The 72,089-nt window shown below is 45.0% G+C and overlaps 1 protein-coding gene across 2 annotated transcripts; it reads right to left on the bottom strand.

The window, feature by feature from the left end:
• Positions 1-13,283: 13,283 nt before the first annotated feature.
• On the bottom strand, positions 13,284-44,412 carry LOC130371159 (serine protease HTRA1B-like). Of its 2 annotated transcripts, none has more exons than XM_056576828.1 (10): positions 43,804-44,412; positions 25,240-25,339; positions 24,752-24,866; positions 24,118-24,207; positions 19,412-19,606; positions 19,146-19,178; positions 18,252-18,366; positions 18,047-18,104; positions 17,688-17,783; positions 13,284-14,642 (listed from the first exon to the last, which is right to left on the bottom strand). In XM_056576828.1, exons 1-10 carry the CDS (start codon positions 44,252-44,254, stop codon positions 14,474-14,476), a joined length of 1,422 nt encoding a protein of 473 aa, XP_056432803.1. In that variant the 5' UTR covers positions 44,255-44,412; the 3' UTR covers positions 13,284-14,473. The 2 variants fall into 2 exon arrangements, with proteins under 2 accessions (XP_056432803.1, XP_056432802.1); XM_056576827.1 differs by having other exon boundaries at positions 25,240-25,342; positions 43,804-44,411.
• Positions 44,413-72,089: the final 27,677 nt, after the last annotated feature.

Raw genomic sequence — 72,089 nt, forward strand, 5'->3', positions numbered from 1 at the left:
ACGGTGCACATGCGCATTTCGACACTTTGGAAAATACGGGGTTTCCTAACGGAATTTTCAGGGGTTTCACCTACATTCCTGCACGTCGTGGGTCTTCGCTACGTATCACAACACAGTTCCATGTTGGAACTGTGTTGTGAGCCGCACAGGTGCTGACGTGTGTCCCGATAGGACTCACTATATTGGTGCACCTAGCCGTTCCAGGATCACTCCAGAATCATGCTGTGACACCATGCTTTCAACAAGGTCACCATATATATTGTGTATCTCATATCTTATGATAAAGAAAATTGGTTTCTTTATAACTTCTTTAATGCTTGCATATGTTTTATGATAAGGTAAATTGATTACCTTATAACTTCTTTGATGCTTACATATGTTTTATGATAAGGTAAATTGATTACCTTATAACTTCTTTAATGCTTACGTATATTTTATGATAAGGTAAATTGATTACCTTATAACTTCTTTAATGCTTACGTATATTTTATGATAAGGTAAATTGATTACCTTATAACTTCTTCAATGCTTACATATATTTTAGGATAAAGAAAATTGGTTTCTTTATAACTGCTTGTGTGAAAGTAAATTGCTTACTTTAGATTTTCTTATGTGTTAAAATTATGTGCCTTAAAATGTCTTACCATAGGGCTAACTGGTTACATTATATACACTTTTATGTAGTAAATTGAATGCTTAAACATGTCTCCTTGTGGAGAAACATTGGAGGAATACAAAGAACATGTGTCCCTTTAGACCCCATGATGTACGAACACAACTTCAAGCTCCTTGCGTTGCCCCTCGGGCAAAATAAGGGAAACTCTGGAACGTTTTTCAAAGGATCTTTTGTTATCAGGAGAGTAAAACAGGGAAATCTGAGAAAACCCACTCGTTCTTTTTGGTTCTTCTGCTGCTGGTGTGGTGCCGTGTGTTCTCGCCCTGCTCTTGCTCTTCTGCTTCCAAAAAACAGCGGCCTTCATAGCAATAGATTTTCATCTCAGGGACTCTGACACCGTAGCGCTCGGTTCAGACTCTATTTTCTTTTTAGTTTAGACTTAGAAACCCAACCTTGGCTCCACCCGAGAGAACGTTTGGTACTTAGACTTAGAAACCCAACCTTGGCTCCACCCAAGAGGACGTTGGTACTTCCAACCTCAAGGGCCTCTTGAGAGGAAGTTGTATACTTTTAATAGGAAACTTCTTTAGCACTAGCTTAGTCTCAAGCGTGATTAACTCAACAAAGGCAACTCTCGGGGTCATGCGGTGTACTGAGGCACGAGAGTTGCGTCAACGTTAAAACCTGGGCTCTTAGAAACCCAACCTTGGCTCCACCCGAGAGGACGTTGGTACCTAGACTTAGAAATCCAACCTTGGCTCCACCCGAGAGAACGTTTGGTACTTAGACTTAGAAATCCAACCTTGGCTCCACCCAAGAGGACGTTGGTACCTAGACTTAGAAACTCAACTTCAGGCTCGTTGGTATTTTTAATAGGCCATTCTTCATCTATTTTCTTCTTCTTTTTACTGTCTTTTCTTTTCAAATCTATACTCAGTTGTAAAAGTGATTTTGTTTATTGGACCTAAAAATAAATCTACCTGACTACATTTGTAGTAGGTTAACTCAATCGTTCGAGTCCTTTTCCCTGTCGACTCCTCGACACAGGCAAAGCAGAACGACACACGCTCTCCCAGCTGATCCCCTCACGGTGAGTGGCGCATTGTACAGGCAATGGTTGATTGTGACTGACGTGTATAGGGGGTGACAAGGCAAAAAGATACATCATCATTTCGTATTAACTATTATTGTTTCGAGAGACTTTGGTCCCGCTAAACGGACGGGTCTGAATTCGTATTAAAGTAAACTGTTGTGAAGGGACTTAACAGAGTGACCTGGGTCGGACCGGATTAAGACTGAGCCGAGCCGGACCGAGCGCCTCCGTGAAACCGACGATTCACGGAAACAAGCGGGCTCGACCTAGGTTGGTCCCGGGGAGCATACGTGCGACACCCAGACTCACCAAAACACACCCCTGCGGAGCGGTGTGTGTGTGTGTCGTACGCGATCGTTCCCATAAATCACCGCGAGTGCGGTGTCCAACACTCGACAGTGCTTTTACAGGTTATGCGTATTTTTATTTGACAAGGCCACTTCAGATATGTCAGCAATGTTGTTGCTGTTGTTACAATTGTTATGCACTGCACAATGACATGTTTACAAGATGGTAAATATTAAATAATAATAATAATACATTTAATTTAGAGGCGCCTTTCAAGACACCCAAGGTCACCTTACAGAGCATATAGTCATCATAAATCGTTTAAAAAAACAAGAAATTGTGGAAAAAATTAATAAATAAACATAATAAATAAAAAATAAATAAAACAAAAACAAGACAAAACAAAACAAACAAAACAGTGATCAGTTAGACGTTGTGTGCGAGTTTGAACAGGTGAGTTTTGAGTTGTGACTTGAAGGTTGTAATGGTGTCTTGACTGTTTTATGTGTGGGGGGAGGGAGTTCCAGAGCCTGGGTGCTGAACAGCTGAATGACCGGGCACCCATTGTAGTGAGTCGTGATGTGGGGATACATAGTAGTCCAGCAGAGGTTGAGCGGAGGGAGCGGGAGGGAGTGTATTCTTGGAGGAGGTCGCAGAGGTAACTGGGGGCTAGGTTGTGGAGAGCTTTGTAGGTGAGGAGTAGGGTTTTTTATTGGATGCGGTAGTGTACTGGGAGCCAGTGAAGTTGGATGAGGACAGGGGTGATGTGGTCAGATGATTTGGTGCGGGTGATGATCCGGGCGGCTGAGTTCTGAATGATCTGCAGTCTGTTGATGAGTTTGGTGGGGAGTCCGGTGAGGAGGGCGTTGCAGTAGTCTATGCGTGATGTGACAAATGAGTGAACTAGGATTTCAGTGCTGGATTGGGTCAGTGATGGGCGGAGTCTGGCGATGTTGCGGAGGTGGAAGAATGCAGTCCGGGTGATGTTGTAAATATGGGGTGTGAATGAGAGGGTGATGTCCAGGATGACGCCGAGGCTCTTGACTTTGGAGGAGAAGGGTACTGGGAATCCATCGATGATTATGAGTGGAGCGTGTGTTGTGATTTAGTGAGGGTGGATTTGGATCCGATGAGCAGGGCCTCGGTCTTGTTTCCATTGAGTTTCAGGAAGTTCCTGCTCAACCAGCTCCGGATCTCTTCCAGACACGTGATGAGGGAGGTGGGGGGGATCGCTGCGGTGAGTTTGGTGGAGATGTAGACCTGTGTGTCGTCAGCGTAGCAGTGAAAATGGACCCCATGGTGACGGAGGAGTGTGCCCAGCGGGAGGAGGTAAGTGGTGACAGGAGTGGACCCAAGACTGACCCCTGGGGGACACCCAGTGAGACACCTGGGCCCTGTACCACGAAGCTCGCTTAGAGGGTTAGCGAGGTATGTTGAGCTCCAAGCCTGGGTTAGTTGTACCACGAAAGTCGATCTCTTTTAGCGTCGCTGTATCACCATGGTGACTTATGCTCGCAACCAAACCTGGTCGGGAGCAGTTTTTCGGCTTAGTCTAGCCGGAGATCGGCTACTTAAATCGGCGTACGCAGCTTCCTAGCCCCTCCTCTGACAATGGCGTCACGATTTGTGGGTGTTCCCGTGGACCCCGGCGCACTTCTCGTACAGGCGGGGGTTTTACGGGACAGAACCGATCCCTTGGCATTGTCTGACGATATTCAGATTTCAGACTTTATTGTCATTGTGCAAACAACGAAATTGGGGTTCTTCATGAGAGATACAGATTCTCATCAGAGGGTGTTCGTTATTTGATCGTCCTTTTGGACCTTATGTAGACAATGCGCAGGGGGTTCGACTCCCAAGTGATGCAAATTTATGTGAAGCTTAAAAAGTCCTAATTCTCATGCATATGGAATACTTATTCACTAAAGCTTATGGAATTATATTTTTGTGCTTATTTCGAACTTGAACCCATATTTTCAAGGCCGTGCTGGCACCACATCTATGGGGGTAAAATGCATGATGATAGACCGGCGAAATTGAACCCCGGTCGCTGGCGTTCGGGTCTTATACCAATCCATTACGCTAGAGCCGCGACCTCTCAGCGGTCGAAAACATGCCATACATTTCTTAAATAGGGTGTATTTAAAGTGAATTCCCTAAATGATAGAATAAGGCGGGATGGACGTTGCTTATGCATTTTTAAATCATCATCATTCTATTTGGATTAATGGCGAACAATTCTGCATTTGGCATAGTTATTTTACAGACAATATGCAGAATATTTTCACTTATACGCATATAGACTGCTTGATCTATCGTAAAGGTGAGAAAAATGACGCAAAAAATGCCCCTTTCACGTGAACGTGCACTGAACCTAAAGCGGAAAACCTGGTTCAACTAATTGAATCTAAAGTGAGCTTCGTGGTACCATTTAACTCTGATTGCGAGTTGTGGCTCTATCGAGCCAGGTTTTCCCAAGAAAGCCTGGGTATGTTCAGCGAGCTTCGTGGTATAGGGCACAGAACACCCAGACTTGTGGTTGCTTAGTTGAACAAATTGTTGACGGCCGGTGAGGTAGGATGTAAACCAGGAGAGTGCAGCACCAGTGATCCCAATGCCAGCCAGGCGGTCCAGGAGCAGAGGGTGGGAGATGGTGTCGAATGCTGCGCTGAGATCGAGGAGGATGAGAATGGTGAGTAATCCAGAGTCGGCTGCAAGGAGGAGGTCGTTAGTGATTTTGACTAGGGCTGTTTCAGTGCTGTGTTTTGGATGGAAGCCAGATTGGAACGGTTCGTGGAGATTGTTTGTGTCAAGGTGTGACTGTAGTTGCGCGGCAACTACCCTTTCAAGTGTTTTGGAGATGAAAGGGAGATTGGAGATGGGCCGGTAATGGTTAAGGTCAGTTGGGTCATCACCAGGTTTTTTCAGGATGGGAGTGATGGCAGCCAGCTTGAGAGTGGGTGGTACAGTACCAGTAGTGAGGGAGGAGTTAATTATGTTGGTGATCATGGGGGAGATGGACGATTGAAAGTCGATTGTGGCGACTCCTACCCCCGGGGAGTCTGGGTATTCGTGATGCCGGTTGGGAAAAAGGGGTTTATTGCCTTTTGTCAATTTGTTTCTGTTAGGTTAAGTGGGGTTAACGGGTTTGGGGTCTTTATTGTTTGTGTGTTGTTTATTGTGTGTAGTGTTGCCGCCACCGTTACCGAGACTTGCATGACCGTTGGTTGGGTGTGTGGTGCGCTGTGTGTTGTGGGCGTGTGTTAAATAAAGGCAGCTCTCGGGTTCATGCGGTGTATGAGGCACGAGAGTTTGGTCACCGTTTAACCTGGGCTCCCGTCTCATGCAGAACAAGTTTGACCATAATGTCAAACTTGTTCTGCACTTTGGTTTGCTGCAATTAGACAGCGATTCTCTGCTGTTGAACTAGCTACATGTTGCTTGTTCTATTGCTGTCTGGCATTCAGAAATGTAAAATGGAAGTTTCCAATTATTACTTTTAATAAAGTGAATTTAAAACTTGCTTTGCGTTCTTTGAAATGTTATTTTTTTTAAATGTTATGAACCTTAATTTGAAATATTAAGTTAACAACCCTGACTTACTTTTTTGAGTTTTGTAAAACATAAAAATCTTAGTTGGTATAACTAACTTTCAAGTTTGTCTAAAGAAGAAAATGTAATTATACAAACAAAATAATATTAGATGATGGAACTTTTTTTAAAACTCAAGATCTTTTGTTGGGCTCAAAACTCAAAAATTGATTGCAGTAAGTTGCCTTGCAATTTTGAGTTTTCTCAACTTTTAATTTTTTACAGTGTAGGATCACAACCCCAGAACACCTAGGATAACATCCCCAGAACATCTAGGATCACATCCCCGGAGAACGTTCGGGTTACGTGGTAACCCTGGTTCTCTGAGTGAAGAGACCATCTCTCCACTCCGTTACATATTCCATATGTACGGGGTATAACCCCCATGACTGCTAAGGACCGTGGATAGGCTTTAAGACACACCGGCACGCCCGGTCACGCCCACACCACTATAAAACACCGGTGTAGACGTGCAATCATTGATGGTTTGATCGGAACTTGTCTCCGGGCGGCCTCTGGATTGGAGAGATGGTCTCTTCACTCAGAGAACCAGGGTTACCACGTAACCCGAACGTTCTCTATCGTATCGAGACCATCTCTCCACTCCGTTACATATTCCATATGTACGGGGTAACTCTTTAAGACACCCCGCCAGGAGACGTTGCCACCTAATAGATAGATTGATAGATACTTTATTCATCCCGAGGGATGTGAAGTATACCCACCCAAATAACTATTTACAAATGTACACCATTTACATGCCAATCTGGACGATGCCCCGCAAGGCGCAAAGGCCAAGCCCGAAAGGCAGAAGGCTGTTCCGGTGGGTCTGCCAGACGCAAGACCCGACGCCGGAACACAGGTATAGCCCCGCCAGGCGCAAGGGCCAACTCTGTGCAGATAAGCAGCCCAGGTCAGCCCGCAAGACGCAAGGCTGACCAATTGAGGGCTCAGGGTTACCTCTGAGTCCGAGCCACACCAAGTATCTGCTCCGCGAAGGAGGGTCCCGCTGCCACATTCAGGCGGTAGAATCTGGTGAACGTGGAGTGACAGGGCCCTTACCGGAGTGCTAGCTGGTCCGCGGCTGAGACAGGTAGGGACTGCAGCTCTATGCTCTGGGACAGATGGAAGTCAGACAGAACCTTGGGCAAGAAGGCTGGGTTGGGGCGAAGAACCACATTTGACCCCTCCGGCGAAAAAGTACAGCAGTCCCTGTGGACGGACAGCGCATGGAGCTCGCCTATCCTCCTAGCCGAAGTGATGGCCAGGAGGAAAGCTGTTTTTAGGGAGAGCCACTTTAGGTCCACATTGCCGAGGGGCTCAAAAGGCGGATGCTTCAGAGCTTCAAGGACAAGATACAAGTCCCAGGGTGGTACCTGAGTCCCCCTACTGGACGCTGTAAGCCTTCGTGCCCCCCTTAGGTATCGGGAGATCATGGAGCAGCCATCCTCACTAATGGCAAACTCTCCGATACGGACTGCCTTGATAGCTGCCAGCATGCCTCTCAGGGTGACTGCAGATTTACCGGCCTCCAACTGCATCTGCAGGAAGAGCAGGATGTCCTGGGTTGAGGCCAAGAAGGGGTCTGTTTGGTGTGCCTGGCACCCCCCTGTGAAGACCCGCCATCGATAAGTGTAGGCTGCCCTAGTTGATGGAGCTCGGGCCTCCTGCATCGTCCGCACCACTGCCTCTGGTAACCCTAGGGCCAGGAGCCAGTCCCTCTCAGGGGCCAGGCTACCAGCCTCAGCCCTGCTGGGAAGGTGTGGAACAATTTCCCGCCTGCCTGGAACAGGAGGTCCCCCCTGAGAGGAAGCATCCATGGTTGACCCTCCAGTAGGGTAGGAATCATCGAGAACCAAGACATGTGAGGCCAAAACGGTGCAACCAGGATTAGCCTCACCTGTTCCATTTGCACCCTGTGCAGAAGGGCTTGGAGGAGAGTGAATGGGAGGAAGGCATAGAGCAGGGTCTGCGGCCAAGGGTGGGCCAGCGCATCCCATCCCAGAGGAGGATCGTCGTTCCTCAGGGAGAAGAAACGTGGGCAATGAGAAGATTCTCTGGTCGCAAACAGGTCGACCTCCGCCCTGCCAAATCGGGACCAGATTCCCTCGACCACCTGGGGGTGGAGCCTCCACTCTCCTGGACTTGGTCCCCCTCTGGACAACATGTCCGCCGCCACTTTTAGGGGCCCTGGCACATGAACGGCCCTGAGTGAACTGAACAGTGGATGAGCCCATAGCCATAGAGCTGTTGCCAGTTTGCAGTGGGTTGGGGAGTCCAAACCCCCCTGCCTGTTGATGTACGCAGCTGTCACTGTGCTGTCGGTTCTGACTATGACATGCTGTCCCTTGAGCCGCGGCAGAAAGTGGTTTAGGGCTAGACAAACCGCCCTGAGCTCCAACAAGTTGATATGCTGAGACCCCCAGCGGCCCCTCCAGGGTCCGTTGATACCCTGACCTTTGTGTACGGCTCCCCAGCCTGCTAGGGATGCGTCTGTAAATACTCTGGCGGTGAGTCACTGACCCCATGGTCTGCCCCCTCCTGATGTTGGCTGGGTCCCTCCACCAGCGTAGGGCTCTGTAGAGCCTTTGGGAAACCCTCACCTTGGCACGGACGGGGCTCTGTGGACACAGGCCTACACTTAGTAGAAACCTCTGAACAGGGTGCATGTGAAGAAGGGCCAGAGGGACTATCTGTACCATTGCTGCCATAAGGCCCATGAGTCTGAGGCAAACCCTCCAGTCCCTCTGAGCCCTGAGGGTGAAAGGACTGAGACAGGCAGCAAAGGACTGCTGTCTCGCTGGAGAGAGGGTAACAGTAGCCCTCCTGGAGTCTAACACCATGCCAAGGAAATCCGTTACCCGGCAGGGTTGCAGCTTGCTCTTCTTGGTATTGAGGCACAACCCCAGACACTGAATGTGAGTCTATAGTAGGGCCACGTGTTGGCGACATAGCTCCTCTGAGTTGCGCAGATCAGCCAGTCTTCCAAATAGTTCAGTATACTGAGCCCCTGCTGCCTCAAGGGTGCGAGGACTACGTCCATGCACCTGGTAAAGGTCCGAGGGGCAAGAGATAGTCCGAACTCGAAGATCCGACCCTCGAAAGCAAATCTCAGGAAACGCCAATGCCCTGGCCATATCGGAATCTGAAAATAGGCATCTTTCAGATCGATGGTCACGAACCAATCCCCTGCCTTGATGGTCTGCCGAACCCGCGGAACCGTCAAGAACCTGCATCTTAGGGGGCGGAGGTACTTGTTGAGCCCCCTGAGGTCTATGATAGGGCGTAGGCCCCCATCCTTCTTGGGGATGAGGAAATATCGAGAGTAGAACCCTGCTTGGCGGTCAGAGCGCTCGACCTCTCCGATCGCCCCCTTCTCTAAGAGGGTAGACAGCTCCACTCGCAGAGTCTGGGCTTGTCGTTGGTTGGCCACATTGGTAAGATCGGAGATCTCGCTACCCTGGGCCTGCGCCAGAACTGCAGGCGGTAACCCTGGGTCATGGTAGAGATTCAAAGATTCAAAGGTTTTTATTCGCCATTTGTGCATAAACCAGACAGTTCAAACACATTGGAATTCTTGTGCAGGGCTTCCCAAGTCAAGTACAGTATTAATACAATTAAGATAGAGAGAGAGAGAGAGAGAGAGAGAGAGAGAGAGAGAGAGAGAGAGAGAGAGAGAGAGAGAGAGAGTAAATAAATAGTAATAATAAAAAAGTATAAAGACTTTTTAAAAATTGAGATAAGGATAAATTGCATGTTGTGCATTGCATTGCAGAGAGCACCATCATTTAAAATTTAAAATTAAAAAATATATATACATATTAAATTAAATTGAATTCAGCAGTGCAACCATACTTTATAACCACATGTAGCAGCGTTATTGCAGGTAGGAAGTGGGGGTAGGGTGGTGAGTATATATATATTCAAATAAATAAATAAAATAAATAAGTAAAATACAATATTGCACATTGTATTTTTCAGATGTTCTCTGTTAATGCCATCAGTCGCACTGTTGCAGGGAAGAAGCTATTGAAGAATCTTGTTGTGTGTGTGATGACACTGTCCGCTCTACTGTGTCTGAGTCTGTATTTGCAATGTTTGTTAATGAGTAGAGGGTGAGCTGGGTGGAGGGAGTCTCTAATGATTCTCACTGCCCTTTTCCGACAGCGCTGACTGTAAATAAAGTCCATGGAGGGAAGTGTGGTCCCAGTAATCCTTTCAGCAGTCTTTATGACCCTTTGGAGTGCCCTCCTCTCTGCCTGTGTGGTATTCCCGTACCAGACAGTGATACCTGAAGTGAGAATGCTCTCTACAAGTCCACTGTAGGCCAGGGTGAGAGGACGCTGGTTTAGTCCCGATTTCCTGAGCAGTATGATGAAATACAGCCGCTGCTGGGCTTTTTTCACTGTGGCAGCAGTGTTAAGAGACCAGCTCAGGTCAGACATCACCTGCAGTCCCAGGAATCGGTGGTTGTCCGCCCTCTCCACCTCAGTCCCTTGGATGGTAAGGGGCTGTAGGGGGGAAGGACTCCTCCTGAAGTCTGCTATCACCTCCCTTGTTTTGGCTACGTTGAGGATGAGGTCATTCTCCTCTCCATAGATGAGAATATCCTCTATCACACTCCTGTAGCCTGACTCGTCACCCCCCTTGATGAGGCCCAGGATGGTGGTGTCATCAGCGTATTTGATGACAATGGTGTTATCGTGTGTAGAGGCACAATCATGCGCGTACAGGTTGAAGAGTTTGGGACTGAGGCAGCAGCCCTGTGGTGAACCTGTACTGACTATGAGCTCAGCAGACACCCGCCTCCCCACTCTCACCACCTGTGGTCTTTCAATCAGGAAATCTAGGATCCAGTTACAGGTGGGAGTCGGGACACCGAGGTCCGTCAGTTTACCAATCAGCTTGCCCGGCCGGATGGTGTTGAAGGCAGAGCTATAGTCCAGAAAAAGCATTCTGACATATGTTCTGCTGTTGTCCAGGTGTTGCAAAGTGTGATGTAGGGCTATGGCCACCGCGCCATCCACTGATCGGTTGGGGCGATAGGCAAACTGGGATGGGTCGACAGAGTCCTATACCGTGTCGTTTATGTGGGTAAGAACCAGCTTTTCTAGGCACTTCATGGGGGCTGAAGTTAGCGCCACCGGCCTTAAGTCATTCAGCGTGGATGAAGTAGGCTTTTTTGGAACCGGTATGATTATGGATGATTTAAATACTCTGGGGACTACTGCCTGGGATAGGGACGGATTGAAAATGTCAGCATACACACCCACTAGTTGTTCCCCACAGGCCTTCAAGACTCTTGGATGAACGCCGTCTGGTCCCATAGCCTTATGGGGGTTCACCTGCTTCAGAGCCCTCAGAACCTGTGCGTGTGTAACCTGGAAGGCAGTGTCCATGGAGTCACAGTGGGCTTTTGAGGGAGTGTCTGTGTTCAGCCTGTCGAACCTGGCATAAAAGTTATTAAGGCGGTCTGGAAGGGTGGCATCTCGGGTATCTGGGGTCGTCATGGTAGTCCTGTAATTCGTAGCTGCCTGGATTCCCTTCCACATGCTGCGCGACCACCCATGGGTCCGCCACCAGGGCCATCCAAGCCCTCCTGTGCTGTGATGAGAGGCGGGGCTGGCTGGCCCGCAAACCGTCAGGAATGGTGCGGGCGTCTGGAGGGGCCGCGTCTGCTAGCAGATGACCCCCTCCGATCACCTCTCGGGAAATCACCATGTCCCCAGGGCGCTTGGAGCCGGTGACTGAGGTCTCCCGGGCCCCAGGCCTGGGCTACTGACTGAGACGCCACCCGAGGTGTAGGTGCTCCTGGGCGCCTTGCCCGCTTCCCCCGACTGCCGAGGGACTCTGACACCTCATCCGCACAGCGACGGCGATCCCGTGCCTGTTGCAGCAGGGAGGAGGCCTGTGGCCCAAATATGGCTGTGGGCTCCACTGGCACCCTGAGGAGACAGTCCCTATCTGCTGGCTGTAGCTTCGACTGGGACAGCCACAGATGTCGTCTCACCACCCAGAGCTGAGCCAACGAGCGGCCTGATGCCACTGCCTGCTCCTTGGACACTGAAGCAAGGCACAACGTTGCTGACTGGAACTCCCTTGCCAGAGAGGCATCAACCGGCTGGTTCTGCATGAGACCAGAGAGGTGGTTGGTGTAGAGTCAGGATGGCCGCAGTATTAGCCAGACGGGCTTGCATCGCCGTGGACCTGGGCAGCTTGCCCAACAGACTCTCCATCGCCTTACTGTCTTTGTTCAGACAGGCCGGACCCCCAAACAAAGAACCTGGGGAGCGAAAGAGTGGCGCCAGGTCTTGGTCCACAGCTGGAAGTGCCCCACAGCAGACCTGCTCTTGGCCGGCCATGTTGGAGAACACTTTAGTCAGCCTTGACCATCTATGGTAGGATGATGGTGAAGTAAACTGGCGAAATAACAGGTTCTTGAGGTCTGGTAGGAGAGGGATCTCTGACCTGAGACCTTCCTCTGCTTCAGCCTCGAACCTGGAGACAGCAGCTGTCGGCTTTTCGGGTAAAACGATGTTCAGGGCCTTGGTTGCCCTGTCAACAATCTCCCCAAACAGGTGAGCCAGCTCTCGCCCGGAAGGGTTAGCTGAGGAAAGCTGTTCACTGGGAAACTCCCCACTCTCTGAAGAGAATACTGTCTCCACATCCAAGTCCTCTTCCTCGGAACCATCGTACTCCCTGTCAGAGAAAAGACTGGGAGGCCGAGAGGGACCCACGCAGAGAGAAACGGGGGCCCTAGGAACACTGAGGGAGAACAGGGAGGCTCGCGGAAGCGCACCCGCTCGTGGGCTCCGCGAGCCTCCCCGGCCCCCCGGAAGCCCTCCTCATCTTTCTTACTGGCCCTTCCAAGGTAGGTAACCCTCCCCGTTTTGATGTGAAAAAACGGCAGCGGGCTTCCCTTGTATGCATCGGCATGATGCAACAGTTCATGCATGACTGGGGTGTATCCCTGGCCAACATTGCATGCTGGTGACCTAAACATAACACACAATTGTCGTGGCCATCCTCGAGGGGCATGGCAATGTTACAACCAACACAGTGAAGGCCTGAAGTGCCCTCCATACTACTGGGAGGAGTCAACTTGGCCACGCAGCTCTGCTAAAGCACCCTCACGTTGTGTAAAAGAAATAAACATGTTGCACAAAAAAACGTTTTGTTTTTTTCCTTTAATTATTTTAATTAATATTTATTAATTAATTAATTAATTAATTTACTTTCTCAGGCAGCTTCCGTTTCGAGGAATTGCTGCCGACCCAGTTCCGAGCAAAACTCTCGGCTGGGCTATCCGGGATTGGTAGCTAGCTGGAACAATGTTCACCTGCCTTCAGCTCGCCAAAGCACAGCCTACTGTTCGGAAGGACGTGGCACAGTGCGTGAGTCGTGGGTTTCACGGACAATACACTGTCAAGACTCTCACAGCTTTGCTTTCAGCCAGGGAGCGGATTAAACACGATATGGCTATGAAAAAGGTGTCGGACAATCACACTCGCCGGCTGCTTAGGCGAGAGCTCCTACGGAGGTAGACAGCAGCCCCCTGGACCGCAGCAACGCACCGATAAGGAGTGGGACACCGGCGTTGGTAGGACTTCTGTGTTTCCACAGAAACGTTGTCGCCTTGCCTCTAGCGGACCGAAGTCACTGCCAGGCGAGGGACCTGAAGCCAACGCGTAAGTCGTGGGTTGCACGTACAATACGTCGGTGTCACTACCAAGCCAAAAATGATCTTTCTTTTCCGGGTTAGGCTACGTGATCCAAGGAGGCTGTCCGCAGACAGACTCCAAAACTTACACAGGCAAGCGGATACCAATGCTGTAACCCACACACGTTAATCTAACACACAACCCCACACGGTACCTTTCACAGTGGAGATCAAACAATCAATGATTGCACGTCTACACCGGTGTTTTATAGTGGTGTGGGCGTGACCAGGCGTGCCTGTGTGTCTTAAAGCCTATCCACGGCCCTTAGCAGTCATGGGGGTTATACCCCGTACATATGGAATATGTAACGGAGTGGAGAGATGGTCTCGATACGATAGAGAACCTAGGATCACATCCCCAGAACACCTAGGATCACATCCCCAGAATTGTTTTGGCTGCTTGTCAGACAAACCAAGGCAATCACTTGCTTTGCATGATCAATGAAACATATTACAACACTTTTTAAAAATATGTTTATTCCATTTCAGAAAATTGTCGGCAAAACTAAAGTAAACTAAACTACTTATTGCAAACAACACTTCATTACAATAGACATGAAGGAATCCAGCGCAACTGGTAATATAGGGTTTAAAAAAGAGACCAAAAAAAAGCATTGGATCAAGGAACCAAAATACATCTGGTGGTCGAGCGTTGTTTTTTGTTCCCCCTCAAAGTACGGGACATCGGTGGCACAGGAGATGGTCCATCCATCCTCCTGATGGTATATCCATTTAAAAACACAAACCTTCACACACAGCCGACAACACAGCATCTGGTCCTTGTCCTTTGTAATCAAGGGTCTCCTCATGTGGCCAATAGAAAAACAATACCCATTAAACGTCTCAGATGGATGTACCACATACCAGGGCTGAGGCAGGATACTACATAGAGAAGAGGTCTACTCCACGACCCTGGACACCTGGTGCATCAAAGGAGCAGACCTGTCATAAGTGTGAGGAGACCGGCCCCAAGTGAGGAGGGTCTGTTAGCATGTGTTATTATGCCTATCATCCTGAATTATAAACAAAGTGTTTTGATGGCGTTTTGATGATGTTTGAGCCTTGAAGAAAGAGGTTCCTGTGAGGAACACTGAGAGCCAGCTCTGAACAATATGGACTTGTTCATTTAAGCAGAGGACTGCCATCCCAGGTCCGAGGTCGGAGGTCAAGGGTCGATCTCCTCAGGAACAATGTTGAGGATGACGTCCTCGTTCCCGCGCCGCACCACGGTCCTCAGCTTACCGTCTCTCCGGATGGCTGCGCTGACGTCGTTGGCTGAGGTGATGCGTCCGTCGTTGATGCTGATGATGACGTCGCTCTCCTGGAGGCCCGCGCTGGAGGAGACATATGACATCAGAAGCTTGTTATTTCAGTTACTTACAGAGTAAGATAGCAGAGTGAGATAAAAAAATCTGTATAAACACAATTACACAACAATAAAACAGCAGTTGATAGGGATATCATAGGGGGCTGAGCATGTAGTGCTGCAAGGATAGCTTGTTCAACGAGATTCACTGCCAGGATTCGGTCTGGGGTGAAGACCAGTTTTTGAGGAATGTTTTTAATAAAAAAATCGGAAAGGAACTTTCCGTTACCCCAAACAATTGAGATACGACCAAAGGCAGACCGCGTTTCTACATAAAAATCTCTGGTGGTCAGAGTTGAACCTGAGAACACTTTTCTGCCCATTTCCTAGCGTCAGCATGAAAAAAAATTCATTTGTGGTCACAAAGTTTCCAGCGACATAATGCATTCTAACTTAGAGGCTGTTTCATAGCGCCACAGAGTTCTAATGTGGCGGCAGAGAAGCGGTTGTGCATGTTAAAGAAGGTCATTAACAGGACATTGTGGAGGACAATCAAGACTATGAGCTTGTGGATTTCAAATATCTATGAACCGTTTTTTGTTACTGCACACCCCAAATTTACAACCTTATAATGGAGATGTTCCTAGAAGTTTGAGGTAGAACAACTGAAAGTTAGTTGAAAACTAAATTGTCATTGTTTTACCTTATTGCTAGCCCGGAAATCCAGACCCACATCTAGAAAGCAGTAGGGTCTGGTAACGAGTAAGGAACATGGCCCAACTCGTGGGGCGGCACCAAGAATGCATTAGAAAATATCGGATAACACTTCAACCAATCAGAAGAATACAAGGCATCCAGAGCCACATACTCTAAGCCAGTGATTTTCAACCTTTTTTGAGCCGCGGCACACTTTTTACATTTACAAAATCCTAGGGCACACCACCAACCAAAATGACTCAAAATGACACTCTAACACAGTACATATAATGATATTGTAGTGGCGATTTGTCCTCAATAAAACAATAACTTGAAAATTAAGAAATCAAACAAAGCAACGTAATCAAAATAGCCACTGAGGCACCAGGGGGGACGAATCTTACGCAGTGCAGGGGAAAGAGTCAACTGTCCAGTCATGAATTTAGATTTCTGCAGGTTTATTTTCCGATCTTCCAAGCAAACAAAACAAATGTGCAACAGTGTGAACCAGCAGCCTCACTCCTTTGTCTCTCTCGTACAGCTGGTAAAAAAAAACATGACCCTTCCCAGTGCCTGTCTTACCTATGCCCGCCACCTATGCCCGCCACCACCATATATAGGCTAGTAATAACTTCAAAACAAAAGCATAAACAAACTCAAATTAACTAATTTATAATACAAACGAGAAAATAAACATAAAAGTCATGTTATTTTATATTAAGCAAACAAACTAAATAAATGTTTTACAATTAAATCTAAGAACTGCATAGCTCCAACACATATAGTTAATAATATAGTTTCTAAATGTATTTATACTCACTTAGTGTGAAACCTGGGCCTGTTTCGATTAACACAAAATGGATATCCTGGCAGGAATGGTAGAAAGACACACACGAAGCTCTTCCTCAACAGCTCTCAGTCTCTCTCTATTGCTACCAATAGGGCTGGCCCGAATGCCATTTTTCAGGCTTCGAATACTCGTCGGTTTTTCCGAGCGAATATTCGAATGCTCGTTCCAGAAAAAAACACCATCAAAAACAACATAAATAATCCCTATATACTCCCTAGAACCGATTTTGACAGTATCTGCATATTTAATAGCTTTTTAACGGTAATTAGTAGGCCTAAGTAGGTTGAAGTTCCTTAGTTTTTCCCTGTGAAAGCGAATCACCTGTCCTCTGCCATCTCAGCCCTTACGGGAGCTTTTCAATTCATCCTGGAACGTGCATCTTTTCAGGGAATTTGTACAATAAATCCATAACAAATACTGAATATTGATTGTCTTATGTGTCCATATTATATCCATTATATTGACCGGGTATTCCCAAGACGCTCACGCTCTGCAGCAAGCCAGTCACAGTTGATTGGCGCGGCGCTGTACAGCAAACGTAAACAAACAACTAAGGTTAGCATTTCGTCAAGTATTACTTTTCCTCCCGAGATCCCGCTAATGTTGTGTTATAAAGTAAAGGGAAACAAGATATCTATTCTTCCTCAACCTCTCTCGCTTCTCTGCTTGGTGTCGCTGACGCTTATAGTTTGCCTCCTTCGCTCTTGTAACGTCACGTACGTGGAAAAAAAACAACGAAGCTCCGAATACTGATTTAAGCTTCAAATACTAATTTTCCGAGTAGCCTTTAGCTGTAAAAATCCATAGATTAGCCGCGCCATTATATAAGCCGCAGAATCGAAAAATGGGAAAAAAAGGCGCAGCTTATAGTCCGAAAATTACGGTACATTATCTGCAACACTTTATTACAGCACAGACAGCCGACAATGGTTAATTAGGTGATATTTGAAAATTTCCCACGGCACACCTGACGATCTCTCACACTCTGACGATCACACTAGTGTGCCGCGGCACACTGGTTGAAAATCACTGCTCTAAGCTACCAGCAGAGCTAACCGATAGATTAGACTCTTGCCGTAGCCGGTCGGTAAAACAGCAACAAATGTCCTTCTCGCAAAGGAAAGCTTTGAGCGCTGTCCTCTGTTCCTCTTTTAGAGGAAAAGCCATGTCTTACTCTTTCATTGTAGGGCCAAAGCCGTTTCAAACAACTTCTGTTCATCCGTATCCATCTTGCATTGTTTACTGACTGATTCCGGACTGATTCCGTAGCAGCGCTGTATTCATCTGTTTAGCTTGCCTCTGGCCCGCCTTCATCAGATACACCGATGTGATTGGTTAATGTTTGGATACAGGGGAATTGGGGAATGAGTATATTACTCATTTTCAGAATGTCTCGCTGAGCAAATTCAAATTGTGCTTGTGCGAGTACTCTGGATTTCCATGGTACCTTATTGCCCTTGCTGTTAAAAAAATTACCAAGAAATAAACAACCAATCACAGAAGCCCAGCGGGTAGTTAGCCACTCACGTCTCAGCAGGGGTGCGGCTTATGACCTCAATGACGTACGCACCGGATGTGACGTCGGGAAAGTCTGACTGCCTGTCCTTCAGCTCCTTAGCCAGCCTGCAGGAGGGACAGACAGTCAGTCAGACAGACAGACCTGCACTGGATTAACTGCAATATCTGACTCCTAAGTACACTGTGTCAAATGGAATTGTCAAATGACATTTGTAAAGATGATGTACGCTTTGATTTGTTGACCAGCATGCAGATTTATGACGAATTACGTGGATTTAAACAAATACCAACACGGGGAAGAATAACATAGTTGGGTGAAGTTGGATGTGTGGTTTCAGTTGCATCATCACAGGCGTGACCAAACTCACATGGGCGTGAGTGTTATCATACGGACTCCAATGTACTTCTTTCGTTGGGACGTTTGGCCTGGAACAGAAAAAAAATAAATGTTTGTCAAATGTGGTCCAAAAATAATTAAGCATGATTGAAGATGAAGCGCAATAATAAGTTCACAAGTCTAAATGAGACCAGTCAGGACAAGACCCAGCCCATCGACATGAAAACATGGAGTACCTTTGGCCTGTCTGTCATGGGACTCTGCCAAGAACTGTCTTATCTTGTCGGAGGGGATGGCAAAGGAGATTCCTGCAGTTACCTTCAGAGTGTTGATGCCTATCACCTCACCATCCTGCAGGGCACACACACACGCGCACACACACCCACACACATTAATGAACATGCAGCCCCACACACACATACACATACACACACACACACACACATACTCACTCACACACACATGCACACACACACACTCACACACACACACACACACACACACACACACACACACACACACACACACACACACACACACACACAAATATGAGAAAAAAACACATGAGTAATCTCCCTGGTATCCAACTGGTTCTAATGCAGCTTCACTGAATACCGTACTGATAGGCTGAAGAAATAGCCCAGGCTTAATTACAACCCGATGTGCTGGGGCTGTCCTCGGCAAAGGGCATTCTCTGCCTCTCTATTCTGACCTAATGCCGGTGGCTGTAGTTGTGTAATGGGGACCGCCATGCAGAGGGTTTAACACAAGTTCTCCCTTTTACTGGCATAACTGCAACCATGGCAACGCAGAGTGTTGTGATTTAGAGCTGCAAGGAGAGCAACAACATCGTCCATGATGTTGGCTTCGCCAAAAAAGATTTCACCCCAAAGGACATGAAAGTTACTTCATGAAACCAATGTTAACATTGGTCGAACTGTTACTCAGGAAATGTCTGTTTTGGTTTGAAAATGCCTCTCTTGTGCTTTGTCATTTGAGGACTTTAGTTCTCACATCGAACAATTCTAGAATATCTTCTCAATGCATGTCATTACTGATTAGGTCGGGATGAGTATTTTCATTCCTGATCCTACAAACCCTTTAAAACAACAGGTTCATGTTGCTCTCACCAGATTCACCAGCGGGCCTCCAGAATTTCCGTACTGTGAGGAGAGAAAACAACAGCAGGGGTCAGAGTTCATACGGTCAGCGAGCGTTTAAATGTTACGCAGGAAAGCACATCCTTGTCGGCCTAAAAGGGACTCTTAGCGACCCTCTGGCGACCCCTAGTGACCCCCGAACGACCCCCTAGCGACTGGTCAGACGACGGACAGTCAGAGAGGACGGTTGGGGGAGTTGTGGTGAGCTGCATTGCCAGTGTGTACCCGGCCCTCACGTTGATGATGGCGTCCGTCTGGATGTAGTCCATGTCTGAGTCGCGCAGGCCCAGCTCCTTGCCCCCCCGCTGGGTAGTGCTGACGATGCCGGTGGTGACGGTGTTCTGCAGGGAGAAGGGACTGCCGATGGCCACCACAAACTCCCCGGGACGCAGATCCGCAGAGCGGCCCAGCAGCAGCACAGGAAGCTGGATCTGGAGCGGGAACACACACAGGGACACACACACACAGGGAGACAAACACAGGGACACACACACACACACACACACACACACACACACACACACACACACACACACACACACACACAGGGAGACAAACACAGGGTCACACACACACATACACAGGGACACACACACACACACAAACACACACACACACACACACACACACACACACACACACACACACACACACACACACACACACACACAGGGAGACAAAAACAGGGTCACACACACACATACACAGGGACACATACACACAAAGGGAGACACGCACAGACATACACACAGGGAGACACACTTACACACAAACAGGAAGACAGGCACACACACACACACACACACACACACACACACACACACACACACACACACACACACACACACACACACACATACACACAGGGAGACACACATAGACACACACACACACACAGGGAGACACAAACACACACACACACAAGGCATACAATTAGATGCCTGTAAAATATATCTTGAGAAGCTTGGCAATAGACACAAATGCAAAGATGCATCTAATCCTTATCCTTTTAAATCATAAAGGAACTTCCTACTCAGTCAGCTGCCTCACAGGACATGGATCCTGATCTGAATTCCAGTGTCGGTACATTCTCCGAACATGACTCCTAAATGAGTTCTCATTGGACGTCTGAAGCAGTGACGGACTGGGATTAAAAAACGGCCCTGGCATTTTCACCCACCAGCGGCCCACACGGGGACACGCACGCACGCGCGTGCCCGCAACACGCAGATATAACTTCACATGCACGGAAATAACCCGCACTTTTGTAGCCCCATTGGTGATGAACTTTAATATGCATAAAGACTGACTGTGCTCACTGTCCTCCTGTTTTACTCCCGGCCCCTGGTCTGTTTGCTCAGTGTCTTCAACATTACTGCTAGCGCTGGTGCTACTAGCTGAAGCTGCACTTGGCGGCTTAAAAAACAAATCGGTCAGTTTCGCGCATTTTTCACTGTCAGCCAACAGTAATTTCCTGGATTTCGCTCTCTTTTTCTCCGCTCCTCCCTTCTGTCGCTTAATTCCTCGATTCATAGTTCATACTCATAGTAACCTCAGCAGACTCTGGTATCTACCAACTTTCAACTTCCTACAACCCCCCCTATACACAGACGCGGTCTGATTCGGTTTTGAAATTCCCAGAAGCACTTTTTAAACATCTGATTGAATAAGGCTACAAAATAATGTAGACCGATGTAAGTATTAAGGGCAACCATGACTGTAGTATATAGACACTCATATCTGGTATAAATACTGATTCGGGATTTAGAGACAAATGGCTAATTTGAAGCTTTTAACACTATAGATGCTTGATAGTGGGCCAAGAGATAATGTGGGGCCGTGTTGCGCGAAGCGGCCGCGCAAACCCGACAAGCATGCCGCCCCGTGATTGGCCGGCCCAAACGGCCCACGAGAGGCCGCAGCCCCTCTGGCATCTGCCCGAATGCCAGACCGTCCAGTCCGTCACTGGTCTGAAGTGCTGCAGACGAGCAGGAAGCTGTTCCCTCAGCTTGTGACACGCTGTTAGCCTTCTCTCCAAAGAGAGCGTAGGAAACCCTCAGAGTGTGACAGACAGACAGACAGACAGACAGACAGACAGACAGACAGACAGACAGACAGACAGACAGACAGACAGACAGACAGACAGACAGACACAGAACACACAACACACACACACATGACACATCATAATCAGTATTATTGGCTTATTGATTCGACTTGTCTAGGCAAATATTATTTCTCATAAATAACCTTGGCCCACACAGTTTAATCTGTCTGTATATTTTCTGTATGTATCAGATTTCTGTCTTATTGTTTGCAATTAGTAAATGTAACGTCTATGTACTTCTGCTATGTACATGTACAATCAACAGGTGTTGAACCATCAAGTTGTCGGTTCAAGGTGAGTGGTCAAATAATTAAACTGGAAACAATGGTGCCAGAATATGTGTGTGTGTGCATGCATCCGCACACACGCGCAAGAACGCACACACACACACAAACGCACGCACGCACACGCAAACACACACACACACACACACACACACACACACACACACACGTGGGTACCAGATAGAGAACCTCAAAATACAAACCAAAAAGCATGCGTGCGCATCTCGCTCTCTCCCTGTGTGTGTGTGTGTGTGTGTGTGTGTGTGTGTGTGTGTGTGTGTGTGTGTGTGTGTGTGTGTGTGTGTGTGTGTGTGTGCATGTTGCGGTTAGTGTTGACATTAGAACTCGTCACAAAACAAAAGCTTTCTTGGCAGTAGAGCCGTTGCTAGTTTTGCTGCATGAACTGATTTCCATCTGACCCAGAGCAGGAGACCAGTACCTGCTACAGCCAGAAACCCTGTATCCCTTTATTTCCCTGATGCTAAACCTTAGTGGACCTTGGTAACTAGCAGACTTCCTGCTGTCCCACTGACCTTCTTCACTCATAGCCCAGAAACAGAAGACGACATGGAGCAGCATCTCTGTTCTGAGGGCTTCAGACGGCCACTGTGTGTGTGTGTGTGTGTGTGATGACATACAGATGTTTTCTCTCATTTTCTGTTGCGAAAAAAGAGTGAGAGAGAGAGAGAGAGAGAGAGAGAGAGAGAGAGAGAGAGAGAGAGAGAGAGAGAGAGAGAGAGAGAGAGAGAGAGGGTTGATCCTTTCCATGTGTGTTTGGGAGTGAGACTGCGCAAGTAATATCATTAGAGTAGGATTTTATGTTACGCCATCTTATTTGTATGTCACATAATTTTTTTTTGTACTATTAATTTATTCAATTGAATTTGACTATAATATTTAAATCTTCATCATATACTGTATATAACCCAGAAGGAAACCAATTCCAACACCTTTCTACCGGAGCAACGCCCAGACACAGCCCAGATGCAGCCCTCTGTATTCTTTACCTTCTCCTCAACAGAGAGATGTATCTGCTCTGCCCCGACCTGGCTGCACCATGTGGCACCACACCAGTGAAATGGAAGACAGTTCTAAACTACCGTCCTTCTGCAATCAAATCTGATCCGCCCTCAGCATAGAAACGGAAACCAAAGGCACCTGATGCATGGTTACTGAACATGGGTACTGTTTGTTTTTCCTGAAAGAAGAACTAACTACTCCCAAACAATAAGACAATTGGAGAAGATAGAGCAGTACAGGAGGTGAGACAGAGGGGAAATCGGTGGAGGGGAAGCTGTGTTTTTGAACTGTGAAAAAAAAGAAAAGCAGCAAAATAACAGCGAAAGCAACAACAATAACACGAGACTGCTTACACAAGGCTTCAAGGATTCTCTCTCTCTCTCTCTCTCTTTGTGTCTCTCTCCGTCTCTCTCTCTATCTGCCTCTCTTTGTCTCCCTATCTCTGTCTCTCTCCCTGTCTTTGTCTCTTTCTCTCTCTCTCACTGTCTTAGCAGAGCAATCGGCTTCCAACTGAAAAAAAAGAAAATCTAATACCAAAAATGGATTAGAATTCGAGTCCCTAGAATCCCAACAGCAGCAGTTCACTATAATTCCTCATCACCATAAGTCTTGGCTGAAGATGATGCAGAGGCCTTCATCCCTTCTGTCGGTGCCACAAAATCCCCTTCAGGCTCCATTCTGCCATTACTAATGACACAATAAAATCCCTGTCATCATCTTGAAATCTGTTTTGGTTTTCCTTTTCAGAATGATGTGATACTTTCAGATTCCTGGTTCTGCTTTAAATGTGTCACTGAGTCAACATGGATTCCGTAAGCTGGTCCTCGATAATCGCTGTTAGTTTTAGATCTTTTTATAAAGCTTTTGAGGACTCGTTATGATGATGGCACCCCTGCTTTTGGCAGGTAATAAACATTAAATAAATCATTGTAAGGTAATTATAAGGGTATTCATTTGAATTCCTCAGAGTGCAGAGGATGGAGAAATTAAGGTCTTGTTGTGTTGGTGTGCAATCCCTGCTTGGCTGGAAGTGACACCATCATTCCGAGCCCTGAACAATTATCTAAAACTAATTCGTGACAGCGAAAAAAAACAGGAACTCTCCAAGTCACCTTAGGGAGCGTCCAACGGAGGCAAGAGACAAGCAATGGAATCTGTATCAAAACAAAAAGTGGATGTATGTGTGGTGAAAGATGACAGGAAAGGAAACAGAAAATACAAAAGGGGATAACGTTCTGAGGGAGGGGTGAACCGGGAGGCAGCGAGACGTACGAAGAAGAAGACATTTACACCGTTTCGGTTCTGAGTTCAGGTCCCAATGCTGAGTCATGGTGGACCAGTCTTCCCTCTCTGTGTCCAAGATCTCAAAGTGACCCTCCTTGCTTCCACTTAACCTTGGTGACACTACAGAAATATTATATTTTCATCCGATATGATCTTTTTGAAATATATCGGGATATTTTTCATGTCACATGTGTCAACATTGTTGCAGCTGCCCTTAATCACCAATCATGAACGAGCGTGTGCTCACCGGCGTGTTGATCTGGATCAGAGCGATGTCCGCCTTCTCATCCACATCTTTGATTGTGGCGTCGTAGGAGGCGCCGCTCTTCAGCTCAACCTGGTGGAGGCAGGAAGGTTTTGTTAACGCACCCACAAGAACTAGAACACCATAGAAAGAGATTTTGAACTACGCTTTGCTTCGCTCTGATTTATATTCCAATGCAACACTGATGTCTTCATGTACCGTAGAGAAAAGCAATCCTTGTAGTCAGAGTACCACAAATGACCTCTGAAGCTACTTGTAACTTTGTGGTCAAGATAACCGCTTAGCTCTGACACCATTTCCTTTCTCTTACTTCTTCTGATTTGCTTGTTTCACTCAACAATCCCAGGAGCAATAACAATAAGACAACGACATGAGGAATAATATTTTTTTGATGAGACAATTTTTACAAAGGAATATCCGAGAAATGCAACAGAAGCGGACATCACTTAGCCCCTGGCCCTATCTGGCCTCCGGTAATCAACGTGACCTCCACAGCCCCGCCCTCTCTCTCTCCTGATCACGCCCAGCTGAGCTCCTCCTTCCAGCGCCTGAGAAGGTAGGATATACAACGTATATTCCTTGTTTGGCTGCAGGAGACGAGGGTTTGATTCCCTACCTTAACCCTGTGCTTGTTGGCCACCACGTGGGCGTTGGTCACTATCAAGCCATCTTCTGACACAATGAAGCCCGACCCGCTGGCCACCGCTACCTCACGCTTAGAGAACACCATCCTGACAGAGTCGGGACAGCAGGCATCATTAAGTAGACGGGTGGAAGATACGATGTGGATTTATTGATTTTGTTGTTTTGGTGTCATTTTATTTACAGTTGGAACAGCTGTTACGAGTTTTATTTTACAAAGTTTTCTTGAATACTTGATTCTGATTGGTCAGTTACAGCATTCTACAGTCTGTTCTGATAGGTCTATAACAGCATTCTAAGGTCTGTTCTGATAGGTCTATAACAGCATTCTAAGGTCTGTTCTGGTTAGTCAGTTACAGTTACAACTGACCATCTCAATAACATTTGAATAATAAAACAACCCTCCTAAAATCAACAGTACTAACTAACACTACTGCTACTCAGTCGGTGTGTGCAGCTCACTTGCGGTACAGCTCGATGTGGACCACGGCGGGGGCGATCTTCTCCACCACGTCGGCGATGAAGTTGAACTTGAAGCGCAGGCTGTCTGGATTCTGCTGGACTGCTGAACACACAACACACTGTTGGGGGGGTCGTATGTACACACCCACACACGTATACATAACACACACACACACACGTATATGTGTGGCAGACGCCAGGGAGGAGTGAGGGGAGTGGTGGGTCTGGCAACCTGCCGGCTCCGCCCCCAGGCCGCACATGGACTTCCTCACATTAAAGGGCAACTTCACCCATTTCCATTTAATCTTTGTATCGTTAGAAACCCACTCATATTTTTGAATGGTCGAGCATCATTCCCTTATTTTCTGGAGAGGCTGGAGTGATCCGTATCGATCTCCAACACTTCCTGTTTAGAATGACGCAATATGACGATTTTTGCGTAGAAGTAAATAGGAAATGTAAGAGGGGAGGATTCTCGTAAGACTACAACCACTAGTCCCACCCCTCATAGGGGGTGGGACCCACTGACGCTACAGACCTATTAGAGCAGTGCCAGTGGGTGGGACTTCACCAGCAGAAACTAACATCCACAGCGTCTGAAGCTAAGCTAACAGAGGCTGTTGATACAACTGAAGTACAATGGTGGAGGGTACTGGATCTGACATAGAAGATGGTACCATGCAAAAGTTCACCATTTCGAAAGAAATACAAACGAGGACTACCGTATTTTCCGCACTATAAGGCGCACCGGATTATAAGGCGCACCTTCAATGAATGGCCTATTTTAGAACTGTTTTCATATATAGGGCGCAACGGATTATAAGGCGCATAGAATAGAAGATACTGCAGTCAAACGTTTGACTGGGGTCGCGTTATGCATCGACTAGATGGAGCTGTGCTAAAGGGAATGTCAACAAAACAGTCAGATAAAGTCAAACTTTATTAAGCGTTCTGACAACTCCGTTCACTCCCATGGTAACGATGTTCAAACGTTAATGTGCATATTAACAATATCTCCCAGCCTTGTTCAGTTGTAAACACGTAAAATAAGTCTGATACCGCTAATTCAAACGTTAGTGCATAACTCAACATTGTTCAGTTACGTATAACACTTAAAGCTCACTTTTTCAGTTCATTCCCCGTCCACGAATCCCTCGAATTCTTCTTCATCAGTGTCCGAATTGAACAGTTGGGCGAGTACGGCATCCAACATGCCATGTCATTATCCGAGTCAGTGTCGCTGCTGTTGCCTGGCAGTTCATTGATTATTCCTGCCTTTGTGAAAGCTTGGACCACAGTTGAGACAGATATATCAGCCCAGGCATCCACGATCCATTGGCAGTAAGTCGCCCGGCGCTGTCTCCCCGTCTTGGTGAACGTGTGTTCGCCTTCTAAGGCCCCGTCCACACAAAGCCGATTTTTTGGTGTAACCGCATAAGTCTTGTCCGTTCAGCCGACGTCCAGACGGAGCCGGCGTATCCGGTGCCCGAAACCGCACATTTCTGAAACCACTCTCGGAGGTGGTTTCAAATCTATCCGGACCTAAACGGTTTTGTGTTATGATTCGTGTGGACGTCTGAAACGCTTGATGGCATTAGCCCCCCACCAGCTGGGGGACGTCAGAGTTGTGTTGAATATTTTATTTATTATTTTATTTGTATTCTTTTTGTAGCTTTAAATAAAGCCCCTTGATAAATGTAATTAGTAACTGTACATTAAAAAGTATTTCTTTTGATGCGCTCCACTTTTTTCTGTGGAGAACCAGCACCTTGAATATTTACTACAGCGTTTCTACAGCTCGATGCGGTTTCAAAATGACTCCGTCTTTACGGAGATATCCCTGAACAGCATAAAACGAAATCGGATCGTTTTCACCAACTAATACTCTTCACTAGAAATGTTTTGTGAAATGATTTTCAAGAAGTCTTGCGGTATCAGCTTGGTAGATGGAACAGCGAGGTGTCCGATAGGCGGAGATCTAGATTAGCGGGAGTGGCCAGCGAAGCTGTGTATCGTGGTGCATGGTGGGAGTTGTTGTCTTCAATCCACAAGCGCCAAATAGTCACTTTCTGCCTTTTCTCGGTCAAGACGGCACCAAATTTGAATTTTATTTTATTATTCGACTACATATAGGACCCAATTTCAATACATATTCATGCCTCCACCGGTGAAATGCTCCTTTAAGAGGGCTAGCCAACGACAGAGATGGGGTGGTTGGAGAGGTTGATCGTCGGGGAGTACGGTATTGCCACAAACGAGAGAGAGACGGGTGGAAATACCATGTGGTTGGTTAGGTGTAGGCCCTGACTGAGGTGGAGGAGCTTTTCCCCACCCTGTGGGGTGTTCCACAAAGCCGGTTTTATCACATAAACGGGTAAGTTAACCCAGGGTTTGCTGTAACCCTAGGTTTTCCGTTCCAAAAGGATCACGGTATGTTAGTTGCTATAGCAACATATGCTCTGAATCAAACCTGGTCGGACCAGGTTTTGCGCAGGTTAAGTTTGAAACATAACCCGGTTTTGGGTATTTCAACCGGCGTTCACCACAGATTTCATGTGTTCACAATGGCATGCCCTTTTGATGAGAGAACTGCTGATATCAGAGCGCAAATTATACGTGCAATCCACCGGGAGCGATTGATAAGACCACGGCTCGACATCTTGGCATATTGGATGACTTTTTGCTGGAGTGGAGAGATATAGATTCTCGCGCAAATCTTTAATATATTTAAATAGCCTTACATAGCCAACACTACCAATCGAGGACCTGGCCTCAGTTCACTCCAGACTATTTGCGTTTTTTTCAAATGGTAGTTTTATCTAGGCTATAATGCTGGAGATGCTGAGCATATCACAGTCGTTTCAGATGACCCATCCAAGATTTGTATCGGCCTCCTATCATACAAAGAGCAATATTGTCTGAGTACTATGCCGAGAGGTATTTACACCATAAAGTATAAAATAGTCCTAACAGACTTGCATCCACTGGAGAATGTTCGATCGTAGCTGGCGGCTTCATTACAAGCACTGATCCATCTTGATCTGTGAAGTTGATGAATTGTCACTTTTAGGTTTTCTACCCAGTTACCAAAAAAATAAACATTTGGAATAGTATGCGCTGTGGCAAGCACACGGTTTGCATGTGTTACTTCGAAGGCAAAAAAAATCTAAAATACAAGAAAACACAAAAACCTACATTCAACCAGTGTGGGGTATGGCCCATGACTCTCTGAGGTGGTAGGTACCTCCAGGTACCGCCTCCATGCCAGGGCGCCCTGAATTTATGTTTATTAACAGCTCCTCCACCGGGGTCAAGACAATTTGAGGGCCAGATCCAGTGTGCCGACTGTCGGCCTTTTCACGATTTGCTTAAAAAAATGGCTTATTTAAATTTATACCAATACGATGGTGGGAAAAGCTTACCAGTTTGTATGTTTTTTATACTTCATTTTTATACTTGATCCTCTGACCGCTTGGAAGCAATCGGAGTACATATTGTTTTAGAAGAAAGGGGTTATGTGGTAGGATCTTTAAGAATGCTTAACTGGGATATTTATATATTCATGGCTCAAATATTAAGGATCATGCTTTTGACGTGTAACTAACGCATTTACGCGGTCAGCGATCCGCTGCCAGGCTTTGGTTCTCCGGGTTCCAGAGGTTTTAGCGTTCCCTTTTCTTGTGATAATGTCCTTCTCCTCATCATAGCTCTCCGGGAGAACCTGGAGTTCCATTTCATTGAAATAAGCGGCCCGTTTCGCCATATCGATCAGGGTTTCCATGATCCATACATCACGTCTTTTTAAGTTTGGCGTGGACGCGCACAACCCTGTGTTAACCAACCCCGAGTTCATTGAACTAATGCATAACTGCTGCTGTGGAACCGAAAACTCTGGGTTGGTCGGCACAGAATCAATCAACCTAGAGTTCAGCGTTAACTCAGTGTTTGTTAAACCTCCGTTCGTGGAACACCCCTCTGGTGATTGCTGTTACTCAGTAATTAAATCACCCTATCTTGGAACTGCTTGGTGTGTTGTGTCATTTATTCTGTTCAACTTGGTGACGTGGAAACCCCACACCCACAGCCCTGCTCCAATATACACAAACACAATGTTGGCGGGCCGTACGTAAACACACACACACACACACACACACACACACACGTATCCATATACACACACAAACGTATAAGTATATACACATACAGTGTTGAGGTACGTATGTAAACACACACACACGTAAACACATACAAACACACACAGATCATGTGAAGGTATCCGTTAATGTATACAAATGTATTTGTGTATGTAACCAAACATACACACGCATATGTAGCCGAGCTAAATTTAATTTGATTTTGTTTTATTTTTTTATCATTGTTCATACCTTTTTTATTGTGAACTCCACCAAATATTGGTTCCTAAGTAAGTTGATTTCGTTGTTCCGTATGGCATGCCTTTTGTTTCCCTGGGGAGTGGTTTGGCGTTGCACCTGTGTGCAGTGTTGCCAGATTGGGCGGGTTCCCGCCCAATTGGGCTACTTTAGATTTCATCTCGCGGGGAAAAAATGCATTGGGCGGGTATATACATTTTGGGCTGCTTTTGCCAATATCTGGCGGTTTTTTACTAATGTGAAAACAGCACACCAAACTGTTATTTTATGGTTTAAAAACGGTACAAATACAAAACTCAGTAGGCCTATACTTCAATATACTTCACGTCGTGATGTCACATCAACAAACCGCTGTGCGCCGACGCAGAAGTCTGAGGCAAAAGCCCGCTCTCTCTCAACTCTGTTAGCGAAATAAGCATCATGCCGAAGTGGGGGAAATATAAAAAACTTTATAGAAAGGAATGGGAGACCGACCCTGAATTAAAATCGTGGATCGCGCCTGCCCCAGCAGATGACAGCAAAGCTCGTTGCAGGTAGGCTATTGTAACGTTGAATTAAGAGCCCACCTCACCGGCAGTGTGTCTGCTTATAGGTCGGAATGAAGCGGCCACCGATCATTGACAGGATGGATACTTTATTCTACCGGACTCGTTCGCTTCTTCACTAGACACACACGCTACCGCTCACTCTCCTCGCTCGTCCACTCACTCGCTGACGTCACTCACACACACACCTTTCTCGCGCACACACATACGCTATTAGGACTAACGCAAAGGCAGGTGGTTGATGTTACTGCTGTTAATTCTTGGGCCTGGCACTGGGATACAGGAAGTGCATTTTTCCACATTTTCTGTGACATGCACGGTCTGTGATAATAAAATAGAACTTGCCATTTGGGCTTAATTGTTTAATACCGTAGCGTTACCGCATAATCAGAAGGACGAGTCGATATGGTAAAATCCCCAGGGATGTTTATTATTACTCCTCAACCGGACGGAGCATAAAACATTGCAGCCATTAGAAGTAACTCTTGGCGCATATAACACTAGAACCACAACATGCATTTAATGTTTATTCAACGTTTTCCTGTGAAAAACGTTATTGGGCGGTTTTTTTGTGAAGTGGGCGGGTTTTGGAACGTGATTGGGCGGATTTAGCTCAACCAAATCTGGCAACACTGCCTGTGTGTCTAGCGTCAGTGAGCGCTGATGCACGGAGCTGGTGAGTTCCGTTTGTGTCTCTCTCCGTTAGATTTTTATGTTAACCCCTTGTTTGTTGCCCTTGAACGGCTGTGGTGGTTCACACTGCTTTGAGACGTGCTTTTAGGCACGCGGGAGAAACTCTGGTGCGTAGACAATTTAATTGAACTGTTGGAAGGGTGGATTTTGATTAACTCGTTAACTAGCTTGAGCCGGTGGTAGCTTCGTTTTTTCCCGCCTTGATATTTCAAATGCGGTTGTTTTATCCGGTATGTGTGGTCAATTGTTTGCTTCCTTTGTTTTGTAGAGTGGAGAGTGATATCCCGGATTGTGTGTGACGCCCGTGTTGTTTTGTTTCCTTTTGGAAAGGTATGCCTGTTATGTGTCTTTGTTTATGGTAAAATATGTAAAATGAGTGTGAGGAAAATGACAATTCTCTATTATATTTTATTTCCTTTATTAGCGTATATATTTAATATACTGTCTTTTTTTATTTAATTAATTTATTTGAGATCATTTTAAGCTTTGTTTACATTTTTATAATTTAATTTATTCCCTGCATGTATTCATTGAAAGTCACAGGATATATTAAGCTAGCGTGAGTGAGCGCTGATGCACGGAGCTGAGTGGAGAGTGATATCCCGGATTGTGTGTGACGCCCGTGTTGTTTTGTCTCCTTTTGGAAAGAATAAACCGCCAGTACTCGACTCCTGTGTGCGCCTCACTCAAAGATACAAGACACAACGCAGAAAGACATCGGTTACACATACATGTACACAAACATTCACACGCATACATATACACAAACATACACACACATACAAATGTAGATACATAGGCATGTTGCAATAACTTAAAAATACATTTACACACATGCATATATGCAAAGATAGATAAACAAATATATACACATATACACACATTATCGCTCCATGTCTTTAAGAAATATATCAATGTATTAAAGAGAGTTTGTAAAGTTGACTGAACATATTGCTAATGGCCAGTGGTGGGCAGAGTAGCTAAAAAATGTACTCAAGTAAAAGTACTGTTACTTTTACTCGTAAAAATAATTACTCAAGTATAAGAGTAAAAAAGTATGCAGTGAAAAGACTACTCAAGTACTCAAGAGTACAAGTACTGAGTTTCTCCGATTTATTTTTTAAATAAACAGAGCAACACAAACGGTACAAAATAGACACCAACAAAATATAAAACAGCAATGTTCAAATAAAGATAATGTAAATAACATCCTTTTCAATAAAATAAATAAGGTCTTTAAAAATAAAATGAATAACCCTTGAACTAAAACAATAACAAATTAAATCTTTGCAAAATTAAATACATCAACCTTTAAATAGAATTAAAATAAATTCGGTTTATCCAAAATTATATTAATTAAAACCAATACACGTGTAACTGTTAACTAACATTATTAACAAAGTACATCCATGCATGAATCGTATGACAACTGGATGGCAGGGGATGCGGACAAGGAATACACCGCAGGGGAGAACATGAGAGCCCCTGCTCGCCGCATAGTAGCCTTGGTGCTTTAAGCATGGAATAAGCTGGATACGGAGTGGGTGAAAAACTATGTGTGTGTGTGTGTGTGTGTGTGTGTGTGTGTGTGTGTGTGTGTGTGTGTGTGTGTGTGTGTGTGTGTGTGTGTGTGTGTGTGTGTGTGTGTGTGTGTGTGTGTGTGTGTGTGTGTGTGTGTGTGTGTCACTCTGTTCGAGCCTGCATGAGAGTTCAATGTTGTCATTAGCTGTTACGTCTTTCTGACCAATCGCAGTTCAAGGCCGACCTGGGCTGTGCCACTACGGGAGGGGGCGCTCAGTTACTCCCCTCTAGACAAAACCGAATTGGTTGCGACGTTGACCCGGCGCCTCCCGAAACGTTAACGGGCCACAGGGAATTCTCCCAACTCTCCCGATTACCACTCTGCGTTGTGCGTGCGTGCGTGCCTGTGTGTGTGTGTGCAGGCGTTATTCAATTGCCTCTCGGCCGCTTGTACCCGCGATCTCGTCCTTTCGGTCATCACCCAACCCTCATGACCATAGGTGAGGATAGGAACGAAGATCGACCGGTAGATCGAGAGCTTTGCCTTGCGACTCAGCTCTCTTTTCGCAACAACGGTGCGGTAAAGCGAACGCAATACCGCCCCCGCTGCTCCGATTCTCCGGCCATTCTCACGCTCCATAGTACCCTCACTCGCGAACAAGACCCCGAGGTACTTGAACTCCTTCACTTGGGCTAAGGAATATTCACGTGATAGAAATAGATCTCGCATGTAATAAAAGAAAAGATCTAAAAAAAACAAAGTAACGACCGTCACGTAGCCAAATGGAACGGCGTAAAAGTACCGTTCTTTCTTCAAATATTTACTCAAGTAAAAGTATGTTGCAATAAAACTACTCCTAAAATTACAATTTATCCAAAATGTTACTCAAGTATTTGTAACGGAGTAAATGTAGCGCGTTCCTACCCACCTCTGCTAATGGCACAAGCTAGCTTCCCTTTTAATTGACAATGACTCTGAGGAATGGTCGGGGCCTCGGGCCAAATGTGGACTGCAGTGAGGGGTCGGGCCCCCAGCAGCTGGGACAGCAGCTGGGCCCTCTGGGTTTGCTCCGTGACTTGAGGCCCAGTAGTTCACTAACATCTGGACGAGTGTTTAGGAGTGCGTTCAAGTAGATGGATGAAACAGATGAGTCATGTTAGGGAGTGTAATAGACAATCTGTTTGTGTGTGTGCGTGGGTGCTAGTGTGTGTTGGTGTGTGGGTTTGTGTGTGTGTAATTGAGGAAGTAGGAGGGAAAATATGGAAGTAAATCTGTCTCATCGGATTTTGAAAATAAAAAGGCATTGAATAGCACTGAATATTTATGCATTGAAATAACGTATCTGGATTTTTTACCTCTGAATAATACACTTCTTAAACTTTCAACAAATCATTTTCACCTTTATTTTCAATGAATAAAAGATTCAACTGAAATATTTTCAACCTCCCCAAATTCAACATGCCAAATTCAGCTGCAAAATTCAATGAATGAAATTCTGTGTTAACTTTCGGGGACCCAAGGTAGAGCAATTGATCCTAGATTCTAGATTGCGTACAAGCAAGAAGAGCGAGCGGGAATAAGAGCGTCACTCGTTAGATACCCGACTCTGATGCGGGAAGGCATGCGCAAAGCAGGTTTTAGCCATGTCCAAAGGCATTGGCTGTGATGACAGTTCTTTCTTTCATTTGACACAGTAGCCTATAATAGGAAACACTCAAAGGTAAATCAAAGTAATTAAACACGGACTGTAGCTATTTATGGGGAAAGAAGCAATGTGGTGGACCATACTAAATGCCCTATCCATTGAATGGGTCTGTAAAATCCTAATAAAATAAAATAAAATGTATTTAATAACAAGGGCTGGGTTGCACCAACAAACAAATTAATCCTGGTTTAGGGTTAATCTAGGGTTAGTAAATCTAGGTTTAAACTGGTTTATAATTAATCCGAGATGCGTTGCACATCTTAGTTTTAACTTAGTTAACCTAGTTTAAACAAGGATTAAAATAGGATTAGTTTGTGTTCAGTCTGCCATGATGGATCCCGGCGAAATGTGAACAAATTGCACAATATAATCCACAATTTTATATCTTTTTTCTATCCTACATCGTGAAAAAAAACAACGGTTCACGAGAGAGGGCTCGTGAATATATTCACGAGCTCACTTTTTGAATAAAGTTAACCGTTAATTTACCTTAACTGTTACAGTTGACACTGACAGTGAACACAAGTAGCTACATTTATTAAGAGATGGCACGTCAACGAGGATCAAACTTTTCCACATTTGAAAAGATGTTGCTGTCGGAATTGATGGAGGACTTTGGTATTATAATTGAGGATAAAAAGACTGACAGCGTTACGCTGGAAAAAAAGGAGGAGACCTGGGTCATGTTAGCGGAGCGCTTCAATGGCTCAACTGGCATTAAGGAGGCGAGGGACAAGTCACAACTGAAAGCCTACTGGAAGAACTTAAAGGCAAAGGCAAAAAAGGATGCGGCAGAAGAGAGGAGGGGGATGTTTAAAACTGGCGGAGGACCACCACCAATGATTACGGACCCTCTATCGAAAAAAATCATTAATATGATCCCGCAGCAGATTTCCCCCCTCCCCAACCCATACGACGATGACGGCGCATTAGAGAGGAATACAGCGACAGAAAGTAAGTACCGTTAACTAGTAACCATAGCTCGTTAACTACATTTTATAACCGTTTTTATAATATTATTAATAACGTAACTTAGCAGGTTACAATAATGTGTCACCCCCTCTGTCCAAAGCCATTAATCGCAGCAATGAAAGCCTAACGTAAAAAAAACAAAACGTTAAAATAGTAACGTTTGTCTTTAGCTGTGGGTATCCTTCTATTAATTTGTTTCATGTCTTCTGTGTTTTTGTTTGTTTAGCTGAGACTTTCATTGTGCTCGACCTGATTGAGCCACTGGAGCCGGATGATGGAAACCTGAGAGAAGAAGCAGCATCACCAGTGTATGCCCCTGCTGAAAAGCGCTCTAAGCTTGGCTGTCACCGGGAACTTCTGAGATTGGAGACAGAAAGATGCATGCTTGACATCGAAAATGCCCATATAAAAAAAGAAGTCCTTTTGCTTCAGAAAGAGGTCCAATCGCTTCAGAAGCAAAAGCTACTCGACATATGCGAGCCGCAACTATAATTTGTAATTAATGAAGTAGCCTAGTAATTAAGTAGTGAATGAATTCTGAAACTGTGATATCATTAACGTATTTATTTTTGAATAAGCAATTGCCTTCCCCCCTGTATTGTGTTATATTTGTATGATAAAATGTTTCTTTCAATTCAATTGCCAGTCTCCTTGTCTTGATTTTCTGGTGAGTTCTTCTGGAGGAGAAAGTAAGAAGCATATAAATTCGTAAGTATGGGTTAAGGTAATCTAATGTAGAAGTGCCCTTAGTATCCATCAACATATACAATTATGTCAATACTGACCTGAATTATGCTGCAAAGTGATTTTCAATCAGTGTTCTCCTGACAGCATTGCCATTTGGGTTTGCAGCATTCTGCACTTGAGCATCTTCCAGGTCGTTCTGAAGTGGGTCCTCATCCACCTCTGGTAGCTCGTCTCCTACTCTCTTCCCAAAGTTATACAGCACAGCTACTGCAACGATGACGGCCAGGGTAGTGTCCACTTTTGTGCGGAGTCCTCTTTTATACATGGAAATCTCCGCTTCCACACACCAAATACTCTCTCTATTATTCCTCTGGTTTGAATGTGGGAGTAATTGTAATTTTTCTCTGCCTGGGTCTGAGGGTTCAAAAGAGGTGTCATCAGGTAGGGGCGACATGCATAGCCATTGTCACCCGCTAGGTGTCCATGGATGTCCCCTTCTTCCAGCAGCGCACAAAGTTGACTGTTGTCGAAGATACGGCTGTCATGTGTGGATCCTGGCCATCTCGCAACAACGTTTATGATCCTGGCCTGGTCATCGCACACAACCTGGACATTAATCGAGCAGTAGCCCTTTCGATTGCGAAACAGTTCCCCATTCTCACCACCTGGATTGGTAATGGGAACGTGGGTGCAGTCAATAGCACCAATTAGTCCCGGAAAACCTGCTCTCCGATAGAATCCAGCTGTTGTCTCTCTCCTCGGTTCAAAACGTATATACTGACCCTTCAATCTGGCAATTGCCTTCTACACTCTTCTGACAATCCTGCAGACTGTGGATTTATGAACTCCAAAAAGATCCCCGTCAACCAACTGAAAACAGCCGGTAGCGTAAAATCACAATGCTATTAAAAGCTGTTGAAGTGGTGGCACAGCAAAGTTCCTCTCACTTTGATGCTTGATAGCTGGTCCAACCTTCCCATTGAGGCATATGACATTCTTTGGTGAATCTATATCGTTGTGAAAACTCGCTATTTTCATAAAATTCCATTGGGTTTAATCTATCTCTAATTTTCCTGTGAGGAACTCTTTCCTCTAACGCCATCCAGCGAAGATATGCAGCCATGTTCTCAAGAAAACAGCGATAAACCTAACATAAACCTCCTCCAGAGGTGGTTTAAATATAACTGTTAAACCAGGATTAAACTAGGTTTGAAATTGCTGGTGCAACGGATTTAAATTTAATCTCAGTTTAAATTGAGTTTAAACTGAGATTACCAAAGGGTTAAATATAACCAGGATTAATATTAAACTATGTTTAAACCAGGTTAGAGTTTGGTGCAACACGGTTAACAGTTAAACCTTGAATTAATCCAGTTTAAGAGTTAATCCATGTTGGTGCAACCCAGCCAAGGTGTTTTTGTTATAATGCACACCGTTTTAGTTTTTTTACTGCAGTATGAAATAAACAAACTAATGTCTGTATGTTAAGTGTGTGACTGTAGTGATTTTGCTGGATTTGCAAGCAGCATAAGGGTAATTGTAGTGGTATAAGAGCCCAATTTATTAGGGCACCAATATGGGGCGATGTGAGGACCCTTTGGCAAAGTTTGGTGTGATGCTGGGGCGATCTGAAGCCCGCTGCCCACTGTGGAATGAGAGTGCAGAGCCGACAGTATTGCGCACTGAGTGGCAACTGAAGCGGCAGTAGCCTGTAGCTCCAGTGGAAGCACGGTGTGCTTCGGGAACAAGCTCCCGATAGAAACCTCATTTTAAATTGTCATCCTCATATCTGTATCATGCCACTAGGGGCGCTATACTGCCGGCTCTGCGCGCTTGTTGCGCTCTCGTTATATCACCACAGATGCATATCAACCGTGCTCCAGCCACTTAACGTGAGTCCGATGTCACAAAACGAATACCCCCAATGTATTAGTTTTGTGTCCATGTTTCCGCACGTGAACGACTTCATGCCTGTCTACGGCATGGTCGCAGAATTTGGTGTAACACCCGATCTCTCTTAGCTTGACCGCGATCTAGCATCTAGGCTCTTCATTGGGTCCCCCGATGTTAACGCTGAATTTCATACATTGAATTTCGCAGCTGAATTTGGCATGTTGAATTTGGGGATGTTGAAAATATTGAAGTTGAAATTCATACATTGAATTTTGCATCTGAATTATGAAGCATATTGATTTTTTTCGTTTAATATTTTGTTTAATTCCGAAGAAAATAATTCAGATACGTTACTTCGATGTATAAATATTAAGTGCTTAAAATTCAATGGCATTGATTTTTTAATTTCTGATGAGACAGATTTACTTCCATACCTAAACCCTTACCTTCTTCTCAATGACATGTTTATAATCCTCCAAAGTTGCTTTGGATTTAAGCATCTGCAAAGTAACTAAATAGTCAGCTTTGGCAAATTTGTCAAATTCCTCCCATGTTTTTAGTGAGAACCAGATCCATCCATTACCCCCATCTGTCTCTATTAGGGATGAGTCGGTCGCGACCGATTCGTTCACAATGAACGAATCCCGAACGTGAACGACAAGAACTGGTTCCCCAAAACAAGAAGTGGTTCTTTGATTTTTTTTTTTTTACATAAACCAAAAATATGGTCACGTAAATAAAATACACAAACGAATAGAGCTTTGTCTCCCCGCGACTTATATTGATTGAGTCTACAACGTTCTCAAAGATTCAGCCAATGAGAGGTAGCAATGGTGTTGCAATGGCACCTGGGTAAACAAATGACAAGGCGGTACCGTCGAATATGCGTGCTTTCTCTGTCTGACGTATCTTGGGTCATACCATTCGACGTGGGGCCACTCGTATATCCCCCTACATTTTGTCGAAAATAGACTTGACCTCAATCTGTTTATTGGATAAACGCATTTCCAAATCCCAGGAGTCTTTGCTCCATTCTACGTCAATTTAAGAACGAACAAAGAAATTAAACTGCAGTTCGTATTTTTATTTATGACCATGAAAGTTCTGTAATGCCTGAATAATGAAGAATTAAATGTAAAGTATAATAAAATTATAAATGTAAAACCATGAATGAAATATAGAGAGTAAGCAAGTGGTATAAATATTGGTGGGACGTTCAGTTGTAATATATAGTATATCTTCTTGATTTTCAGGGGGGTTAGAACATAGAAGTCGTTTCAATTATGCTCACGGCCGTCTCGCGGGGGGGGGCAGACACCAAATGACGTAATACATTTTGCCCATCCTTAGTCTCTATACTTTAAATATAACATATATCATAGAATATATAAATATATATGGATGTATATCAGATAAATTATGCAAGAGATAGTTCTGGTTCTATCAAACCAGTCAGATATGACGCCTTGTTCACACTACATGCGTCCGTTGACGGATGGGGGCTTTTTGACATATCCATGTGTTCTTCTGGGTTGTATTACAAAGGCGATTTCATTGGACAGTGTCCTTGCGTATATTTACATTACGCAGTCTGATTGGCTGATGGATCCGTCGCTGCCTGAAAAGTTGAACATTTCTAAACTTTTTGACTCAGGCGACAGAGCCGACAGAACGGACGGACCCACAATGCATTTCGCGAGCGCCCCATGCAAAGTCAATGAGCTCCGTCGACGGTTGGAGGTAGTGTGAACAAGGCGTCAGGCTTGCTGGAGTGTAGATAACGATGGACATGCCATTCATCACTGCTTCTGATCAATCTTCAGGAACTCTGTTTCATCTCACAGTGCATTTCAAACCATTTGTGAAACAAGGACCTTGGTGTCTGGAGCGTAACAGGGAGTGATTGATCTGGTGGTCCACCAAGGCACGGTGCCAACATAAGGGGCGGCCTTTTCAGGAGCTTGTCTGCTTTTGTTTTGTTGAGAAGAGCCTCCAGTGGATCTTTTTTCTCATTCCTTCTCTGTGTTATTGTGCACTTCAGTGTGAACGTGGAGGTTCACAGGCTGCTGTGCTCGAATGGGGAAGCCCCATCCATCACGTCAGCAACCTTCCAGAACTCTGTAAGGCGTCCAGAGGCGTCCAGAGTTCCAGTGCCCAAGAGCAATAACTTTCACATTGAAAAATGAATTACGATAACGACAAGGTCTCATCTCTCAGCAACACTCTGAGACCAAGTCAGGTGAGCATCCTGCATAATTCTACAGTGACGTCATGAAGGAGGCCGGCACTCGCTGGCAGGATCTTATCGTTGTAGCTTGCGTGTTCCAGCTAGAATCAGACGCCACAGACGCCATTTTTGCGTTCCCAGAGCTTTACTCATCGTTTATCAGGCCATGTCTCCACCTGTGATGACGAGCTGCTCTTCTGATGCTAGTGATTATGCTTTATGGGTTCACGGTAAGGCCGATTATATTCAGTGAAAATGCTCTTTCGATTGTGTGTGTGTGAGTTTGTGTAGAGGTGTGGTTGTGTGGTTAGAGAGAGGTGCATGTAAGAGTGTGTTGGAGTGTATTGTGTGTACGTGTGTGAATGCAAGTGCATTGTGTGTCCTCTCCCATATGCCCCAAACGCTGATCTGTGGCACTCTACGTTAGTGTTGACCGAGCTGAAAGGGTTTGGGCCCAGGATTCGTTTTTTCCTCAAGAAAACCCAGAGGCGCTGAATAGAGCCCGCCTCCAGCTGTCAGTCAAAACACAGTGCGGGCAAAAGAGGAATCTGTGCGAGGAGGTTTGCACCGACCTGAAGCTATAAGGAAGGTTTTTAAAAGTCTTAACATACTATGTTAAAGGTGCCATGACATGCTATTTTATGGATGCTTTAATGTAGGTATTATTGGGCCACTAACACAGTATTCAAAGACGTTCCCGAAATTCAGCCGTGGTGCAGAGTTACAGCCTCATTCTGGTCATGGTTCAGAATTCATTCTGAACCATGGCTGAGATAACCCCCACTACGAGTCTCGTTGTAGAAATACCAGAGACGAGAGTCCGACGTGTTATGCGTCATAACACCAAAAGCAGAACGGTTATCCAAATAACAAGGAAGTGTACAACACTTGCGTTACAGTCCTGGAGCTCTATATATAAATAATATCATATAATACATAGATATCTATATCATATAATACATATTATCACGGCCAAAAGCTGTGTGCGCCTCCTGACGATATTATGAATCACAAACGACTTTGTCGGGTTCTGCAACGTCTCTGGTTCTTCCACTTTCACATCAATCTGAAGTAGACTGAACCGCGTGCTGCCTGCTGCCAGCTGCCCACTGCCGGGCGGTGGTGCTTCGGGGCGCTGGTGCCTCGCGGCAACCGGCGGCATGTCGCAGTTCATGTACTTCAGGGAGTCAAAGCCAAAGTTCCTTTCCCCCAATTCCTTCTCAACCATGGCTGAGATAACCCCCACTACAGTGTTGTGGAAGTACAAGAGACGTCAAAGAACCGACAAGAAACACTTGCGTTGCAGTGTGTCTATTCACACACACACACACACATGTGGCGCTCGCACGGTCTTGTCTCATTGGCGGGCCAAAGTCTCTGGGCGGGCCAGGCAGAGTAAGGGGAGGAGCTTACTGCAGTGTGACAACATAAGAAACCACAGTAAATAGGTTAACCTAACAGCAACATAATATGTGTTACTGTACAGCAGAGACTTCTATCCAAGTTGACCGCCTGTGAATTCAGATGCAGGTCATTAAGTCATATGGTCATCACATATTGCTAAGGGAAGCCTTTAGGGTGGGGACATTGGGGATTGAAAGTGGAAAACCTTAGCAACTACAACATTACATAACACTAAAGTGACTCTTAATAATAATAAACTGTCCTCGAACAATAACATGAACCAGGAGGTCTTTAGTATCTCTTTATAAATACACCAGAGAGCATTGTGGTTAAATCCTCTCTGTACAGAGAGTCATGCTGTAAGAATGTTTGAAAGGAGCTGCATCCGCGGCTGACTCACCAACTAATCCCTCACAGAACAGTTGGACCCTTAGTGGAATAAGGGATGGACATTATTCTGTGTGTGAGGGATTGTGTGTGTGTTTGCTTGTGTGTGTGTGTGTGTTTGTGTGAGGTAAGTGTGTGCTTGTGTGCTGGTTGTGCTTGTGTGTGTGTGTCTGTATGTGTGTGTGGGTGTATGTGTGTGTGTGCATGCTTGCTTGTTTGACTGTCTGCACATGAATGTGCGAGTGCATCTGTATGTGCTGCTGTGAATGAAATATAATTTTCATGATTGTAATGGTTTTCAAAAAGTTTTCTACTGTAATTAGTCAGAATTCAGTGTTACGTGTGTGGTTGAGTATCGGCTGTATTTTAGATGGACTGCTGCAGTTCATATGAGGAGAAGCAGAGACGTACTGAAGAGATACAGAGAGGAGATCTCTCCATTCCACTACTCAGCTCTAATTAGGTGTTTCCATGTCTCAGTGCATTGAAAAAGTACAGGAAGGCACACACTCACACACACACACACAAACACACACACACACACACACACACACACACACACACACACACACACACACACACACACACACACACACACACACACACACACACACACACACACACACACACTAGATCACTGGAGAGGCTCTTCCTCAACCAGCTCAGGCCTCAAGTGCGACATGCCCTGGACCCATTACAGTTTGCCTACTGAACAAAGGTGGGTGTTCAGTAGGTTGCTGTCCTCTAGCTCCAGCACCGGGCCCTCTCACATCTGGATAAGGGTACAGTCAGGAATATGGATAAGGGGACTGGTACAGTCAGGACTATGGATAAGGGGACTGGTACAGTCAGGACTATGGATAACGGGACTGGTACAGTCAGGACTATGGATAAGGGGACTGGTACAGTCAGGACTATGGATAAGGGGACTGGTACAGTCAGGACTATGGATAAGGGGACTGGTACAGTCAGGACTATGGATAAGGGGACTGGTACAGTCAGGACTATGGATAAGGGGACTGGTACAGTCAGGACTATGGATAAGGGGACTGGTACAGTCAGGACTATGGATAAGGGGACTGGTACAGTCAGGACTATGGATAAGGGGACTGGTACAGTCAGGACTATGGCTAAGGGGACTGGTACAGTCAGGACTATGTTTCTGTACTTTTCAAGTGCATTAACACCATTCAACCCGGTCTGCTTCAGGACAAACTGGCAGACAACATTATGTCAGGCTGAAGGACATCACGTCTGACACTTTGGTCAGTAGCACATGAGCACCACAAGATACTGTACTGGCCCCTCTACTCTTCACTCTTACACCTCTGACTTCTGCTACAACTCTGAGCTGTATCATATTCAAAAGCTTGCTGATGACACGGCCATCGTTGGATGCATACGGTCTAGTGAGGAGGAGTACAGATGCCTTGTGAGGGACTTTGTCATCTGGTGCCACACAAACCACTTGAACCTGAACTCCTCGAAAACCAAAGAGCTGGTCATAGACTATGGGAAGTCCAGACCACGTCCCAGACCAGGTCAGATTGAGGGGGCTGTGGCTGGACAACAAGCTGAACTGGGCAAGCAGCACAGACCATCTGTACCGGAAAGCCCTTAGCAGACGGTACTTCCTGTACCGTCTGCGATTATTCAACATCTGCAGGAAACTCCTGTGGATGTTCTACCAGTCTGTTGTTGCAAGCATTCTTTTCTATCATGTGGTGTGCTGGGGGGGCAGCATTTTGTTTTTCTATTTGTAACAGGGTGTTTGATCATTTCCTGAGGGAACCTTCCAGAGGGATTAATAAAGTTACTATCTATCTATCTGTCTATCTATCTATCTATCTATCTATCTATCTATCTATCTATCTATCTATCTATCTATCTATCTATCTATCTATCTATCTATCTATCTATCTATCTATCTATCTATCTATCTATCTATCTATCTATCTATCTATCTATCTATCTATCTATCTATCTATCTATCTATCTATCTCACACACACACACACACACACACACACACACACACACACACACACACACACACACACACACACACACACACACACACACACACACTAACACTCAAGGTTAAGGTAACCTAAGGTATGTGAGGTGTCCATCGCTCACCTTTACCGCATGCTCCCCTCTGGATGAGGACGACACTTCGCTGCCGTAGCCTCCTGGCCAGACGGCTCACGCGCTTCAGCTCGCACACGTTGCGGTAGGAGACGCCGTCGCTTCCGCACACCGGGCTGGCGGTCCTGCAGGCGCAGACGCCGCTTGTGCCGCGTCGCCGCACGGTGGCCGACGCCTCAGTGCCGCCGCTCACCACGCACTCCATCCCGTCCGCGCATCGCGCGCCGCCGAGGTGCCCCGCGCCGCCGCACGCCTCGCCGTCGCTGGCCGCGCAGACCGGGCAGCAATCGCACTGGTCCAGCGCCTCTCCGGCGGGACAGTCCGCAGGGGTCGCGGGACAATTCTGGAGGTCGCAGGTCTCCGGACAGCCGATGACGTCACGTCTGCTGATCCGCGCCTCGACGAGCAGCGCAGGAGCGACGAGGAGAAAGTAAAGAAACATGACTCTAGACAGATGGAAAGTTGAATAAAAGTGCTTTAAAAGGTCCCCTCTAGTATATCTGTTGAATCTATATATTTATTAAACAGGAGTGAGGAGGTCAAGTGGTCCGTCAGGTCAGAGATGGTCTGCAGGCAGCAGCAGTAAAGTGCTCTGATCTGATTCAGCAGATCTCCGTTTATAAACCAACGACGCGTCGGTGGCAGGGTAAACAGGGACAGCGATTGGTAGAGGAGGAATGACGAGAGAGAGTGAGAGAGAGGGGGGAGAGAGAGACACACGCACGCTCGCACACACACACACACACACACACACACACACACACACACACACACACACACACACACACACACACACACACACATAGAGAACGCTATTTTCTGGTTCTTTGTAACATATACAATATATTATTGCAATCCCCATTATGTGTTTGTGTGTGTGTGTGTGTGTGTGTGTGTGTGTGTGTGTGTGTGTGCGTGTGTGTGTGTGTGTGTGTGTGTGTGTGTGTGTGTGTGTGTGTGTGTGTGTGTGTGTGTGTGTGTGTGTGTGTGTGTGTGGATGAGGGGCCGGTGTCGATTCCACATATTGAATCTTGTCACACTACTCCTGTGAACTAAGTAATTAATATCCCAACATCATTTGCGTCTGGGCCTCGGCCTGTTAATCAAGCCGAAAAAGAATTCGAGAGTGGAAGCATTTTGCGAGAGGTTACTGCTCTATCTAGTTTTGTCTCCCCTCTCTCCCCTCAGCAACATCCACCAGCTGTCAGAAAGCTGAATTCCCCTCGCCCAAAACAGACTGAAAATGTTGCTATTTTACCAACCGTTCTTTTTTTTTCTTTTTGCACTATTACTATTACCATTTGCACTATTACCATTACAATATATCTTACAGAACTTTTGCTGCCATTATTGACTGCCTTTTTTGCACTACCACAACTCAAATTACCTTATAAAGAAACGTATGCTGCTGCTCTTAGATTTCATTATTTTATTGTCTATCTTTTTAATATTAGTTATATTCTTATCTCTTGTGCACTTCAATGTTTTCTTTTAGTGTTGTCTTATCTGTTGTTTACTTTTAGTGTTGTCTCATCTGTTCTGCATGTGAACTTTACCTGTTCACCGTGGGATAGTGAGAAAAGTCTTCTCAATTGCTTTGTATGTCTACATGTGAAGTAGTTGACATTAAAGCTGACTTTGACTTTGATTTTTAGAGAACCCTTCATAGGAAGTAATTACATACATTCATACCTAACATCTCCATTTCTCAGCTTGGCCCGTCTTCTGTTTTTTATATTCAACAGCATGGAGTGAACTATTGCTCCTGGCCAAAGGCCGGGTCAGGGGTCCTCAGACCCAAGGCCTCGGTGCAACCGGGTTTGGCTCTGGAGACCAAGGAAGTCCACCCAGGCCTAATTCTCCATTGAGAGGAGGAGAAGGAGGATGAGGGGGAAAAAGGAGACAGAGGAGAAGGAGGGAGAGGGGGAGTAGGAAGAGGAGGAGGAGGAGGAGGAGAAGGAGGAACAGCAAGAGGAGTAACAGGAGGATTAGGAAGAGCAGGAGGAGGAAGGATGAGGAGGAGGAGGGGGACTAGGAGGAGGAGGAGGAGGGGGAGTAAGAGGAGGAAGTCCGGCTTGTGTGACGGAGCGGTGGAGAATTGCAATAGACAGGATGGAGAGAAAGAAAAGAGAATAGAATGATCAGAACGTAAAAGAGAGAACATTTGATTGAGAGAATGCATGTGAATAGATGAAGAAGAAAGCGGATTGAGCTTAAAGTGTGTGGGGTTTTCTATGTGTTGCAGGCAGTCCCCAATCAGTCTGATGGACCAGATGCGGCTTATCCATCACACAAAATCAAAAAACCGCTGTCATGGAAAAGTGTGGCATGTGTGAAACATATCTTTGGATTGATTTGCCCCAGATTTGATTAACTCCCTCTGTGTTGCTCTATCTCTCTCTCTCCTCATCTGCTCAAGGTCTCACTAACAAACTGTTTTTGTGTGTTAACCGTTACTAGCCCTATTGCTATGGAGATCGACTTGAGAGGACCTGTGGGAGAGCATGCTGTAATTGTATCGATGATATAAGACCTTTCTGAACAACTGCAGATTATAGATGAATGTGTGTGTGTGTGTGTGTTTGTGCGTGTGTGCGTGTGTGTGTGTGTGTGTGTGTGTGTGTGTTTTTGTGTGTGTTTGTGGTCAGCGATCCCTAGAAGCAATTATGTGTTTTAGGACATTGCATTACATCACTGATCCGAAGCACGCCTACGTTATTAAGCTGAATGCTAATAATTCACTGAGACAACCACCAGCCCCGTTGCACTGCGTACCACACTATCGTTACACTAGGATAGATTCTCTGAAAGCATAAGGTGGTGTAAGAGGGCTACTCTACAGCTATTTAAAAGAAGGTTGTGAATGTGACATTCATAGTCAGAGGTCCATCTGGCTGCCATCTGCATGAAACCGAACTGCAGTGATTAGGGTTCTCTGAAAGACAAGAGGGAGAAAGGAGGAAATAGATATGAAAGACACTTAAATATCGGCCTTGACATCTCCCTCCTTAAAGAATACAAATACACTTAAATATCCACATGGACATCTACCTCCTTAAAGAATACAAATACACTTAAATATCTACCTGGACATCTACCTCCTTAAAGACTACAAATACACACAAAAAAATAATAATCCAGACAATAAATCAATGATCATCAATGCTGTCATGCCCAATTTCCCTGCCCATATTAGCAGCTTGTTCATATTTGTATGTTTAAGTGGCTGGATAGTGTAGTGTCCAGAGATGGAAATTAACTTTTTGCCCTCCAGCCACTGTGGCAGGTAGATTAAAAAATCTACCAGCCACACATCTTTTTTACCAGACACTTTTTATACGCTATATTTTTTTAATATATGCGTACATTTTAAACAATATAATAGTAACAATAGATAAGAAAAGTGTTTTTCATACACATCATTTTCTCCATCAGAAGTGATTTTTACTGTAAGTAGGTTCTATCAAGGAACTGAGTTGAAATTGTCACACTCTTACCGCATATGATAAACAATACACAGATATCTGCCATGTTAAGTCATGTTTATTTCAAAGGTGTTACGATGACAAGTTTGGGGATAATTCATCTAGGTCTAGTATTTTCAATAGAAAACAAATTGACATATTAACAATAAAACAACATGCATGGTTACACTATCATAAGTCAATAGGAACATTTGTTTTTGTTATATTTACACGTGACTGCATACCAATGTGTCCACAGACATGGTAACTAACGTATGATGGTAAGCATTATTGGCCCTTAACACTAATATACAGAAAAAACACTGCCTCAAAAGGCTATTGGCTTAAGCAATACAAGTAGAGGCATATGCTTGAACTTTATACCCTGAACTTTTAAACGTTGCAAACGTGCAAAAACGTAATTACATATTTATGTGTCATACAGTCCAATGCTGAAAATGTATCTGTGGCATTCAGCAGGCCAATGCTGTGGTAAAGTGTGCAAAGTATGACCAAGTGTTTCTTTCTGTTCAATAGATAGAACTTTATCGATCCCCTTTAGGGAAAATTTGTTAATGTTTGTCCCTATAAAACAATAATGGTAAAAAAATAAATACAAAACACGACGGTAACTGAGTAAGTCAAACCGTCCAATCTGAAGGCTCTTCTTAACCACTCCCCCTACTCCCTTTGACCAATGTAAAGCGAACAGACGCAGATTCAATGTGAACATGTATGAGGCTTTAACAAAATCCCGGACGATCTTGAAATTCCGCCACACAAGTGTCTCAAAAAGAGGGCATGTCCGGGCAAAATAGGATGTCTGGTTACCCGGCGTACGGGAAAACCATTTGATTCCTACCTGTAACACTGTTAAATAGCGGCCCAAATTGGTGGGCGCTATCCTGGTCATTTCTCTGCGTGAGAAATACGAAGTGTGGCGTGTGAGCGTGTGCATGGATTGAATTGCGTGTGTCTCACGCTGAATCCGTGAGACTTGAGAGTCCTGTTACTGGTATATCATCCCGGATGTTGACAGTCGCAATTCAGCAAAAGAGGCGTAGAAGAAGAATCGGGCCGGATGTTGACAGTAATGGTGGTGGAACTGTGCAGCGCCGTATGACGAATGTATTAAATATGAAAAATTTGATCGGACCTGACTGGAAAATATTACCCGACAGTGGCGGGTGAAGTGACACAATTCACCCGCCACCATACAAATCCACCTGCAAGTGGCGTGTGGCGGGTGTTCATTTCCATCCCTGGTAGTGTCTGATTCCCACGGTCCCGGAGGTCCTCAACCTAACCTCTTAAGGCCCCCTTGAGCCAAATTGCTGACGCCCTGCTATGACACACGTCTGAATCACTGGACCCTGCAGTCACTCAGAGGGCACTATTTTAGCGGTCTGAAACGCAAGTGTGAAACACGAAACAAGTAGCTTTGAGGGCGGATCTCTGGCGCTGTTGCTATTTTACTGGCGGATGAATGACTCTTTCGCAAGACACAAATCTAAAATGGGTTGGTCTGAAGCAGCTTAATTACCGGTATGTGTGATTTGGTCGTAACATGCAATAAACCAATGAGAGTCAAAGAGTTCTATCTCCCATCTCCTTTAAGAGCCATGAGCACATTTGAACTTGACAAGTTCATATTTTGGTAACCCTTCCTTTTACAGTCCCCTAATTACTAGGTATTTACCCGGTACATGCATGGTAAATCATAGTGTATTACTGGGTATTTACCACTGGTAATAAGAAGGTAAATACAGAGGTAGTTACCCGGCAAATACATGGTAAATCAGAGTGTATTACTGGGTAATTACAACTGGTAATAAGAAGGTAAATACAGAGGAATTATCCAGTAAATTATAGTGTATTACTGTGTAATTACCACTGGTAATAAGAAGGTAAATACAGAGGAATTACAGCTGAAGCACAAAGTAAAACCTCTACTATTACCCATCACCTCAACTAAGTAGCGTGTAGTTGTAACTGTTTTAGGTTGGTAATAACTCCGATATTGTGTACTTCCTAGGAAATTAGGCAACCAATTCTTAGAAACACTTATTATACATGGTTTATGTTCTTAACAGCCGAAGTTTAATGTTGTACTATCTAGAAATTAGCATAGTACTTTCCAATAAAATACTTTTTCTTAGTTATTATTCGTAGCTACACCCATTTAGAAAGAGTTTATTCGATTTACCACTATGGAATTACTTACCTGGTAACAACCTCTGCAGGAACAGTTTTCCTCTAGTGTTATGGTACATCTTCTTAAATACTGGGTACAAAGCCGTTTGTTTCCATGGTATGACCAGGTTCTTACCATATAATTTATAATAGATACATTCCATTATCCATGCAGTCAACACAAACTTGTACCATGTACGTTCTGCGACGTTACCAAGTAAAACACACCAATTTACCCAGTAATTAAGCTGAAACTGTACTGTAAAAGGAAGCCTCGTTTGTTTCCATGGTATTACCAGGTTCTTACCATATAATTTGTAATACATTATTCCCTTTTCCATGCAGTCAACACAAACTTGTACCATGTACGTTCTGCGACGTCACCAAGTAAAACACGACAATTTACCCAGTAATTAAGCTGAAACTGTACTGTAAAAGGAAGCCTTGTTTGTTTCCATGGTATTACCAGGTTCTTACCATATCATTTGTAATACATTATTCCCTTTTCCATGCAGTCAACACAAACTTGTACCATGTACGTTCTGCGACGTTACCAAGTAAAACACGACAATTTACCCAGTAATTAAGCTGAAACTGTACTGTAAAAGGAAGCCTCGTTTGTTTTCATGGTATTACCAGGTTCTTACCATATAATTTGTAATACATTATTCCCTTTTCCATGCAGTCAACACAAACATGTACCATGTACGTTCTGTGACGTTACCAAGTAAAACACGACAATTTACCCAGTAAGTAAGCTGAAACTGTACTGTAAAAGGAAGCCTTGTTTGTTTCCATGGTATTACCAGGCTCTTACCATATAAGTTGTAACTGGTTATTCCCTTTTCCATGCAATCAACACAAACCATATATGTTCTGCAACATCGTTCACCAGTAGTTAAGCACTTTAATTGTTGTTATAAAACCCCAAACCACTGTTGATGAAAGACATATTAAAATTAAACAAAATCAAAGGCTTATCTTTCAAACAATGCATATCTCACAAACAGGCACTGAACACTGAAGAAATCGGACAAAAAAAGAGCCGTCCACATCAACTCAATTTAAATGTTACTGATGTTTTTTTCATAAAACACATGACAGTGTTATGGCAAGTGACCACAAGGAAGACTGCTTCAACCTCTACAATTTGAATAAGTGGTGAATGCCATGCAGCAATCTGCCTATGGGAGCATCTTTGTGGTCATTCGCAAACCAATGAGTCCACTCGATGAATGAGAGATGACTCTTTAGTGTCTTCTCTGTGAGGTATCCCTGCAGTCTCCACATCTGGGATTTGAAGGCTGACCAAGACCTGACCAGGTACCTCCAAATCTCCCCTTCAAGAATCAGAAGACAAGAAAATAACATTAGGACTGTCAATTAATGAACATTTCTAGAACATGTAGAACTCAAAGATTATTTGTTTATCAGTTAAGAAAGGATGCTGGTCCTCTGGCCATTGTGTTTGGTCATATTGAAAAGAGAAAAAGGCATAGCCATAAATACAGTTAATAGGACGGGAGGGGACAGGCAGTTAGCCCTTTAGCATCGAGCTAGCGGAGCTTCTGTCATTCAAATAACTCGGACATGTTGTTTAAAACCTATAACACCCAATTTATTAAAATATCCGGATTTAATCGGGCTCTCTCCCATAAGTACAGTTAATAGGACGGGAAGAGACAGGCTCTGTTACGCCTCGTGCCCACTGCACCGTCAGTCAACGGACGTGGGAAGGCGTGGCTGACGGATGGGGGAGTAGTATTTGCAGAGGCAACCGTCAGCCAATCAAATCGCTTCGCCGGGTTCTTCCCGCTTCTTCCTGCTTGTTGCGAGGCAAGAAGACCCGCTTTCCCGTATCGTCAGAGCCCGAGTCGCGTCACAGTGCTTAAATTTGCATACGCGATCTGATTGGATGAAGGAACCGTCGCTGCCGAAAAAGTTGAACATTTTTCAACTTTTTGACGGTAGCGAACGCTCCAAGTCAACGGACGGATCCACAATGCATTGCGCGACCGTCCCCATTCAAAGTCAATGGGCAACGGACAACTGACGGAGGTAGTGGGCACGGGGCGTTAGCCCCGGTTAGTGTAACAGAGTTAAAAATGTAGTGTATTATTATATATGATTCTCGCCAAAATAAAACTGCCGTGGTTAATAAGTGTTAATGGGAGCCACCCGTGGCCATATGGTGTACTGCAGATCTGCCGTGTTTAGTTCTGGGCTGCGTGGAAATCTACTGCGTTCCTACTAGATCAGAAAAGCCGTTGCTTTTGATCTGGTAGGTTCGCTATGTAAAGCACTGTACTCAATATCAGTTTTCTTAAAGTGAATTCATGTTTTAGTTGATAACTTCGATGTATCCCATGTGTTATGTTATTTTCCATTCACTGTTACGATCGTACTGTAGTTTACATGTTTTAGAGAAAGTTTATTAATACTTTTCTTATGACCTTGGGTTTTACATGCTAAGGCTAACATGACTAGCCGTAAACTCCGCTAGCCACGTTCATACATTGAAAGTAATATTACTCTCTTTCTTGCTTGTGCAGATGCTGTATATGTACCCCGATTTCTGATGGCAATGATTTGATTTATTTTCCAAAGGTATGTGGCTCCATAATGTAAATAGGTTTTTATAAAGTGCTGTAACTGCACTTGGACTATAGTTATGCCCATTCATGGGAAGTTAAATGTTTTGTATGTATTTTCTATTACTACTCGATCAGAAAAGCCGTTGCTTTTGATCTGATGCTGTATATGTACCCCGATTTCTGATGGCAATGATTTGATTTATTTTCCAAAGGAAAATAAAGGAAAGAAAATTCAACAGTTCCGCCTCCGTCTCCCTGATGCTTGACCATCGTTACATTAGCGCAATGCTAAAGAGCAGCTCTACCGGAGCATGCCACCTCAACAGGTGCAAGTTAGCCTCCGGTTTGATATTCGCCGGATATTCGGTTTACCACCCAATCGGATTCATCAACATAAGTGCAATACATTACGGGCTTAGTATGTTGAGGACGGTTTAGGACACCGTATCGCGAAAAATCACAAACACATGTTGTCGCCATCGATGTCTGTGCAACAACGTCATTTACGTTCTCTGGCTGCTACCTGTTTTAGGGACCGTCAACAAGTTACACTCACCGACTGGTGGCAGAGACGTTACCAATGGAATTGTTTCTGGAAATAAATCATATAAAATAACATAAAAATCGCTAAAAAATACATTTTGTCACCTGATTGTAGTAGTAGTTGCCAATGGTGGGCTGCTACTTACTGCAGGTAACTTTGCTAATATATTGCATTATTGTTAAACGGGATGCAATTAATAATTTCAAATATAGTTTGGTCGATTTTTGTCAAATATTAAACTATTAACTGCATTATGATTAACTATATTGCAATATATTTGTGTGATTAATTTCCTGAAACAATTCCATGGTAACGTCTCTGCCAACAGTCGGTGAGTGTAATTTGTTGACGGTCCCTAAAACAGGTAGCAGCCAGAACGTAAATGACGTTGTTGCACAGACATTGATGGCGACAACATGTGTTTGTGATTTTTCGCGATACGGTGTCCTAAACCGTCCTCAACATTGTAAGCCCGTAATGTATTGCACGTATGTTGATGAATCCGATTGGGTGGTCAACCGAATATCCGGCAGATATCAAACCGGAGGCTAACTTGCACCTGTTGAGGTGGCATGCTCCGGTAGAGCTGCTCCTTAGCATCGCGCTAACCGGGGCTAAGAGAGCCTGTCTCTTCCCGTCCTATTAACTGTACTTATGGGAGAGAGCCCGATTAAATCCGGATATTTTAATAAATTGGGTGTTACAGGTTTTAAACAACATGTCCCGAGTTATTTGAATGACAGAAGCTCCGCTAGCTCGATGCTAAAGGGCTAACCGGAGCTAACAGCCTGTCCCCTCCCGTCCTATTAACTGTATTTATGGCTATGCCTTTTTCTCTTTTCAATATGACCAAACACAATGGCCAGAGGACCAGCATCCTTTCTTAACTTATAAACAAAATAATCTTTGAGTTCTACATGTTCTAGAAATGTTCTTTAATTGACAGTCCTAATGTTTATTTTCTTGTCTTCTGATTCTTGAAGGGGAGATTTGGAGGTACCTGGTCAGGTCTTGGTCAGCCTTCAAATCCCAGATGTGGAGACTGCAGGGATACCTCACAGAGAAGACACTAAAGAGTCATCCCTCATTCATCGAGTGGACTCATTGGTTTGCGAATGACCACAAAGATGCTCCCATAGGCAGATTGCTGCATGGCATTCACCACTTATTCAAATTGTAGAGGTTGAAGCAGTCTTCCTTGTTGTCACTTGCCATAACACTGTCATGTGTTTTATGAAAACACCATCAGTAACATTTAAATTTAGTTGATGTGGACAGCTCTTTTGTCCTATTTCTTCAGTGTTCAGTGCCTGTTTGTGAGATATGCATTGTTTGAAAGATAAGCCTTTGATTTTGTTTAATTTTAATATGTCTTTCATCAACAGTGGTTTGGGGTTTTATAACAACAATTAAAGTGCTTAACTACTGGTGAACGATGTTGCAGAACATATATGGTTTGTGTTGATTGCATATTGATTGTATATGTACCCCGATTTCTGATGGCAATGATTTGATTTATTTTCCAAAGGTATGTGGCTCCATAATGTAAATAGGTTTTTATAAAGTGCTGTAACTGCACTTGGACTATAGTTATGCCCATTCATGGGAAGTTAAATGTTTTGTATGTATTTTCTATTACTACTCGATCAGAAAAGCCGTTGCTTTTGATCTGATGCTGTATATGTACCCCGATTTCTGATGGCAATGATTTGATTTATTTTCCAAAGGAAAATAAAGGAAAGAAAATTCCATGGAAAAGGGAATAACCAGTTACAACTTATATGGTAAGAGCCTGGTAATACCATGGAAACAAACGAGGCTTCCTTTTATAGTACAGTTTCAGCTTACTTACCGGGTAAATTGTTGTGTTTTACTTGGTAACGTCGCAGAACGTACATGGTACAAGTTTGTGTTGACTGCATGGAAAATTGAATAATGTATTACAAATTATATGGTAAGAACCTGGTAATACCATGGAAACAAACAAGGCTTCCTTTTACAGTACAGTTTCAGCTTAATTACTGGGTAAATTGTCGTGTTTTACTTGGTAACGTCGCAGAACGTACATGGTACAAGTTTGTGTTGACTGCATGGAAAAGGGAATAATGTATTACAAATTATATGGTAAGAACCTGGTAATACCATGGAAACAAACGAGGCTTCCTTTTACAGTACAGTTTCAGCTTAATTACTGGGTAAATTGTCGTGTTTTACTTGGTAACGTCGCAGAACGTACATGGTACAAGTTTGTGTTGACTGCATGGAAAAGGGAATAATGTATTACAAATTATATGGTAAGAACCTGGTAATACCATGGAAACAAACAAGGCTTCCTTTTACAGTACAGTTTCAGCTTAATTACTGGGTAAATTGGTGTGTTTTACTTGGTAACGTCGCAGAACGTACATGGTACAAGTTTGTGTTGACTGCATGGATAATGGAATGTATCTATTATAAATTATATGGTAAGAACCTGGTAATACCATGGAAACAAACGGCTTCGTACCCAGCATTTAAGAAGATGTACCATGACACTAGAGGAAAACTTCCTGCAGAAGTTGTTACCAGGTAAGTAATTCCATAGTGGTAAATTTAATAAACCCTTTCTAAATGGGTGTAGCTATGAATAATAACTAAGAAAAAGTATTTTATTGGAAAGTACTATGCTAATTTCTAGATAGTACATCATTAAATTTGGGCTGTTACCAACATAAACCTTGGATAATAGGTGTTTCTAAGAATTGGTTGCCTAATTTCCTAGGAAGTACACATTATCTAAGTTATTACCAACCTAAAACATTTACAACTACACACTACTTAGTTGAGTTGATGGGTAATAGTGGAGGTTTTACTTGGTACATCAGCTGTAATTCCTCTGTATTTACCTTATTACCAGTGGTAATTACACAGTAATACACTATAATTTACTGGATAATTCCTCTGTATTTACCTTCTTATTACCAGTGGTAATTACCCAGTAATACACTATGATTTACCATGTATTTACCGAGTAACTACCTCTGTATTTACCTTCTTATTACCAGTTGTAATTACCCAGTAATACACTATAATTTACCATGTATGTACCGGGTAAATACCTAGTAATTAGGGGACTGTAAAAGGAAGGGTTACCCATATGGTAACAGCGCGTTCAGTCTCCGCTGAGACAGATGCATGACCACATGAATTTCAAAATTCAAAATGCTCAGTTTATGGCCAAATAATAGGCCTAATGCACACATGGAACAGCGTTTGCTTCTATAACTTCAGAGACACTGAGTCATTATGTATATTTCAGCAAAGAGAACTTAACACATGATATACATTATCGAAGGAGTCAGAAATCCAGGTGTGCCATAGCCTTTGTCTGCACTGACACAGCTGTCAGAACTGGAAGAGCTTTCAAGTATTTCTCCAAGGCCGCTGGCTGCTGACTGATGCCATTGAAGAGTTTTGTCTTGGCATCACGGTTGTAGGTTTTTTCAAGTGCCATGTCTGTCCAGACACCCTGGAACCGTTCTTCTGTTTGCCGTACAGTGAACTTCCGCTCCTTGAATTCCCTATCGATATTTGGAGCCAGTGTAGGTAAGCTTCTCATAGCTTCTACGTAGTGGGGCAGGCAGAATAAATACTTGTAGTAGCCAGCAGCTACAAGGTATGGTAACATCTTTTCCACTTCAGCCAGGTGTTCCTCCCACAGACCTGCACGCTGGTTGAACCGTCTAAGAATCATCACCATATCCATGTACATTAGCCATAGCTTTGTGGTAGGTGAGGAACGTGCTTCATCAAACTCAGCCATCAAACATGACAGCTTTTTCAGCTGTTCAATTGCATCAGCACACACAGAAGTTGCCTTCTGTACATCCTCTTCTGACAGGGCATCTAGGAGTAGATGGACATTGTTGCTAAGCACACACTTGTACTCCAGGTCCTTCTGTTCATCGACCAAACATCTGGCAAATGCTTCCCAGTGTAGGGAAAACATGGCTGCCTACACCATAGTGTGGGTGTGCAGCATTGCATAGTAGTCTTCCCATTGAGGATTTTGTTTGATGTTCCACTGAGACAGCAGCTTTGACCATGATGCCTTCGATTCCAGTGCACTGCATCAAATGCCCAATGGCTCCAAGGAAATTCTGAGGAATATGGAAGCCACCCATGCAAGATAAGTTTGGTATACTTCTCTTTGTTCTTTTTTTGCAGACCCAGAACTACCTCATAGATTGCTTGGTCACATGTGATGATGGCATACTCTTAACCATGTTTTCTCGACACATCCATGCAGTACTGAAAATACTTTTTAACCACTTATGGGTTTGTTGGTCACTTGGGGAAGAAATCATAGCTGATCACAGGTACAGGGGTGGTATCTGGGATGAGAAATGCTTGGAATGAACTCCATGTTGGAGCAGCGCAACTTGGTTTCAGGTCCTCCAATAGTACAGTAGGGCAGCTATGCACCAGGTGCCAGAGGATGCTCAGGTGGTCAGGAGGTTCTGCTAGACACACAGGAAGCTTAGGCGCTGTTTCAACTCCAACCAGGGAGCGACTCTTTTGACGATCTTTTAGACTTAGGTGGCTTTCCTTGGTGTGAAAAGGCTGAGAAGATTCCAGGGCTGTTTGGCAGGTTTTCAGTAGAGGTAAACTAACCGTTGGTGTGGGGTATGTTGTGCCATGCAGTGTTCGTCCATCCTTTGTGTACTCTTGGAAGTCAAGGTCATCAAATGCAAACTGTGTGAATCGTCCGACCTTCAGGTTTGTTGGTATGAAGGCACCATCCCTAGTTGTCTGCTCTTCAACTGCCAATGCCATTGTTGTAATATATCTCTGCTTCTTTGTAGCTAATGCTGTTCCCAAATATATTTAGGAGTGACAGTCAACTTGCTTCTGGTTTCCATAAGAATGTGCAAAGCTGTTAAAATGTGTTTTGGTGTTGAACTTGTTCTTGCTGCTTAGGAGTGACTTTCACCCGGCCGTCCTCACCTAACTCTGGAGATGTTATCATCCATGCCAGGTGGTTACACAGGTTAGAGCTCACTCTTCGGGATGCCTCCAGGTATGATATCTCTAGCTGCAGTAACGGGTCTTCAGTCAAACTACCAGGCATCTGGTGACTTCCACTGGCGTGAGCCATTCTGGCTTCTCTTGCTTCCTTCAGGGCCTGCTTACGTTGGTCCTGGAGCTCCTTCCGTGTCTTTGCAGTGTTGTAGGAAGAGACTATGGTGTAATCTGGTGTCAACTCATCACTTTCTTCTTCATACTCTGCCTCATCAGTTTTCTCCTTAAGTTCCTTCAACCTTGAGAGCATGCAGCCAACATTCATTTCTGCTGAGCAAATCAGGCTAGAACATCCTTTCTGTAGCACAACAATTATTTTACAATTGCCACCTATTTCATAGTGCCTTCTAAGGCGGGCAATCAAGGACTGAGATCTGTATGAGGTATCATTGTGAACTCCATGGCTTTCCAAGGATAACTGAATTCATCCCTCAAAGCTGTGATAAAGAAAATGGCATTCTCTTTGAAAAGGGGCTCATCTATCCAAAATATGAGTTAGTTCATTGCAGCATCATATGGAGTGGTGACAGTAATAGTCGTTTCCTGTGAACGAAGACGCTTTGTCAGGTAGTTGGTCATGAATTCCTTGTGGTACCGGAAGTCCTCAGCAATCATATCAGTACACTTGTTTCCATCAGGACCACGAATCTTGTGTAGCATCCCTTCATCTTCAAGTTTGTTTGCTATTTCCCATAATGCATTCTGTCCGTCATAAGTTGCAATCAAATTGAGGGATCTATCCCCCCTGGTCGTGCATGCTCTTCCACAAATTAAGCACTCTTCCTTGTGTTTTATGGACTGTGTCATTGACATCTGTGTTTTTCTATTAGGCCTGTTGCTGTCTGGCTCAGGATTAACCTCAAATGAACAGCCTTCTGGCTTTTCAACTTTTTTCCTCTTCTGGTCAACAGTTTTACGATTTGTGTACTTCGCACGACATTTTGTGTGCCACAAAGGATTCCTCCCCAGAAAGGCACATTGAGTTTGCAGCTCATTGTCAAGTCTGTATGAGACATCATCCCTTCTGTTGGTTACAGCATATAGCAGGGAGGGGTAGCCTAGATTTGTCCGTTTCTGAAGAGGACTAGCGTCACTGTTTGTTTTCTGACATATTATGATACTGAGCAGCTTTCTCTCCAGCTGCTTGGTTGAGAACTCTTCTCTTCTGTTCAATCCTCTACTCTCCTCTCCACTCCACTCCTCTTTACTGTCCTTTCCAATCCTCTGCTGTCTTCTCTTATCACTAACTTGGCCTCCACAGCAAACCCAAAAAGGTCAGAACCAAATCTGCAAATGGGCTTTGGACAAAGCACTCACTATATACTGTACAGTACTATATACAAAAACAAACTATGCATAATATATAGTATATTTACATCTCACAGATCATTTGTGTTATTAATTATAGTGTACAGTCCTTACTAGCCTACTATTGGTCTGACATGAAAAACACTTCAAGGACAACACCAGCCTTCATACAAGTTTATTTCTGATGATTCCTCACTTCAAACGTATCCCTGTAGCAGCATTTATTCTCATATGTATTTATTTGCCTAGCAAGTCCAGTTGATATTTTCGCAACTTCCGGTCTAAGCAAAATGGACACATACCATACGATTCTGAGCATTAAAAGGAAAAAGTAAGTCTTTACCCCATTCCTGTGAGTTTTGGCTGTTTACAGAAACCACCCAAATGAGCTAAAACGGCTAAAGCTAGCTAATTAAACTAGTAGAGAATGAATGCTGCTGCTATAGGGATATGTTTGGGATGAGGACTTGTTTGAAGACTGGTGTGGTCCTTTCAGTTAATTACTATTACAATATCCATGTAACCATTATTTTCCCAAAATGCTGGGGCAGACCTGCCAGCATTCACTGAAGTCACTGTCACATACCTCAGACAGATGTGCAGCTTCAAAGTCCGTTGGTAACCGTTGGTTGGTTATGCTGTTGGTGAAGAGAATTGCATAATGACTGTCAGAACTTGGGGGAATAATTGATTGGCAATGAAGTAAAGATGAAAATATTGGAAGTGAGAAAACGCCAATTATTTTTGCATTAATTTGATGCAAAATCATGTAGAAATGTGTTTTAAGAGTTATTTTTTCAGTGGATGTGGTCAGCACATGTGTTCTGTGTATCTGGAATGCATTTATTGACAGCCTACCCAACACTGAGGAGTTGAGGGAAAAATTACTTTTCACATTTTTCTGATAAAAAAAATAGGCTGCATAGTGCATACAATAAAATGACTTTATTCTTTTGCGATATTTCCGGCAGAGCAGACCCTCCAATTATTGGTTCTTAGGGTCAAATTTTTATTGAGCTTTTGAGACTTTGGCTCCCTGGCTATGAGGTAACCGTGAGGGCTGTGTTGATGCAAATGAAACGATAGTTATGATATTATAACTCTAGTTCTATGATTGTAGGCGTAGCCATCTAGGCTTCCCCTTATGGGCTTTCACCAATCAACGTGGGCACCGCCCACATTTCCCACAGTACCGTGTATATAAGGCGGCGCATACTGCCGCTCATCGTCCACGCTATTCTTTCAGCATTTGGAGGGTACAGCAGGTGAGAAACTGGATGGCTACGCCTACAATCATAGAACTGGAGTTATAATATCATAACTATCGTTCTATTTCATGTTGGCTACTAGGCCTGCAGCGGATTCGAATTGTATCCGAATCCGTTCGGTTCGTTTACCACAGTTCGGAGCATTCTGGAGATCCGCGGATTTCGGTTTCATGAAGGCATTGCCTTATGTAGCGTATTTTGCCTACTGTAGCCTACGTCCGAAACAAAAGGGTGTTTAGGACCCAGCGGAATGCATTCTCTCCAGTGCTGCCCGAGCCAATGATACTTTTCCCGCCCCTCCCTTCAGCCTGTCAGCGTTCAAAACAAACTGGGCTTTTCAAGCGCACGATTCCTAAATTTAAAGAAAGTAATTGATACAATTATATTCTAAATATACGGGAGATAAATACAAACGGGTGATAAGCGGGATAACGGCCTTCGAGGTCGACCGGTTCGATGGAAATAATGGACAGGTAGAGGCAACTCTGGCTTCATGCTGCGCTCGTCGCCAGAGTTCTAAGCCTCGTCGGCCGTTATCCCTTACATGTTACACTCAGTGCACCATGTTTTCAAATGCATTTTTAGGGGAACATTTATTGCACAAAAAAGCCTTGCAAGTTGTCTGATTGCAGTCAATTAACACATTGCAAATAGCCTGTGGGTCTCATTCATTTTTGTGTTTCTCCCCCAAACCCTCCGTCAAAAAAAAGTCCGCCTATTTACTATCACGGACATGATCCTAATCCGAACCGTATCCGAAACCGAGGCCCAAAACGGTTATCTGAACCGAACCGTGGACACACTGATCCGTTTCACCCCTATTGGCTACGCCGTCTAGACTTCGCATTATGGGCTAAGGCGAAGCTGCGAGCGGAGCTCAATCAATGTACTCCTGCTGGACCCCAGTCAAAAAACTTAAGTCAACAGGGCACATAAGACTCAAAAAAGCAGAGGATTCATGGAATCCATGAAAAGTGAAGAGAAAAACCAGAGTAATACGGTTTCCATTAGGTCTGCTACCACCGGGGGCGGAGCTATGGAGTTCGACTCTCCAATAGGGGCTTCTCTCGTCCGCTTCTTATTTGAAAAAACGGCGGGAGTGCTATACTGGCAGACAAAACCAACTCGTCAATTGGGGGGCCAATAGGAACCCCTCAAGTCCGTTTTTCGTTTGAAAAACGGCGGGAGAGAAATACTGGCAGTCAAGTCCAACTCGCCAGCCAGCGAGAGGAATTTTAACGATGCCGCTTAAAAGAACATGCCTATATCCTTAAGCCGTAGAAAGGGCCCCGGACTCCAACACAGGGTTGGCGAGTGAGCCCCTGGACATGTCTAACATGTAAAACGGACAAAGGGGCCGGGGGAAGACTGAGACAAAGCTGCGCAGATGTCTTCCACCGAAACCCCTCTAAGTAGAGCCGTTGAAGCGGCCACGCCCCGTGTCGAGTGAGCTTTAATGCCCAATGGTGGCGCTAAGCCCTGCCGAGAGTAGGCTAAGCAAACACCCTAACATATCCAGCGAGAAAAACGCTGTTTAGAGAGAGCGTGGGCCTTGCTAGCGTCGCTATAACACACAAACAACTGTTTTGTGGAGCGGTACGCGGCCGAGCGTTTCACCTACATAGCCAGCGCCCGCACCGGGCCCAGGAGATGCAACTCCGCCTCCGCCTCACTAGAATGAGGCGGGGGGTGAACAGCGTTAAGCACAATATCTCTTGACCGGAAAAAAATATTAATGTTCTTTGGGAGGAACGCAGGATTAGGTCTGAGCAGCGCAAAGGAGCTGTCCTCGTCTAGCAACAAGCAGCTCGGGCTGACAGACTGAGCGGTCAACTCACAGGCCCGCTTGGCAGAAACCAAAGCCAATAAGAGCGCTGTTTTAAAGGACAGGGAATCCAAAGGAGCCTGAGACAGAGGCTCGAAAGGGTCCCTGGACAACCCGCGCAACACGTTGGGGAGATCCCAGACTGGTGTAAGCACGCGCGAAACAGGACTAACCCATCTAGCCCCACGCAAGAATCTCTTGACCAGTGGATGGCTGAAGATCGGTCCACCATCACAGCCTGCATGGCCAGCCGAAACGGCTGCCGCATAGACCTTGATAGTGGAAAAGGCCAAACCTTTTTCCAATAAGTATTGCAGAAACGCAAGCACGCCTCCCACCTCGCATTGAGATGGGACAGCGTGGTTCCTGTCACACCAATTAGAGAAAGCGCACCACTTCGCCGCATAGAGGTAAGAAGTAGAAGGTGCACGAGCACGCTGGATAGTGTTGATAACCGCTTCAGGCAAATCTTTGCCCTGCAGGATCAACCTCTCAGGAGCAAAACCAACAGCCGTCCTGATACATCGGGCGGGTGGTGCACTGTCCCGTGGGCCTGTGAAAGCGCATCCGATCTGAACAGTACCGGCCATGGCGCCGTCCGTGAGAGCCCCGCTAGCTCTGGAAAACACAGAGCTGAGCGGTTCTCCAGAGCCACTTTAATCAGGGACAATCTCTCCTGTCTGACCCGTTCCAGAAGAGGAAGGATCAGCTGGAGCAGGGGAAACGCATACAAGAGAGCCCGCGGCCAAGGTGTGTGTGCCGACGCATCTACCCCTAATAGGGGAAGAACCCGAGAGTTGAGAGAGAACCACCACCTGCAGTGTGTGTTCTCCCTGCAGGCGAACAGGTCCACCTGAGCCGTCCCGAACCTCTGCCAGATCAGTCTGACAATGTCGGGATGTAACCACCACTCGTCTCGGCGGGTACCGCCGCGAGGCATGAGGTCCGCCCTGAAGTTCTGGGCGCCTGCGATATGCAGGGCTCTCAGACTGAGGAGATACTGATGAGCCCAAAGCCAGAGCTCGACCGCCTTTTGGTGGAGAGCAGAGGAGCGCACTACCCCCTGTCTGTTTATGTACGCCGCCGCCGACACGCTGTCTGTCCTGATCAGAACGTGGCGGCCACGTACCAGGTGAAAGAAATGCAACAGTACTTTCCTCACAGCGGCGAGTTCCAGCACATTTATGTGAGCTGTAGGGGGCGTGCGCCACTCGCCTCCCACCGAGTGCGAGAGGCATGTTCCTCCCCAACCCGTCAATGAGGTGTCCGTGAAGACCACTTTGTAGGACGTCACTCTGCCCAGGGGAACACCCCTGAGAAGGGCGGGGGGGTTGCCCCAATATTCCAGGTCTGGTGACACCGAATGGGGTACGAGGAGCACCCTGAGCTTGTGTCGCATGGGGTCCAACCGTGGGCGAGCAAACCAACGCTGGAGTCTGCGCATAAAGAGCAGACCCAGGGGAACCACGGGATGGGCGGCCCTAACAGGCAGCCCTAACTGGCGCATGGGGGAAAGTGCGGTCACGTTTCTGCGAAAGCGGGAGAGTGCCAACAGGATGGCGTCTCGCCGAGGAGGCGAGAGCATCGCTGTCATGGTGGCTGAGTCTAGGCAAAGCCCCAAGTAGACTATCTGCCGGCCGGGGAGCGGGGAGCTCTTTGCCCAGTTGATGGCAAAACCCAGGAAAGAGAGATGGTTTATCACGTCATGGTGTCCTTTCTCGCAGCTTCTTCTGAGTTGCTCAGAATAAGAGCAACTCCAGGAAGAAGAGAACCCTCTTTCCCTGACCCCTGAGCGGTCCCAACGCCGTCTCCAAACACTTTGAGAAGGTGCGCGGGGCCAGGGAGTAGCCGAATGGCAGGCACTGGTACTCGTACGCCACCCCCATAAAGGCATAACGGAAAAACTTCCTGTGCGCCTGCCGAACATGGACGTGGAAGTAAACATCCTTGAGATCCAGGTATGTGAACCAGTCGCCCTTTCACACTCATCGGAGCAGCGCACAGATAGAAGAGAACTATCCGGGAAATCCGGTCGTGTTTCGGAGCCCCACTGGTGAATTTGAGTGGGCAGAGTGGGCAGCTAAGCAGTCTCAATTAACTCATACATTACCCCAAGTTTCATTACCACGACGACTGCTCCAATGGCACCAAAACCACCCAAGCAGAGGCAAAAGCTTTTGAAGTTTGATGCCACGCTGAGCCCCTCGAAACAAGCCAACGAAGAAGCTAGCAGTGCTAGCAAAGCAGCCTTGGGGACTAACGTCACAATTGATTCTAGCGAGATTCTGAATGTAATTCGGGTGTTGAAGGATGACTTTGTGGCGAGGTTTGATGGGCTTCTAAATGCAATGCAAGGGCTAAAGGCTCACGTGAAAGCAATTACAGTCTGTGTACAGTACAGTACAGTTATTTGCTCCTATAACGGCTAGCCGTTGGGAGTTGCTGGACCGGCCCAATTGTCGATCCAGTGATGAAATTCATTTTTACTAAGCATTATCCTACGTAGCTGGATCTTATTCAGGTCAGTCCATTTCTCGACTTTGATCCATCGATCGTGTGCATATTTGCGTTGGGTTTTTGCAAATAGTATTTGCTTCTGTGGCATATAGTTCTCCATACGGATAACGTGTCTGATGAAGAGAAAGTTCTCTCACGGACACGTCGGACAGCGAAATATTTGATTTAATCTTAAGGCATGATCATGGGAAAAGTACTGGCAGCAAAGTTTACCGAGAACACATTAGATGAAACAATAGGTGAACAACATTCTTATAGGGAACGTTTCCATTGTGGGTAGGGAGTGGGAGTGACCTAAGGCCAAGTCAATTTGCAATACAATGGGTGGTTATTGGACATGTCTGCAGGTTTGCAAGACATGGTGGCTGTAAATAGTTTACACAACAAAGAAGTCAGTCGATTGGCCTGGTCACAAAACCAGACTTACTGGCTCCAGTGGGAACTTGAATACGAATTAACTTAACCTCTCTCAGTTTAAGAGAGGAAGGGATTTGTTTTAAGTTACAGGGAGAATGTATACAGTTTCTTCTAATGTAATAATTATATAAACAAGGTTAATATAATTTGTATGTGATTGTATATTTATAGTTATGATTGATATTTCCACGACAGTTCCTCCCTTTTTGATCATAAGATCAACACTTATTACAGGTAGTATATTATGGCACAGGATTACAAATGATGGTGAAACAAGTTAAAACACGAACAAAATTCAAAGAAATTAGTAAAAATCAATCATTAATAAAGTAATCAATATGTACATTTGTAAAATTTGCAAATTCAAAGAAATTAGTAAAAGTAAATGATCAATATGTACATTAGTAAAATTTATGTCAAGCATGTTAGGTCACTAATTTTTCATTTGGTAACTCTTCATTGGAGTAAGTGGCCCATTCTTGGTGGTGTTGAAGTGGGTTTGAGCTGCAGCAAGTGGGCTTGCAAACTGGTTGTGTGATGATGTGGTTAGCTGGGGTTCCACTATGGTCGGGAGTCGGTCGTTGTTACTGGTGGTTGCGTTGCATTGGTCTGCTGGGCTCATCAGGAGTATTATGCAGATCAGGGTAGGGGTGGTCCATTCGAGGCGTTGGTGCTTTCCTCTTCTGGAGGTGCTGGCGGGCATCGGCTTGCATGGATGCATTCAGGTTTTCCTTGGAGTTTGACTGCAGTCCTCGTGGTCAGTAACACCTGGATTGGTCCTTGCCATCTGGGGAGGAGAACATTTGGGTTAAGTGACTTTAACATGATCATATCACCAGGATGAAAGCCATGGGTAGGGCTGTCAGATGGTATTGGAATGGAGAAAAACGCTTAGCACAGATCAATTACTGTGTAATGTGTGGAATCTGAAGGGATTGATGACAGTATTGTATGTGTGTCTGGTACTATGGGTGTGATAGGAACAACGCAATTGTGGACTGCTCTCAAATCTTTTTGAGAGCAGAAGTTATTACCGGCTGAATTCTATCTAATGCTTCGGGGGACAAACAATATTGTCGAGTACAAGTCAAAGTAGCATCTGACTTTAATGTAACTTTAAGAGATGGTGAAGAGGTTACAAATCCTGCATGATTTTTATGCATGGCCCATAGTTTAGATGGTACCTGGGATAAACTCTGGGGTGAACTGTAACAGGAGAGGTGGGAGAGATTAAAAACTTCTGTTCCAATGGGACATGTGATACAATAGTGGGAACCGGCTTTGATATTGTTTCACTCGCAATGCCAGCAATACCAACCGTTTTCAATGTTTGGTTACTTTCTTGTAAAATACCAGTTTTGTTAATAGCTGATACTGTAGCACCAGAATCGACAAGAAATTCAAAGTGGTTTTGTCCTACCTGCACAGAGCATTTTGGATTTTCGGTGGGGGTGGAAGACAGTTGAAGAAGCGTTGCCTGGATCCTTGTTTCCTTTTCCAAGGGGTCCTAGTAATGATTATACTCACCTGGGCGTTGGAGCGTGTTCTTCATGGTGTGGGGGCCGTTGACTGGTTCCATGGGCGGGGCCGACGGTTTGGCCTTGTCTCTGTGTTTCTTTCTGCAATATCTCTCCTGATGACCAATCTTTTCGCTGTAATAGCATCTGGGGGGTTCTTTAACGAGTTGACGTTGGCTCCTTACACAAAGTGTAGCGAGGGCGGTTTTGTCTTTTATGTTGTTTTGGGCTGTTTTAATAGCGTCTACTTCTGCGGCTGTTAACTCTATTTCAGTCATTAATTTATCAACATTTTCTGCATTACTAGTTGCTGTTATGTTCAACAGAGCTGTTCTATACACTTCTGTCCAATCTGGGTTGATTTGCATAGTTTTTTTGAAAATGTTAGACGCGATTTCTGGAGTTACTTCTTGTTTAACTGGTTTCGGTATTGGGTGTCGTTTTGCAGTGCGAATCCTCACTGAACTTTCCCCAGCCTGCTGCTATTCTGTGCGCGGTCATTTCAGTGTCACTCTCAGGATCGATATTAACTCCTAAGTACTTGAAAACCTTGCTGTTCTTGATTGCGACATTGTTTAACTTTATCAGGCTGGCCATAGTATAGTCGCTCAGTGAGTTGACTACTTGTGTTTCAGTCTTCTTTATGGACCAACTTAAACCGTATTCATTCAGAGTTTTGTCGATGATTTGCATCGCAAGCTTAGCGGCAAAGATGAAAGCAGCATCATCGGTGTATAGAATTCTTGATACGTACAATACCATTTGCGCGGCAGGCGGAGCGCTGAGTTCTGTTCGTGCATTCACCTGGGATACAGTATTCAAATTCCACACCGTAAGATGTGCCAAGCTCATCAACAAGGCGGCGGTCAATAACACGTACTACAAAATCAAAGTATATATTGAAGAGCAGGGGCGCCTCAATTCCACCCTGGCGGCATCCCTCGTTGACTTCAAACCTGGTTCGATGGCCTTTGATGGTGGCGGTGGTACCCGTTACACAAATCATGTGTAACGGGGGCTAAGTCAGAATTAGCACCAACCAAGATGACATCACGTCGCTGCGAGCGGACAACACGGCCATGAAAGCTACTATTAAGGATAGAGATGTTCCGATACCATTTTTTCCCTCCCGATACCGATTCCGATACTTATGCTGTGGGTATCGGCCGATACCGAGTACCGATACCAGTATGTTACAAAAATGACTGTGATATGATTATCATTGTGGTAAGGCCTGGGTCAGGTTAAACCCTTTGTAAATGAATGAATGAATAAGGCAAATTAAAGCCATTTATTTTTAAATAGAACAGTATAAAAAACAGTAGTGCAACAGCAACTTAAATAATAGTTATTTTAAAAAAAATAATAAAGTGTAGCCACAATATCTTTAAAGGAGCATTTCACCGGTGCAGACATGAATATGTATTGAAATTGGGTCCTATATGTAGTCGAATAATAAAATAAAATTCTAATTTGGTGCCGTCTTGACCGAGAAAAGGCAGAAAGTGACTTTTTGGCGCTTGTGGATTGAAGACAACAACTCCCACCATGCACAGCTTCGCTGGCGGCCACTCCCGCTGATCATCTCCGCCTATCGGACACCTCCTTGTTCCATCTACTAATGGAACAAATCAGCGTGGAGCTTGAACCGACGTCACTAGAGTAGTGACGCTTGCACAGAAGCATACGGCCGTCATCTTTCCTTATTCTGGGTGGAAATAGTAACATAGTTACGCCATTAAATGCGTTTATGTCAACATTTTTAGCGAGAAATGTGCATTTTAATTTCATAATGTTCGCTCGTTGAATTTGAAGGACGTTTTTTTTGATAGTTATGACGAAGAGGGAACGCTCCATTCACTGCTCGGTCTTGTCTATGCTATGCGCCTAATAATCCGGTGCGCCCTATATATGAAAACAGTTCTAAAATAGGCCATTCATTAAAGGTGCGCCTTATAATCCGGTGTGCCTTATAGTACGGAAAATACGGTCCTCGTTTGTATTTCTTTCGAAATGGTGAACTTTTGCATGGAGCCATCTTCTATGTCAGATCCAGTACCCTCCGCCAATGTACTTCAGTTTTATCAACAGCCTCTGTTATCTTAGCTTCAGACGCTGTGGATGTTAGTTTCTGCTGGTGAAGTCCCACCCACTGGCACTGCTCTAATAGGTCTGTAGCGTCAGTGGGTCCCACCCCCTCGTCGTGCTCTTTAGCGTGACGCGTCTTCAAGTGTTTTATTAAGTTGCTAGTGTTGAAATTAGCAACACTCGTGCCACCCCTGGAAATCTTTTCACGGCATACGTTGCATGTCGCAGTCTTGCTGGTGGGAGCATCCAGCGTGAAATATTGCCACACCGCCGACATGATAACGCTAGCTCCTTGATTGACAGGTGATCAATTCTTCTTCGCCCCTCTAAAACAGCAGGCTGCAGATGGCAGCACAGCGCAACTGTTTTAAGAGCCGCGAAGAAGAACTGTGTCAGCGCTAACGGAGCTAACCAGTAAATAGCTTTCTATTTTAATAAATTACGTGGTATCGGAGGTGCCTGGACTCCAGTACTCGCCGATACCGATACCAGCATTTTCGGCAGTATCGGAGACATTTCCGATACTGGTATCGGAATCGGAACAACTCTAATTAAGGAGCTAGCGTTCAAGGTTGACGACCAGCAAAACCGTAGTCGACGGTCCAACCTGCGCCTGAAGGGCATTCCTCAAGGTAGTGAAGGGACTGACATGTGCTTGTTTCTGGGCAGCAGTAGCTCAGGAGGTAGAGCGGGTTGGCTGGTAACCTGAAGGTTGTTGGTTCGGCTCCTCCTAGCTGAGTGTCGAGGTGTCCTTGAGCTGCTCCCGACGAGCTGGCTGTCGCCTTGCATGGTTGACTCCGCCGTCAGTGTGTGAATGTGTGCGGGAATGGTGAATGTGAGGCAATATTGTAAAGCGCTTTGGGTGGCCAATGGTTAGAAAAGCGCTATATAAATGCAGTCCATTTATTTATTGAGGGATGGCTACCGAAGGTGCTTGGTGCCGATACTTTTCCTGGACCCCTGCTAATCGAGCGAGCCCAGAGGCTCGGTACAGCTATTGAGAGCAGGGCTGACAGAGCTGGAACGCAGTAATCGGCACGGGCCACGGCCCAGGGTGGTGATAATGGCCCTCATTTATCAAACGAGCGTACGACAGAAAACGTGCGTAAAATGGATCTACGCTCATTTCAACGTTGAGCTTGGCATTTATCAATTTGAACGTGAGCGCAGGCTGCGATGAAATCTCACGTCAGGTCTGAGCTCGTGTACGCAAGTTTTTTTGGCGCAACACACGGGTATTTCACTGATGAATAGTGCAGCACAAGTAGCCCATGTTGCACATCTGTATTAATTACTAAATAAATTGGAATTAGCCCAGCCGTTCAAACAATTACAATCAAGTCAGCCCTAATTAAAAACAGTAGGCCTATTGCTATGAAAATAATTAGAATGTGACAGGTGAAATGTTTATTCAGCTGTCTATATAAACAGGAGCTTTGCCAAATAGGTGGTCGAGTCGCAGCGATGGCAGATCTGGCTCTGTTAGAGGACCTCAACGCACGTCTAAGACGAGAGAGAGTTTTTCGAGACCGCGCCGATTTTTTTATGGAGAGTGATGAATGGCTCTTGAGTCGTTTTCGTCTCCCAAGGCATCTCCTGATGGAGCTATGCAATGCTTTGGATTGGAGCCACAGTTAAGGCGAGAAACTAGGCGACTAAACGCAATACCTGTGCCAGTGCAGGTGTGCTCTACCTTGGGGTTTTTGGCCACCGGGACCTTTCAGCGGGAGATCGGGGACAGGTCTGGTATTTCCCAGCCAAGTATCCGAACCATGCCAGCAGTTTTGGCAGCTATACTGTCCCTCTCTGAACGTTATATTAAATTCCATACACTAACGATCAGCAAACTGGAATCAAACGGGATTTTTATGCTATTGCTATGTTTCCAAATGTGATTGGTGCGGTTGATTGTACCCATGTGCGTATGAAGCCTCCATCTATTAATGATTACGCGTACATCAACCGCAAAAGCTACCATTCAGTTAATGTTCAGATTATTTGCGATGCCAGAATGTCAATCCTGAACATGGTAGCCCGATGGCCTGGGGGCACGCACGATTCTTTTATTTTCCAAAATAGCAACGTTGGGCATCGTCTACATCAGGGCGCACTACATGGTCAGAGTCATCTCGGTGAGTTACGCTGTAGTCGCACTGCACCGGCCTCCTCCCGTTTCTTGCTTGGCCGGCTTCACAGCCGCAACACGTTTTTTGGTGATGAGCTTCATGTCGGACCATTTTTTCTTCACCTTATTCGGAATTAAATAACTTTAACGGAATGCAAACAATAGCATATATGTGAAATGTTTTAAGCTGGATAACAGAAGTTGTACATTTAATTTATTATTCAATTAATTTAATTAACAAACCTCTTCCGTAGCCCGACGAACATTGGAAACAATATTCACTGCAACAGTTATTTCCTTCCATATAGCATTCTTTTGCTGGCCTTTAATGCCAGCTTTTAGGCTACCAAATAAAACCAGACGGTTCGCATCCACCAGTGACCCGAGCGTCTCCATTGAAAAATTCCTCTATTTTACCGTTGGACGTTTCTCCATGTCGTAAAAGTTGGGGGCGAGACTTCTGAAGACGTGCTTTTATATGGGCGTGTCACGTTCATTACGATCGATCTCAGCCGCCGTATTTATCAACACCAAGATCCTTCGTACGCTGGGATTGGTGTGATACGAAGGTTTCGTAAATCTCACGTGGGTCCTATCGTAAGATGAATCATGCGTTCAGATTTGCGCTCATTTCTACGTTCGTTTGATAAATGAGGGCCAATGAAACTACCGTATTTTCCGGACTATAAGTCGCGTTTTTTTTGTAGTTTGGCTTGCCCTGCGACTTATATTTCGAAGCGACTTATGTGCCAAAATTGTGCGTACCTACATAATCTTCAGCCGCAAGATGGCACCGTCATTCATTAGGCCTACAACTGAACGCTGCAAGCCTACTGCACCACCGAATAAATTATATTCTCGTCTCGTCAATGTCCTCCGGTTCAACCAAAGCTACCCCAGCCTTAGCTGCAATGTTGTGCAACATAGCTGTCACACATATCACAGCGCATGACTTGGCCGGCGAAAACTGGAGCCCTCCGCTGGACTTGTGAAGGCATCTAAAGCGCAACTTCCACCTCCCGATCGTGCGCTCAGGTTTAGGACCGCGGCGCGTACGCGTCCGGTGGAATCCCGGTGTCACTGAATTCGGTATACTCTCAGAACTACGAGTGGGACCGACACACCTATATTGCTATTGCAATTTTATTCAGTCTCTCCAGACTAAACGTTCTTGTTTAAATGTTTAAAAATAAATGCGACTTATACACCGATGCGACGTATATATGTTTTTTTCCTCGTCATGGAGCATTTTTTGACTGATGCGACTAATACTCGGGAGCGACGTATAGTCCGGAAAATACGGTACTGAACTACGCAGACAAGACACAAATCATGAGAGCAGCCAGGCTGAAGGAA

Source organism: Gadus chalcogrammus, chromosome 18 (assembly GCF_026213295.1).
Source record: "Gadus chalcogrammus isolate NIFS_2021 chromosome 18, NIFS_Gcha_1.0, whole genome shotgun sequence".
Taxonomy (NCBI): domain Eukaryota; kingdom Metazoa; phylum Chordata; class Actinopteri; order Gadiformes; family Gadidae; genus Gadus; species Gadus chalcogrammus.

Bases quoted from the DNA above. Each gene is read 5' to 3' on its own strand.
- LOC130371159 (XM_056576827.1), bottom strand. From the start codon at position 44,254: ATGTTTCTTTACTTTCTCCTCGTCGCTCCTGCGCTGCTCGTCGAGGCG. The intron at 18,105-18,251 runs GTACTCCATGTT...TTTCTGTTCCAG, and splicing joins CCATGACAGACAGGCCAAAG to GCCAAACGTCCCAACGAAAG. The intron at 14,643-17,687 runs GTGAGTGGCTAA...TGTCTCCTCCAG, and splicing joins AGCCGCACCCCTGCTGAGAC to CGCGGGCCTCCAGGAGAGCG.